Genomic DNA, 72,089 nt, shown 5'->3' with positions numbered 1-72,089 from the left:
TGCATTCTTGTAAACACTGGTTGTTTGGAGCTCTGCATCACAAAATTTGGATATGTGCAACTTTTGAAGGATGGCTGTCTTTCAGTTCACATATTGTTTCGGAAACTGAAGTTGATAGACTCAGCTTTAAATGCTCATGCACGAGGAACCATTAAAATAAGCCAGACCTGTGAAACTATTCTCTCCGTGAAAAAACCATATACAGTGTATATGTATGTGTGTATGTGTGTGTGTGTGTGTGTGTGTGTGTGTGTGTGTGTGTGTATATATATATATATATATATATATATATATATATATATATATGTATATTATGTATGTGTGTGTGTGTGTGTGTGTGTGTGTATATATAATAAATTTTACTACATTTATCTCCCACCTTTCCTCCCAGGAACAGATGCAGTTTGTCTAAGCTTCTTGGGATACATATCTATCCTACTTATTTATTTAGATTTACCATATAAAGTGTTCTGTTAATTGGCAATGGTGTATAAGTAAACAAAGATTCAATTTACATTTACATTTCAATTATCTTTTAAAAATGCATTTATTTCTTTAAAAAATGAAAGGACTGGGTTCTCTACGTCTTTTCAATAGATACAGAGGTGTTATTTTTATTTTTAAAAAGTCACATAACCTACAATATCACTTCTGCTCCCAAGACAATGATTTGGTTCCTCAACGCTCTAGATAGCAAGCACAAAGGTAAGCCCATTCAGTTCCATTGATTTCTGGCTAAAAGTTAAGTCTATGCTCAACCACTGAAATCTATGAAATTTTAAAGTGCTTAACTGTTGCTGGATCATATGTATAGTGAGTGCAAATTGCCAAAAGATGGCATTTGCCAACAAAGCATTTTAGCTGCCTCTTAATTTTAGGCCCTCTAAATGCTACTCCAGATTTCATAATATGAAATTGTATCTTAAACATTTATAAACAAAAGTTTTATCCACCTATCTGGGATGCTAGAAATTTTCTAGGTTTTTGTATTTTTTTAAAAAAAGGTAATTATCTACTTTTGGGTCTATCTTTGCATATATCAGAGTAAAGGGATCATTACTTTGCCTGTGGCTCATTTACTATATAATCTCATTTCGGTCCCAACCTTCAGAGAATGGTAATGGATATTGATCACTTGTTTTAACAGTGGAGTAAGAGATTCAATTTAACAATGGCGTAATATCTTTATAGTAGCTGGACTGTGAACAGAAGGTGTTCATTATTTCGCAGGCAGCATAGAGCAATTTGGAGGCTACCTGTATCTCTATATTTGCAATAACTGTTCGATTTAGAAACAAGAAATTCATACATGCATACATACATATATACATACAGGACCCAGTCTATTCATTTGATTGTAAAATGTTTTCACTGTTTTCATATTATTCTATATTGTATTTTTACACTGTTGTAACCCACTGGGGAGGGACGCGGGTGGCGCTGTGGGTTAAACCACAGAGCCTAGGACTTGCCGATCAGAAGGTCGGTGGTTCAAATCCCCGTGACAGGGTGAGCTCTTGTTGCTCGCTCCCTGCTCCTGCCAACCTAGTAGTTTGAAAGCACGTCAAAGTGCAAGTAGATAAATAGGTACCGCTCCGGCGGGAAGGTAAATGGCGTTTCCATGCGCTGCTCTGGTTCTCCAGAAGCGGCTTAGTCATGCTGGCCACATGACCCGGAAGCTGTACTCCGGCTCCCTCGGCCAATAAAGCGAGATGAGCGCCACAACCCGAGTTGGTCACGACTGGACCTAATGGTCAGGGGTGCCTTTACTTTACCTAACCCACCTGGGACCTTATGGTGAAGGGCAGATAAGAAATATAATCTAATCAATAATAAGAATTTTAATAAGTATAAATGTACTATTAACAGCAACATTTTACTAAAAATGATCCGAATGTAGAGATGTCTAACCAATGTCTATTAACCAAATGACAGCTAAATGGAAGCTCCAGACTCCACACGCCTCTGAATGCTACTTGCTGGAGAACAAACAGTGGGAAGAGACAAACTAAGGCCCGGGGGCTGGATCTGGCCCAATCACTTTCTAAATCCGGTGTTAAGTTGTGTGTGAACATATCAGATGACACAGCGATTCTTCAAACAGCTCTTCTTTATTCACAGGCCAGAACTGAACTGAAGGGTTCAGCCAGCCTGCTTATATAGAGCTCCACTACAACGCAACAGTAACCACTTTCTGTAACTATCCAATCACTGAATGTCACTTTCAATCCCTTATTTGCATATGTGGACCTGAGTGAAAACTATCTACAGTATTCCCCCTGCTGGCCCAGGGTGAGAACTTCAGCACATAACACCCGGCCTGCGAACGGTCTGGGAATCAGCGTGTTTTTACATGAGTAGAATGTCTCCTTTTATTTAAAATGCATCTCTGGGTTATTTGTGGGGCAGAGGAATTCGTTCATATTTTTTTCCAAATTATAGTCCGGCCCCCGACAAGGTCTGAGGGACAGTGGACCGGCCCCCTGCTGAAAAAGCTTGCTGACCCCTGAGGTAATGCCTCCCTCCTCTGCTTCCATTTGGCTACTCCTGGGAAGAGGATGTTGAAGCAGATGGGCCTCTGGCCTGATGCAGCCGGGCCCTTTTTAATGTTCTTAATGTGTAAGGGTTGTAGAATGAATTGAACCGTCGCTAACGTGGAAAAAATTAAATCCAGCCATTTCCTATGCTAGAAAAATCCGCCCAATTTTCTAGGTCAACTCGCATGATGCAGTCATGCAGTCTTCCCCTCTTCCTTGCCCATCAAATTAATCTTCTTTTATCGCAGAAACTAGAAACCATGTTGTTTCAGTGGCATTTCTCCTCTACATCACAGGCAAACTTGGAACTGAAAATGCTAACATCTGCTGGGGAGAGGAGGGAAGCCTCCCTCCCACTGCTAGAAAGAAAGGAACTGAAACAGGAAGTATTTTTGATGCTCTTAGCTGTGATGCAAGAAGGCAAATGTAGACCTCTAGCCACATATGGCAGTCCATTGCAGATTTTGTAACACCCTCTTCCACCAATGTAGTTATATGCCTGGGACCAGTGCCAGATTTACGTATAAGCTAAACAAGCTATAGCTTAGGGCCCCACTCTCTTGGGGGCCCCCAAAAAAAAATTAAAGGAAAAAACTGGATGTACATTTCCAAAATATAAGATAAAAAACAAATAAAATAAAACCAACATACAGCAACAGTGTTTTGTGCTTTGTAGGCTCCCATGATGTAAGTAATGGGCCCCAAATCATTTTAAGTTACAGCTTACTAATTATTTCACTATTAATATACAGTGGTACCTCAGGTTACATACGCTTCAGGTTACAAATGCTTCAGGTTACAGACCCACTAACCCAGAAATAGTGCTTCAGGTTAAGAACTTTGCTTCAGGATGAGAACAGAAATCGTGCTCCGGTGGTGCGGTGGCAGCAGGAGGCCCCATTAGCTAAAGTGGTACCTCAGGTTAAGAACAGTTTCAGGTTAAGAACGGACCTCTGGAACGAATTAACCCAAGGTACCACTGTACTTCTTAATTGTATTTCACTATTAATATACTTCTTCTTAGCTGTATTTCAGTTCAACAATTACTTTGATAAAATACATATTTTGTTATGTGCAAATGACTTTAGATACCTATTAGGTCCATAAATTACTATATAGCATATATTCAGCACAAGAAACAGCGGCAATTTGTTGTTGACAAAGGACAGCTGGACATACAAAGGGCCCCATTATCTTCAGTAGCTTAGGGCCTCATCAAACCCAAATCCAGCCCTGCCTGGGACTACCAAAAATCAAACAAAAGGGGAGGGATCAAGTGCCTAGGAAGCCATAATGGATGGCCAGTGAGAGTTGCTTGGATTGTGATATCCCAAGTTGTCATAGTGACACAAAGAGGGATTTGTGCTATGACTGATGATGTGTAACCTCATGCTTTGAGAGGGAGGGAGGGATCTAGCTTGGCACACTATTTCCCTTTATTTGTGCCATCAAATCTTTTGTTGTTGTTGTTTAGTCGTCTAGTCGTTTCCGACTCTTCATGACATGATGGACCAGAGCACGTCTTTCACTACCTCCCGCAGTTTAGTCAAACTCATGCTGGTAGCTTCAAGAACACTGTCCAACCATCTCATCCTCTGTCGTCCCCTTCTCCTTGTGCATCAAGGGTCTAACATCAGGGTCTTTTCCAGGGAGTCTTCTCTTCTCATGAGGTGGCCAAAGTATTGGAGTCTCAGCTTCACGATCTGTCCTTCCAGTGAGCACTCAGGGCTGATTTCCTTAAGAATGGATAGGTTTGATCTTCTTGCAGTCTATGGGACTCTCAAGAGTCTCCTCCAGCACCAGAATTCAAAAGCACCACCAAATCTTGCTGGACTACAACTCCCATAACCCCTGACCCTTGGCCATGGAAGCATTGGCTTATCAACGTTGTCCTCTAAAACATATTGAGGGTTGGAGGAGTAGGCTGCCTAATTCCTCCCCTTCCTACAGCAAATGTATAATAGACCTATTCCATTCTTATGTGCTTCCTGTGGGTTGCCATGAAAAGCAGTGGGAGGGAAACAGTGCCACAAGGACTGTGATCGGATAAATTATTTCCTTTCTGGATCCTTTGAGGTGGCTCCCTTGACCGAGTCACTGGAGAGGCCTATGTTTTTCCAGCTGAAAAACAACTGTGGTGATTTCTTTTTAATTATCTTTTTTCCCCCAAAGTAAAAGCTGAGGAGACAGTGACTCCCTGATGTCACAGCAGAAGACACAGAATATCAGAGTCGTGTGTCAAATCCTCCAGTACTTCTAAGAGTGAAAACCTAGTGTTGATAAGGCAAGGAGAGAGAGAGAGAGGGGGGGGGGAGCAAACTGCAAAAGGCATAAAAGACAGCCAATCAACTTGTCTTTAAATACACCAGGAGCAGGGAACTGGCCAGAAAGTGTTGAGTGATGACAAAGGTGTGAAAGGGTTGGAGGAGGAGAGAGAGGACGCATAGAAACGAAATGAATTATTTGCCTTGACTGTCACCATGGAAGACGGTGGAAAGATGCCCACTTCTAAACCATTAGAGAGATGGAGCACACAGAAACTATTACTGCTTCTCAGTAAATACTTAGGCTCGACCAGGAAACATTTAAAAACAGCGGAGGTACAGAGGAGCCAATGGACTACCTGTGGGAAGTGGTGTCATGAGAGGAGACCACTATATGCTCATATCCGCCAGCAATTCCTAGAGCAACTCTGCATCCCCAAATGGAAACCAGAGTCGGAGGTCTTACACTTTCAACTATTGGGGAATGACCAGGAGCTCACCAAGTTAGTGGCCAAATATCTTTATCTGGTATTCTGTCGTCAAAACACATTGCAGACGACTGATCTCCCTGGAGACCTAGAGATGTGACAATAGTGTGCTCTGCCTCTCCTTTTTTTGGGGTAAATGTTTTGTGCCACGGGGGAAGCGGTAACTCTGTACTGTTATGTTATGGATGTTTGTATGTGATGCCAATAAAAGGTTTGATGATGATGATGATGTGAGGAGGCCATGGTTGTCTTTTCTTTCTTTACTCTGTAGAGAAACCTGTGTATCTCAACCATAACATGGAGCACCAGCGCACAAACACAGAGACTTTGGATTTGTGCGATCTCGGATCAATACAGCCTCACCCTGACTACTTGTTTGCTAGAAATACAAATGCAAAAACTGAACTATTTATGACTTTCACTTATCTTACAAATGCCGTGTCTAACAATTCCAGACATGTGCAAGCCACCAGTGAGCTGGAAAAACATGAGACTCATTGGGTCTAAGATTAATGAGATGAATTCAGTCGTGCCTGTTACTTGTGACTTTTTTTATTTTTAGCGGTGAGGGGAGGGATGCAAACATAATTTTCATGACAACTATTCATTTATTTATTTCATTTTAGCCACCTTTCCTTCAAGGAACTCAAGGTGGTATACACATTTGTCCTCCTCTCCATTTTTCTTTGCAACAATCCTGTGAGGTAGGTTAGTCTAAGAGTCAGTGGTCCCTGGTCCTGGATGGGGTAACTGTGCCCCTGTAGGACCAGGTGTGCAGCCTGGGAGTCATTTTGGACTCACAGCTGTGCATGGAGGCGCCGGTTAATTCTGTGTCCATGGCAGCTGTCTACCAGTTCCATCTGGTATGCATGCTGTGACCCTACCTGCCTGTGGACTGTCTCGCCAGAGTGGTGCATGCTCTAGTTAACTCTCCCTTAGACTACTGCAATGCGCTCTATGTGAGGTTACCTTTGAAGGTGACCCAGAAACTACAACTAATCCAGAATGTGGCAGCTAGACTGGTGACTGGGAGTGGCCTCCAAGACCATATAACACTGGTCCTGAAAGACCTACATTGGCTCCCAGTACATTTCTGAGCACAATTCAAAATGTTGGGGCCTTGGCCCAGTATACCTGAAGGAGCATCTCCACCCCCATCATTCAGCTGAGGTCCAGGGCTAAGGGCCTTCTGGCGGTTCCCTCACGGTGAGATGTGAGGTTACAGGGAACCAGGCAGAGGGCCTTCTCAGTGGTGGCGCCCACCCTGTGGAATGCCCTCCCATCAGATGTCAAGGAAATAAACAACTATCTGACTTTTAGAAGACATCTGAAGGCAGCCCTGTTTAGGGAAGTTTTTAATATTTGATGTTTTATTCTGTTGGGAGCCTCCCAGAGTGGCTGGGGAAACCCAGCCAGATGGGCAGGGTACAAATAATAAATTAAGTTGTTGTTGTTGTTATTTGTTGTTTAGTCGTTTAGTCGTGTCCGACTCTTCGTGACCCCATGGACCAGAGCACGCCAGGCACTCCTGTCTTCCACCGCCTCCCGCAGTTTGGTCAGGCTCATGTTGGTAGCTTCGAGAACACTATCCAACCATCTCATCCTCTGTCGTCCCCTTCTCCTTGTGTCCTCCATCTTTCCCAACATCAGGGTCTTTTCCAGGGAGTCTTCTCTTCTCATGAGGTGGCCAAAGTATTGGAGCCTCAACTTCACGATCTGTCCTTCCAGTGAGCACTCAGGTCTGATTTCCTTAAGAATGGATGTGTTTGATCTTCTTGCAGTCCATGGGACTCTCAAGAGTCTCCTCCAGCACCATAATTCAAAAGCATCAATTCTTCGGTGATCAGCCTTCTTTATGGTCCAGCTCTCACTTCCATACATCACTACTGGGAAAACCATGGCTTTAACTATACGGATCTTTGTTGGTAAGGTGATGTCTCTACTTTTTAAGATGTTGTCTAGATTTGCCATCGCCTTTCTCCCAAGGAGCAGGCGTCTTTTATTTTCATGGCTGCTGTCACCATCTGCAGTGATCATGGAGCCCAAGAAAATAAAATCTCTCACTGCCTCCATTTCTTCCCCTTCTATTTGCCAGGAGGTGATGGGACCAGTGGCCATGATCTTCGTTTTTTTGATGTTGAGCTTCAGACCATATTTTGCGCTCTCCTCTTTCACCCTCATTAAAAGGTTCTTTAATTCCTCCTCACTTTCTGCCATCAACGTTGTGTCATCTGCATATCTGAGGTTGTTGATATTTCTTCCGGCAATCTTAATTCCGGCTTGGGATTCATCCAGCCCAGCCTTTCGCATGATGAATTCTGCATATAAGTTAAATAAGCAGGGGGACAATATACAGCCTTGTCGTACTCCTTTCCCAATTTTGAACCAATCAGTTGTTCCATATCCAGTTCTAACTGTAGCTTCTTGTCCCACATAGAGATTTCTCAGGAGACAGATGAGGTGATCAGGCACTCCCATTTCTTTAAGAACTTGCCATAGTTTGCTGTGGTCGACACAGTCAAAGGCTTTTGCATAGTCAATGAAGCAGAAGTAGATGTCTTTCTGGAACTCTCTAGCTTTCTCTATAATCCAGCGCATGTTTGCAATTTGGTCTCTGGTTCCTCTGCCTCTTCTAAATCCAGCTTGCACTTCTGGGAGTTCTCGGTCCACATACTGCTTAAGCCTGCCTTGTAGAATTTTAAGCATAACCTTGCTAGCGTGTGAAATAAGTGCAATTGTGCGGTAGTTGGAGCATTCTTTGGCACTTCCCTTCTTTGGGATTGGGATGTAGACTGATCTTCTCCAATCTTCTGGCCACTGCTGAGTTTTCCAAATTTGCTGGCATATTGAGTGTAGCACCTTAACAGCATCATCTTTTAAAATTTTAAATAATTCAGCTGGAATATCATCACTTCCACTGGCCTTGTTATTAGCGATGCTTTCTAAGGCCCATTTGACTTCACTTTCCAGGATGTCTGGCTCAAGGTCAGCAACCACACTACCTAGGGTATACGAGACATCAATTTCTTTCTGGTATAGTTCCTCTGTGTATTCTTGCCACCTCTTCTTGATGTCTTCTGCTTCTGTTAGGTCCTTTCCACTTTTGTCTTTTATTATGGAAATCTTTGTACAAAATGTTCCTTTCATATCTCCAATTTTCTTGAACAGATCTCTGGTTCTTCCCATTCTATTGTTTTCCTCTATTTCTTTGCATTGCTCGTTTAAGAAGGCCTTCTTGTCTCTCCTTGCTATTTTTTGGAAATCTGCATTCAATTTCCTGTATCTTTCACTATCTCCCTCACATTTTGCTTGTCTTCTCTCCCCCGCTATTTGTAAGGCCTCGTTGGACAGCCACTTTGCTTTCTTGCATTTCCTTTTCATTGGGATGGTTTTAGTTGCTGCCTCTTGTATAATGTTACGAGCCTCCATCCATAGTTCTTCAGGCACTCTGTCCACCAAATCTAAATCCTTAAACCTGTTCCTCACTTCCACTGTGTATTCATAAGGGATTTGACTTAGATTGTATCTTACCGGCCCAGTGGTTTTTCCTACTTTCTTCAGTTTAAGCTTGAATTTTGCTATAAGAAGCTGATGATCTGAGCCACAGTCAGCTCCAGGTCTTGTTTTTGCTGACTGTATAGAGCTTCTCCATCTTTGGCTGCAGAGAATATAATCAATCTGATTTCGATGCTGCCCATCTGGTGATGTCCATGTGTAGAGTCGTCTCTTGTGTTGTTGGAAAAGCGTGTTTGTGATGACCAGCTTGTTCTCTTGACAGAACTCTATTAGCCTTTGCCCTGCTTCGTTTTGAACTCCAAGGCCAAACTTGCCAGTTGTTCCTTTTATCTCTTGATTCCCTACTTTAGCATTCCAATCCCCTATTATGAGCAGAACATCCTTCTTTGGTGTCATTTCTATAAGGTCTTGTAAGTCTTCATAGAACTGGTCAATTTCAGTTTCTTCAGCACCAGTAGTTGGTGCATAAACTTGGGTTACTGTGATGTTAAAAGGTCTGCCTTGGATTCGTATCGAGATCATTCTATCATTTTTGAGATTGCATCCCATTACAGCTTTCACCACTCTTTTGTTGACTATGAGGGCCACTCCATTTCTTTTACGGGTTTCTTGTCCACAGTAGTAGATATGATAGTCATCCGAACTGAATTCGCCCATTCCCGTCCATTTTAGTTCACTGATGCCCAAGATGCCAATATTTATTCTTGCCATCTCATTTTTGACCACATCCAACTTACCCAGGTTCATGGTTCTTACATTCCAGGTTCCTATGCAATATTTTTCTTTACAGCATTGGACTTTCCTTTCGCTTCCATGCATATCCGCAACTGAGCGTCCTTTCGGCTTTGGCCCAGCCGCTTCATCAGCTCTGGATCTACTTGTACTTGTCCTCCGCTCTTCCCCAGTAGCATGTTGGACACCTTCCGACCTGAGGGGCTCATCTTCCAGCGTCATAACTTTTATATGCCTGTTGTCTTTGTCCATGGAGTTTTCTTGGCAGGGATACTGGAGTGGCTTGCCAGTTCCTGCTCCAGGTGGATCACGTTTGGTCAAAACTCTCCACTATGACCTGTCCATCTTGGGTGGCCCTGCACGGCATAGCTCATAGCTTCTCTGAGTTATTCAAGCCCCTTCGCCACGGCAAGGCAGTGATCCATGAAGGAGTGTTGTTATACTTTATACTTTATTGTGACTTGTACAACTTGTATACAGTGAGATTACACGAGCACCCCCCACTCAGCTCTCTTAGTCTTAATTCCCCTCATTTACTGACGCACACCCACCCAAACCCGAAAGTCAGTTGCCCTGTTGTTATCTTTTCATTCAGCAGCCTAACAGCCTATGGACAGAAGCTGTTCTTTACCCTGTTGGTGTGACTAATCATGCTTCTATATCTTCTGCCTGAGGGCAGGAGATCAAGAAAGTGCCGGCCAGGGTGTGAATCATCCCTGAGAATTTTCCTCACTCTCCTGAGGCAACGTTCTTCCGCTATTTCATCCAGTGGATTCATGGGACAGCCCATAATATCTTGGGCTGTATTCACCACCCTCTGTAGGCACTTCCTATCAGATGATGTCAAACCAGCGTACCACACCGCGATGCAGTATAGTGGCTGGCCCAAGATCACCCAATGAGCTTCATGACTCAGGAGGAATTCAAATCCTGGTTTCCCAGGTCCAAGTCCAGCACACTACACCAGTGTTTCCCAAAGTGGGTGATCCCACCCCCTGGGAAGTGGATCACAACTTGCCTGCCTGATTGGCCAGTTGCAGGTGGGCTGTGGCACTGGCCCCACCCCTGGGGTGGATCAGACTGAGCCACTTAAAGAAGGTAGATTTCTGGGTGGGGTGCTGCGTAATTTTTTTTCTGAAACAAGGGTGGTAGCCCAAATAAGTTTGGAAACCTCTGCACTGCACCATAGGTAAAGGTAAAGGGACCCCTGACCATTAGGTCCAGTCGTGGCCGACTCTGGGGTTGCGGCGTTCATCTCGCTTTATTGGACGAGGGAGCCAGCGTACAGCTTCCGGGTCATGTGGCCAGCATGACTAAGCCACTTCTGGCGAACCAGAGCAGCACACAGAAACACCGTTTACCTTCCCGCTGGAGCGGTACCTATTTATCTACTTGCACTTTGTCGTGCTTTCGAACTGCTAGGTTGGCAGGAGCAGGGACCAAGCAATGGGAACTCACCCTGTCGCGGGGATTCGAACCGCCGACCTTCTAATCGGCAAGCCCTAGGCTCTGTGGTTTAGACCACAGTGCCACCCGTGTCCCTGCACTGCACCATACTGGCTCTCAAAGATTTTGTCCCCCATTTAGCAGAGCAGCACCACAGAGTTCCCTTGAAGGGAACAATTCCTGTTTTTCACTTTGACGTCCTGAGTGTCAACACTGGAGCATACCGGTGGATAGGACAATAGCTGATGGACTTGACCAGAGCACCCTAGAGGATTCTGCGCTAGTAAGAGCATTAGGGCTGGAAAGAGATACAGAGCATCCATTTCCATAGAAGAGTGCTGTCATAGATCTGTATAAGCTATTTCCTGTTGGCAGCCCATAAAACTCGCAGAGCTACCTGGACGTCCATTAGGCTATCCTCCATATAGCCTGTCCTTGGAATAAGGTTATCTGAGGATTTACTGTGAGGTGCGAAGGTGAAACAGAAACTGTTGCTGTTACCAAAATAAGTGCTGGTTTAGGGGTGTTTGAGGAGTGTTTTGATTTCCTTGGGTTGTAACTCAGAAACAAAGAATGGAGTATGCCACGCTCTATGTGCTCTTTCTTAATGAGTGTATTCCACTGAAACAAGTGCGATTCTCTGTGAGTATTTCTCAGTGGTCTGTGCCAAGCAGCGAATGCATCTCCGTCTATTATTGGATCGACAGCTATTGAGATAACGGATGCTGAAAAAAGCCATAACAACCAATAATGGAAATGTTCTAAACGCCCATTGGTAAGGAAATGTCATTATCTGCTGATTGCTCTGAAGCAAACAACATGATATGTGTGAGGGAGTGTTTTCTCATCGGCTGCTATCAAGTAGCACTTCAGTTAGGTTATTTTGAATGAGATGGTTTCCTTCCAGAAAAAGGGAAGCAAAAACTCTGGCAAATTTAAGCAAAGTATAACTGTGTTGTTAGGTTAACTTCCTCCCTTCCTGAAAGCTACATTGATGCATAAAACAGTTGCCAACATGTCCTCACACGGGGCTTCTCTAACCAAGGCCTCTCTATGGTTTGCACTACAACTCTCTCATCATTCCTGACAACCCATTGGGTGGGTCTGATTGTAGTCTAAAACATCAGGAAGACATCAGGTTGGGGGAGGCCTCCTTACACTCTAGTGCTGGTCTGGAGAACCTGCAGTCCACCAGATGTTATGAGATGCCTGGCTCCATTGGCTAAGGATGATGGGAATTAGAGCCCTGTGGCATCTGGATGGCCACAGCTTCCCATTGACCAAGAAACAGAACGCAGGGTTGGGCTCTGCAGTCACACACAGATTTTACTCTTAATGGATGGCATCACAAAAGCCAAGGCAAGGTGCAGCCTCCCAACCAAGCTGCATCCTTGAGCATCCCTCTTTCTACACGAGCAAATAGCTGCCAATTAATCCGATGAGAGAAGTTGAAGCACTATGCATTAGGGCACTAAAACTAGGCAAAAATTGCCATCTGTCCCAACCCTGGGGGCCTGGCCAGAGGCTGCCATGTGTCTATCTTCCTGTGCAAATCATCCTCCAGGATACTTGCACTATCAAAGCTTCCCCTCCACACACCATGTCATGTACTGAGTTGAATAGGATCCAAAATGCAGCAGTCTGATTGGTCCTAGAACAATAGGACCCAGAACGCAGCAGTCTGATTGGTCCACAGGAGCCACCAAATCCAGCTCCAGGTGGAAGTGAATTTGCAACCTGATTGGCCTACAGGAGAATCCCGGAATTAGCTAATCACGTGGGGCCCATTGTGTAAATAATGTATATAAAGCAGACATTCTGGGGGAACTTCCATTCCTCCTCACCACTATGAGCTGAATAAAGAGCATGAAATCCACTCTCGACTCCGAGTATATTTCACACCACTAAAAAGCATTTCACTAGTGTGCAGTGAATATTTAAACTACACAGGATAGGTGATCGTTATGTGATTGGGGAAAAAAAGGATTCCAGAAAATATAGCATAAAGTGAAAAAATTAGGGAAGTGCTTTATACCAAGACCATTGGCCCATTAGCTCATGGACCAGGAACGTCTCTCTCGGGTTTCAGAAATGATGGACTTGGGACTTTCTGCATGCAGAGCAAGTGCTCTATCACGGAGCTATGGCCTTTTCCCTTGACATGATTTGCTCTGAAAGCATCTGCTTGGGGAATTGGGGATGCATTTAGTTTTATAAAAAGTTTAGTTAATGGGTTGAAGAACCTTGCATTCTCTTTGTCACTTTCCCTGCCCAAATGCAGAAATCTTTTTTTGTTTTAATCCCATGCAAGGACAAAGTTAGTTTCAATATTCCTGCCCCTTGTGCCCTTCCTTTTCTGCCTCCTGCTGACTTTTCCTAACTCATCAAATGGTAAATAATACATGAAGATGGATAAGAAAATAGGAAGTGTCTTGCAAGATTAGACAAAAGATCCAATTAAGTCCAGTATTTTTATTTCAATATTGAGCAGCCAGATATCTCTGCAGGATGCTAGGGGAGAGGTAGTACCGCTGGTGGGAGACATGTTGGGCTCCTTTAGTCCCCACCCTGCACTCAGCTCCCACCTGTGGCTCCTAGAAGCTGTCAGCATGTGACAGAGGCCACACCTTGGGAAACGGCTTCGACTGGCATGCCAGTCCAGGTGAGGATTGCCGATGGGTCTCAAAGCCTTAGTGAGTTATGGACTTTCCCTGCATGCGAAGACAAGCTCTGGTGGATTGAGCAGACAAGACCAACAGAGGGGCCAATGGCCAAGAAGGTGGTTTCTGCACATGCTGGAGAGGGAATTGAGGGGCAGATGGGGCTCGTCAACCTGGGAAGGTAGCCCATCTAGGAGAAGGAAAACCCGGATCCTAAGCCTCCACTGCCTTGAGGGATATCTTTGGGAGAAGAAAAGGCTAAGAAGTAGTCCCTAAGGTGTTTGGATGACGCCTTGTATGCCTCCTTCCAGCTACACATGAGGAGGGTATTTTAGTCCGGGCAGCTCAGGACCTCCATTACACAATGCCCAGGCTTGTGCCATGGGGAGATCACTTTGGTGCTAATAATGCAGCACTATGTCATCACACCCAGAGGCACCCTCTATTGTCTCTCGAGATAGATGGATGCCAATAACAGATGTCTCTTTTCTGTCCCCTACAACCTGGGGCACCTGAGGCTATACGATTTCTGAACATAGGGTACAGGATCACAGCGCATAGGATTAGTTATTCAGGCTGCAATCCTATAGCCCAGTGATGGGGAACATGTGGTCCTCCAGATGTTGTTGGACTACAACTCTCACTTTTCCTTGACCATTAGCCATGTCGCCTGTGTCTGATGGAAGCTGGTTTCCAACAACATCTGGCAGGCCACTGCTTCTTCACCCCTTCTATCCCAACCTACCTGGGAGTAAACCCATTGCAGTCAGAAGAAGTAACTCCCCATTAAAGTCAGTGAGTTTACTTCTTCTGAGTAGACATATATAGGATTGTGCTGTGATACACCAATACAACACAAATGCCTTGGTAAATACTGAAAGTGTTACTCCTCTAAGAGATTTTATGTAATATCTGTTGGGATGTCTACCTAACTGCTGGGGACACCACTTATACCCCTTTTTCTTCTTATACTTCTTCTTCTTCTTCTTCTTCTTCTTCTTCTTCTTCTTCTTCTTCTTCTTCTTCTTCTTCTTCCTCTTCTTCATACCCCACCCATCTGGCTGGGTTTCCACAGCCACTCTGGGCAGCTTCCAGCAAAACATTAAAATACAATAAGTCATCAAATATTAAAAGCTTCCCTAAACAAGGCTGCCTTGAGATGTCTTCTAAAAGTCAGATAGTTATTTCCTTGACATCTGATGGAAGGGCATTCCACAGGGTGGGTGCCACTACCGAGAAGGCCCTCTGTCTGGTTCCCTGTAACTTTGCTTCTTGCAGTGAGGGAACCGCCAGAAGGACCTTGGTGCTGGACCTCAGTTTCCCGGCAGAACAATGGGGGTGGAGACGTTCCTTCAGGCATACTGGGCTGAGGCCGTTTAATAAGGGGATTCCCTCCCCACCAACTACCAACTTTCCAAAACAACTTTGAACCATTGTGTTTGTTATCCTCTTTGGCTACCCACAACCAGGGTATATTTTCAGTCTGACAAACAGCCAAGAATGCCAACTGAGGAGTAGTGTTCCCAATGTGGCTTGTGAAATGTTGAGTATTCATTAACATAGAATCACATCTGCCAGGTTTTCTCCTGGCAGAAATGGGAACACTTTTGCTGAATTTGGTATAGACAGGGTCCATCTCAAAATAAGTAGAATCCCACATTAGGAAGCAAACTGTGAACAGAAGATGGTGGTTCAGAGACAGAGGACCTACTTATGGAGATGTTAGGAATGACTAAGGACTTGTTCACACTGGAGCAAAATGTCAGTTCGTACCGCCTGTCTCCCCATCAATGTAGGCTCGCCTGCAAGATGTCATCCCCATTACAGCGTTGTCTCAAAACTTTTCTCCCTTGCATGTGGCATTCCTTTATCCATTGAATGTCTGAAACAGAAAACCCTGCATTGAAAAGGGGGAAAGTCTGGGGTAACACTGAGTGGGGTCCATATTTTGCTCCGATGTTGACAAACCCACAACTGAAACCAGTGCAACTACCGAAACCAAACATAAAGGTGCTCACAGGTAATTTACATTGGATTGGGACCATATATTTGCTTTCTTCGTTCTTCCAACAGACCTTGTCCTTTAAGAATGTGCTTTACAGAACATCTAAATTTGAGCAATAATGAAATGTTAAGGCAAGAAACCCAATATAGCACAGTTTGAAGAAACTGCAGAGCTTTGCTCCAAAACTGTTGATTTGCAATGCTGTAGTGAAATTATCTGAAGTTAAGGCACCCTGGAGGCTTACCTTTAAAATTAGTTTGTACTTTTATTGACAGGGTTTTGATTTGTAGTGTACGTGGCTCGGCTTTGGAAGGTGGACTAGTTATTTGGCTAATATAATGTGGATCTAATCAGGTTTTTATTGTTGAATGGGCAAGCTTGACCCAAGCCAAAAACAGCAAAGAGTCTTGTGGCATTTTAAAGACTAGCAGATTTATTGCATCATAAACTTTTGTGGATTAGAGCTTTTGCTGGACAGGCTAACACATCTCTGGATGTTAATCCAAGCAGGAATTCGGGATTTGAAAACAAATACAAAGCCTTACTCTGAAAACTATCTTCAGAAAAATCCACTAGAGTCATATCAGGAGCTTGAACAAAAGGAAAGGGGAATGAAATCCATAATCGCTTCACTTAGTAATTTCCACTCGTAGCAATAAAAATGACCAATGGAATAAAAAGCAAATGAACTGATGTTTGATGAAGCCCTTAATCCCAAGAGGGATAAATCTAGATGCAGTTTAAAAACAGCATCTGTGCCTTATTTAATTGTTTCAGACCCCAGGTGATTACGTTTGATAAACAGAACTGAAACAAACCACAGCAAAAGCACCCTCAGAGTTTTGAAGTCACACACCAAAAGGAAAATATGTCAACAATGTTTTATTCATCTTCCTTGATAGAACAAAACTGATTTTGATTTTTATATAGTTCCTTTAGAAGTGTATTCTGAGTGGCTTAATTATGCCTCTTTTTGCCCTAGTGTAAACTTCCTCGTGCTCCAAACTCTTTGACAGAGACAAACAAATAGTTGTTGCTGCAAATCAAGACAAACTTAATCTGGTGTCTTGCATCGAAGTGCATGTCTGGGACTCCCACAATAGCTGTTTGCTACAGGCAATGTTTTATAGTCTTAATTATATCACCACTGGAAAAATCACTGGCTGTGTATCTATGTTCATTTGTGCACATTATGGGTTCCCCCTCCTCCCATCCCCCAGGAGTGATATGGTAAATAACTATATCTGAAACCTAAAACACTAAGATTGATGTTATTCGGGAGGCTTTCCATATAAAATTGACTTCCAACAAGCACTCTGATACCTTGTAAAAAAAAGAGAGAGGTTGTGATCAGACAGGGTTATAATGTCATTTAACGAAAGGCTGCAAATATTTTCCTTCTTTCTACTTATTTAAGAGGGTTGAAAAGCTGGTTAATGGGAACTTAAATGAGCTGCAAATGACTGTGGAGGAAAGCTGGTTGTGTAATTCAGTGACTGTCCTCATTAGCGAAACTGAGCAGAGGAAAAAAATAATTGGGATAGAAGAAAATAACCCCTGGCAGCATATTAAAAGTCCACAAGCACTCACTGATAAAGTAGTCCACTGAAAAGCTCCACTGAAATGAATGGGCATTGCACACGAACACTGTGGGGAAGTAGCCAGGGAAGTGCTCTAGGGCTGTTCCCCCTAGGACAGGTAGGTAAAAAGGTAAAGGACCCCTGGACGGTTAAGTCCAGTCAAAGGCGACTATGGGGTTGTGACGTTCATCTCGCGTCAGACCGAAGGAGCCAGTGCTTGTCCACAGACAGCTTATGTGGCCAACATGATTAAACCGCTTCTGATGGAAGCCAGAGCTTTACTTTCCCACTGCAGTGGTACCTATTTATCTACTCTCACTGGTATGCTTTCAAACTGCTAGGTTGACAGAAGCTGAGACAGAGCAACAGGAGCTCACCCTGTCACGTGGATTTGAACTGCCAACCTTCCAAGCCCAAGAGGCTCAGTGCTTTAGACCACAGCACCACCAGCATCCCTGTCCCCTACGACAGCTCCTACCAAGGGTTACGGACCAGGTTAGAGTTGAGAAAAGGATAGAAATGGATCATCTAGTTTTGACCGCCCAATTTCCTCTAGCAGTTTGCTTAACATAAAGTGAAATCAGGGCAGCTGTCTACTAGCTCCATCTGGTCCGCAGGCTGAGACCCTACCTGCCCGCAGACTGTCTCGTCAGAGTGGTGCATGCTCTGGTTATCTCCTAATTGGACTACTGCAATGCGTTCTATGTGGGGCTACCTATGAAGGTGACTCTGAAACTACAACTAATTCAGAATGTGGCAGCTAAACTGGTGAGTGGGAGTGGCCACCAAGACCATATAACACCGGTCCTGAAAGACCTACATTGGCTCCCAGTACATTTCGGAGCACAAATCAAAGTGTTGGTGCTGACCTTTAAAGCCCTAAACGGCCTCGGCCCAGTATACCTGAAGGAGCATCTCCATCCCCATCATTCAGCCTGGACACTGAGGACCAGTGCCAAGCGCCTTCTGGCGGTTCCCTTCCTGCGAGAAGTGATGTTACAGGGAACCAGGCAGAGGGCCTTCTCGGTAGTGGCATCTGCCCTGTGGAACACCCTCCCATCAGATGTCAAGGAAATAAACATCTATCTGACTTTTAGAAGACATCTGAAGGCAGCCCTGTATCGGGAAATTTTAATGTCTAATATTTTACATTTTTTATGTACTGTAAGCCACCCAGAGTGGCTGGGGAAACCTAGCCAGATTGGTGGAGTATAAATAATAAAATTATTGTAGTAGTAGTAGTAGTAGTAGTAGTAGTGGTGGTAGTAGTAGTTGTTATCTTTAATAGTGCTTTGAATTCAATCCAGTAGAACTGAACTGGACTTCAAGTAACTGTATATGAAATTTCAGCCTGAGACTTCAAAACAAAGCATATTTTCCAGGTAAAGATCCCTTGCAGTCCATGTGATCTACTTAGAAAGAAAACGCAGGGACAAGCTTAGAAGCAGAGCAATAATATGCACAGAGAGCCACTGGCCCAATGCAGCAGGTTATTCTTATGTACTTACCACCATGTGTTGTCGTTTTAGGTTATGCTGATGTTTAAAATGTGTGTTTTATATTGTACAGTGGTACCTCGGGTTAAGAACTTAATTCGGACTGGAGGTCCGTTCTTAACCTGAAACTGTTCTTAACCTGAAGAACCACTTTAGCTAATGAGGCCTCCTTCTGCCACCGAACCGCCAGAGCACAATTTCTGTTCTCATCCTGAAGCAAAGTTCTTAACCCGAGGTACTATTTTTGGGTTAGCGGAGTCTGTAACCTGAAGTGTCTGTAACCTGAGGTACCACTGTATTTTATTGTATCTATTTGTGAGACATCTTAGGATGCCGTAAACCACTTAGAATGGAGCTGTATATCAACTGTACCTGAAAAACCACCTGCACCTGTAAGGACGGGGTGTAAGATTGGGAACGTGAGAAACTGGGAGTACCAAAATTTATAGATCTGCCCATCCCTCATCTCCAGTGGTCGATGATGTCATCACTCCTGGGATACCAGAGCTGCGCTTCCCTTTCAACACTTCTACTACTACTGCTTCCCTTTCAACACTTCTACTCCCTACTCCTTAGGGAGCCATTCATGCCTGTGAAGGCTGCTTCGCACAGAATGGCACAGCTGCCTGCATCTCTGGTTAACATGATAAGATGAGGAGAGGCTGTCAGCTCTAGCAATGACGTTCGGAGGCAGGGGTGGTTAAGGTGAGTGGGAGAGAAGTTAGGATTAGAGAAGCAACGTGAACCAGCGGGGGTGAAATGACAGAAATGTAACGAGTGGAGAATTTGGGAGCCCAAAGAGTAATTTAAATTCCGTTCTGAATGCCGGTGTAGAAAGGAAGCATGTGAGGGGGAGATAGGATAATTACATGTTCTTGGCGATGACTTGGTAAAATGCTTAAGTAAGTCCAAGAGTAATTACTATGTAACCCACACTGCTTTTAAAAGACAGAAATAATCCCCCGTTTACATTTTATCACCATGTCTATTATCATATAATTAAACTGTCACTACCTGTATTTACTGTGTAATTAAGTGACAAGCATTATCCCAAAGAGCATTGAAATAAAAATGAGAAACATGGCACCTTTGCTCTTTCCTGTATTGCACCCCAGTTTCCCCCTGCCCCACAAAGAGAGAAGAGTGGGTAGGAGGGAGGGAGGGAGCAAGGCATATTTACTGACTGAAAAATAACTTTTGGTTCCCATTAAAACTACTGTGGTACCTCAGGTTAAGAACTTAATTCGTTCTGGAGGTCCGTTCTTAACCTGAAACTGTTCTTAACCTGAGGTACCACTTTAGCTAATGGGGCCTCCCGCTGCCACTGCACGATTTCTGTTCTCATCCCGAAGCAAAGTTCTTAACCCGAGGTACTATTTCTGGGTTAGCAGAGTCTGTAACCTGAAGCATCTGTAACCCGAGGTACCACTGTATAGGGATGAGCAGATTCCCACCCCCCTTGGTTTCAGTTCATGCTGAAGAAAATGCATGGAAAAATCCTCAAGATTTTCGGAAGCGTCCCAGAACCATCAGTCTGACCACTGGAGACAGAACACTGGGCTAGATACAGGACCAGCCTGTAGCATTTTAATGCCTGAGGCAATGGATAAGGTGATGCCCCCTTCCATTTCTGCAAAAGCCAGCCATTCTAGTAGCCGAAACTTAAAGGTAAAAAAAAAAAGGTAAAGGACCCCTGGATGGTTAAGTTCAGTCAAAGGCGACTATGGGGTTGTGGCGCTCATCTTGCTTTCAGGCCGACGGAGCCGGCATTTGTCTGCAGACAGCTTTCTGGGTCATGTGGCCAGGATGACTAAACCGCTTCTGGCATAATGAGACACCTAGACAGAAACCAGAGCGCACGGAAACGCCATTTACATTTCCGCCGCAGCGGTACCTATTTATCTACTTGCACTAGCGTACTTTTGAACTACTAGGTTGGCAGGAGGTGGGACAGAGCAACGGGAGCGCAGCCCGTCGTAGGGATTTGAACCGCTGACCTTCCGATCAGCAAGCCTAAGAGGCTTAGTGGTTTAGACCACAGTGCCACCCTTGTCCCAGCAGTCGAATCTTACTTCAGCATTAGCAACAGGACACCATCCTCCACCACATGTGTGGGCAGCAGGCTAGCTTATAGGGCATAGGGCAAGCCATACATGGCACACACAGCTCTGTCCCCCATCACCTTGTCACCAGTCTTCCACCCATCCAGCCCATGCACCAACCTTGGCCATGTCAGGAGTTCAGCCTACACTTGAGTAGGACCCTGGCAGAGACACATGCCTGACTGGCATGTTCTCTCCCTCCTGGTCGATTGTTCGGGAGCTTCAAAAGCTTTCTTCAGCCCAAACATCACAGCAACCGATGCCGACTGACACCGGCACACTTAGGGATCCGCAGAGTCTGCGCAGTTGCGTAACAGACCTCAGCAACTCAGCATTTTGGCTAATCTACTTTATTTACGTATAAGCACACATGGAGCACTGCAACATGGCTCCCTCTCTCTCTAGCATCAGACAGCAAAGAGAAAAAGAACAAAGGACAATAGTCCCGCTTCAGGGAACACAGTAACACAAACATCCTGTCTCTGTCACTTCCCACTCTGTGGAGTCAAATCATATACCGTCATGTGAAAGACAACAATCCCATGACTGCAATCATGGAGCAGGAATTCTAACAGGCCATCAAGGGCGTCCTGGACTCATTGGAAGGCAGGTTGCTATGGGGATAGTTGCCTAAGGTAGGGCAAGACTTTAGAGTAGAGCCACAGGATGTGGGAACCAGTCAGATGAAGGAGGGGTTAAAAACATTGTGGTTCGGCACCTGGTTGGGTGGCCACCGGGGGGGGGGGCGTGAGCGCCAGCCAGGTGAGCTGGAGGCAGGGGGCAACGCCCCCTGCTGGGCGGTGCTCGGGCTCCCGCCCACAACCACTCCCCTCTCTTTCAGGGAGGAGAGTCTTTGTTTTTTTCTACCTGTCTAGGACTGGGTGGGGGTCTTGTATGACACAAAACAATGTATGGCTGATGAGCTGAGTTCTGCTTGGCAGGTCAGAAATTGTACAGAGCATTTCAAATGACTCTGTTAATGTTCAGGCTGCTTCTCCTTTCTAATTCTTATTCACATTCTCACCTCTGTCAGATGAAGGGGAAAAATACTGTGCCATTTTTAATTTTTTAATCTTCTTTTAACTTTCTCAGTGATGAGTGGGGTCTTTAATCAGGGGAAGATGGAAACCCCAACCATGCAAGCTAGTGAATATTGAAAAGGTCAACACAGTACAGTGCACTGTTTTAAATTATGGTGTGTCTCCTACATTCTAAAGATTAGCACACCTTTGCAAAAAGAGACGTTTAACTCTTTCTCCAAATGGCACCTCACATCTAAGATACGGCTAATGCAGAGTGATGTTGGGAATGTTATTTTATTTCTTTTCTTGAGTCTGGAATACTGTGCTTGTATCTTGAGAGCATCTTCATCACCATCATTTTATTAATCGTCTTCTAAACAACTGTCTCAAGGCAATTTACACATACAATTATTAAAAATAGTTATGCCACCAGTTTGTAATTTTCTGGTTCAGAATTCTGATTTGTCCAGCTCCGATGTACCATAACTCAACCATAATTTCCCCAGGAAGTGCTTTTGCAGTTGGGAGTATAAAGTCAGATTATACACACTCAGACTGAGCAGAAGTCCTTCACTGTATTCACTGCCAATGAAACTAACTGAGTCATCCCAAACAACCTGATTATCAAGCATTCATCCTTATTTGCGTGTACGAAGGTTATGGGGAGGTTAGATTATGTACAGTCTTCACTGAGCATTTGTTCATTTTTGTTTGCAAGGAGATTATATACCAGTGAGTCTCTATCCTGATTTTCCTGTGTGGTGGTTTTACACCTTCCTGTCAACCATTCATTTATCCAACACTCTTCTTATCACTTCCCTAACTGCAAAAAGACTGTGTGTGCCTGTTTTGTTTTTTAAAGTGCATTTGTTGTGCTAGGCCAACAGAGCTCTTCAATGCACTTTAACTGCACAAACCTAAATTTCTGTTATGTGCTTGAATCCTTCTGACAAACTACTGACGACCTGGAGGCAACCTCTGTTGATCGGTGTGGATTGTGTCCCCTATTTATATCTATTCTTTTTATTGTTCCTTGCACATGTCTCGTGTAGTTGTTGTTCCCCAATCCAGAGATCTAAAACCTAACAAAAGAAGAGTGGCAAACAAAACTGATGGACTATGCTGAGTTGGCGAGACTAACGGGGAAAATTCGGAACCAGCAAGACCAGACTTTCCTGTTGGACTGGAAGAAATTTATGACGTATCTGAAAGACAGTTGTAATCAACTGAAATCACTTGTAGGGTTACACGAAGTTTTGTGAGGAGAATTATATAAATGATTGCAAAAAGGATTAAGTACGAGTTTATTTAGGGTTTGGATTTATAGCAATAATTAAAGTAATAAAATGCATAATTAGAAATGATCTTTGAAAATCATTAGATGGGGTTGAAGGAAGTCTTAGGCTGTGATACCCAAAGATTTGTTTTGATGTTCATGAGATGTTATGCTGGAAAATATGTGTAAAAAGGTAAAGAGACCCCTGACCATTAGGTCCAGTCGTGACCGACTCTGGGGTTGCGGCGCTCATCTCGCTTTATTGGCCGAGGGAGCCGGCGTACAGCTTCCGGGTCATGTGGCCAGCATGACTAAGCCGCTTCTGGTGATCCAGAGCAGCGCACGGAACCGCCATTTACCTTCCCGCCGGAGTGGTACCTATTGATCTACTTGCACTTTGACATGCTTTTGAACTGCTAGGTTGGCAGGAGCAGGGACTGAGCAACGGGAGCTCACCCCGTCGCCGGGATTCGAACCGCCGACCTTCTGATCGGCAAGCCCTAGGCTCTGAGGTTTAACCCACAGCGCCACCCGCGTCCTTATTAATATATATATAAAAACCAATATATTTAAAAGAGATCTAAAACCTTCTCTTGCTCTCAGGTGTGCTTGTTGTAAGAGGGGGGCAGGGAGTTGAATTTCTAAGGAATTCTTTGCCATGGTTTATGCTGGGCAACTCCATTTCTCCCAGGAGCAATATGAGATGATACATGAATGTAGCTGAAGTGTGTACATTCCATCATTTCAAGCTCAGGAAGAACTTTTGGGAAATATAGTCAAGCTTTTCTCCTCACCCCCAGCCCCAAAGTACTTTCTCAGGAAAAGCTTGCAAATACTGAGCCAATTCCAAAGCAAGTGAGAAGAGTTCACTCATCACTGTTTGTAGCCAGAGAGCTGGAAACAGCATGCATAATGCTTAAAATGTTGTTTTAGTATAAATATTGATTATTAATACTATCAAAATGCACGTTGCTTTACAGAATTATGCAAATAATACAAAGCAGCTCCCCTCTTCAATGGAGTTTAGAGTCTAAAACTGACAACAGGAAGACAACAGAGTGAAGCGCGATGCCTGCGAGGAAATGGAGCCAGCCAAACTTGTATTTACCCTTGGCTGGAGCTGGCGATGAGGATTAGTGGGATTAGAGCTAAAAGGCCTTTCATGAAAGATGGATACTGTGGATGGATTTGAAGGGAGAAAGCATTATGACAGTCTAAAATGCTGGAATAACAGTTAACTAATATTATTTTCTTCATCATTATAATATGGGGGACACCTGGCTTACTAGCAGTACATGTGGAAAGGATCTAGGGGTCTTGGTGGACCACAAGCTTAACATGAGTCAACAGTGCGATGCAGCAGCAAAATAAAGCTAATGCTATTCTAGGTTGCATCAACAGAAATACAGTGGTACCTCGGGTTACAAATGCTTCAGGTTACATATGCTTCAGGTTACAGACTCCGCTAACCCAGAAATAGTACCTCAGGTTAAGAACTTTGCTTCAGGATGAGAACAGAAATTGTGCTCCAGCGGCGCGACGGCAGCAGGAGGTCCCATTAGCTAAAGTGGTGCTTCAGGTTAAGAACAGTTTCAGGTTAAGAATGGACCTCTGGAACAAATTAAGTACTTAACCCGAGGTACCACTGTATAGCATTCAAAACAAGGGATGTAATAGTGCCATTCTATTCTGCTTTGGTCAGACCACACCTGGAATACTGTGTCCAATTCTGGGCACCACAATTTAAGAAGGATGTTGACAAGCTGGAATGTGTACAGAGGAAGGCACCCAAGATAATCAAGGGTCTAGAAGCCAAGCCTTATGAGGAATGGCTGAAGGAGCTGGGTCTGTTTAGCCTGGAAAAGAGGAGATTAAGAGGAGATATGATAGCCATCTTCAAATATCTCAAGGGCTGTCACATGAATGAGGGAACAAGCTTGTTTTCTCCTGCTCTGAAGGGTAAGGACTCGAACCAATAGCTTCAAAAGTAATAAGATAATGAATCATAGCTAAATAAAAATACAATCAAAATTGCACAAACTGAGAAATCAATGCAAAATGATTTTTTTAACAAATACATGCACTCCCAACTATCTGAGAAAAGGAAGTGTGGATTTTGCCCCGTGACTGTCATTTGAAGATCTTCTGTGGCATCAGCTGCGCCGAATGGAGGTGCCAGCTTCACCTCTTCCTGTAGTGAAGTATGCAAATAGAACAGAAAGAGAAATATATGTTGATTGGACTGAACTGCTGTATTGCAAGAAAATCAATTTCTTCTAAAACACAATTCATTAATTTCAATCTAGGTAAAACAACTTAGTTCCTGCAGAGATAATTCCAAACAGAGCAGCTCAGTCATATTAATTTAAAAACTCAGCAGCGGTGGATCAAAAGCAATAAGCGTTAATTTTTAAGCTCAGAAAACTTGAATCTGATTATACGCAAAAGAGAGAGAGAGAGAAGAGACGAAAAAGAAGCATTTTTACATGATTCACATCGTCATAATTGATTGAAAACCTCTGCCAGACATTTTCCAGTGTGTATGTAAGTCTTATCAACGAGAATTTCATCTAAGGCAGCCCCCTCCCCAAAATGAAGCCCTTTATTGTAAAATGCCATTCTCTTCATCCTTTCAGAATTGGATATGGATAAGTCACTCACACAAGTAGAAAAGTTCATAAGTAATGAAATGTAAAGGAATATTTGTCTCTGTCCGTATCTTATATACACTCTAGTTTCTTTATTCGTGAGTGGAATAGTAAGGAGACAGACCATTGTTAGGCAAAATAACACACATATTTTAAAGTTAAAATTCACCAAAAGATATTTTCTGGGTGGTACGATCCATCGATGTTAAGGAAGCAGCTTGTATCTAATGTACTTAATGGACTTAAGCAGAGAGCCCTGACACCTTCAGATGAAGGGTGGTATATAAATTTAAATAATGATAATATGCCAGATAGCAAGGTCTGTCTATCTCCTTTGCACTCTTTTATAATAATAATAATAATAATTTATTATTTATAGCCCGCCCATCTGGCTGAGTTTCCCCAGCCACTCTGGGCGGCTCCCAATCAGTGTTAAAAACAGTACAGCGTTACATATTAAAAACCTCCCTGAACAGGGCTGCCTTAAGATGTCTTCTGAATGTCAGGTAATTATTTATCTCTTTGACATCTGATGGGAGGTCGTTCCACAGGGCGGGCGCCACTACCGAGAAGGCCCTCTGTCTGGTTCCCTGTAGCCTCACTTCTCGCAATGAGGGAACCTCCAGAAGGCCTTCGGGGCTGGATCTCAGTGTCCGGGCTGAACGATGGGGGTGGAGACGCTCCTTCAGGTATACAGGACCGAGGCCGTTTAGGACTTTAAAGGTCAGCACCAACACTTTGAATCGTGCTCGGAAACGTACTGGGAGCCAATGCAGATCTCTCAGAACCAGTGTTATGTGGTCCCGGCGGCCATTCCCAGTCACCAGTCTAGCTGCCGCATTCTGGATTAATTGCAGTTTCCGGGTCACCTTCAAAGGTAGCCCCACGTAGAGCGCGTTGCAGTAGTCCAAGCTAACTAGAGCATGCATCACTCTGGCGAGACAGTTCGCGGGCAGGTAGGGTCTTAGCCTGCGTACCAGGTGGAGCTGGTAGACAGCTGCCCTGGACACAGAGTTAACCTGCGCCTCCATGGACAGCTGTGAGTCCAAAATGACTCTCAGGCTGCGCACCTGGTCCTTCAGGGGCACAGTTACCCCATTCAAGACCAGGGAATCCCCCACACCAACCCGCTCCCTGTCCCCCAAAAACAGAAGTCTTGTCAGGATTCAACCTCAATCTGTTAGCCGCCATCCATCCTCCAACCGCCTCCAGGCACTCACACAGGACCTTTATGCTGACTAGAAGTATGCAGTAGAAATTGCATCAACACACCACAAAGGGCTGCCCATACATTAAGACCCTTCTTGCATAAGGGGTACTGTTGCAGCACCTGTAAGGCTCATTTTGGAGGATCTTAGAGAAAAACACAGTATATTACCAAACTTCTACCTGGGTCATGCTTGCCCTTCGTGCCCTACACTTATCATAAGATGCAAGGCTTAGGGCCAAAACAGACACAAAAGTACCTGTAACCAAAGGTAATTTTTTTTTGTCTTTAAAAGCATTCAACACATTTCTGGTCATGTATAAAACACCCTTGCCATCGCTACGTGCCTTTTCTCTGGCAGCCAAAACCTGATTCCTTCCATCCAAATTTTAAATGCAAATATTATAATGCAGTTTTAGTGTAACCAATCACTTTGGTTTATTGCTTTAATTCATGCATACTTGTTTGGCACACTGAATAATCCTATAGAGAGGCAGGTAAAAATGATGGAAATAAGAAGAAAGAAAGAAAGAAAGAAAGAAAGAAAGAAAGAAAGAAAGAAGTATTTCCCCTTTGTGTGAATCAAACTGGAATATTTGGCAAGTATATAAATACACATCTATATGAAACCGTGTCACTGGTCAGATTTGATGTGCATGGTGAATATTCATTTCAGAATGAGCTTTCAATATTATATTTACCTAATTCGACATGCAGCATCAGGCAGAAGGATTATAATCAATATTGTGCCACTTTAACTGCACCTCCATTTAATATTTTTAATTTGTGGATCCTGAGGGAATACTGTCAGGAGCCGTGGCTGATTAGCAGATGTCATAAATAGTCAGTTTCTGTTGCCTTTTTCCCTCATTGTCTGTTGACAGCCATGCCTTCTAAATAAAGAAATAACTGGACTTATAACGAGTGAAAGAGGGATTTGTTATAACCAGGACTCAGCTGCAGAGACTGAAATGAAATAAACAAGAAAGCCTCTGAGCATACACTAAGTGCTTATACTTTTAAGGTCCTAATGGTTCTACACTGGCTCCCAGTACATTTCCAAGCACAAATCAAAGTGTTGGTGCTGACCTTTAAAGCCCTCAACGGCCTCAGCCCAGTATACCTGAAGGAGCGTCTCCACCCCCATCATTCAGCCCAGACACTGAGGTCCAGCACCAAGGGCCTTCTGGCGGTTCCCTCACTGTGAGAAATGAGGTTACAGGGAACCAGGCAGAGGGCCTTCTCGGTAGTGGCGCCTGCCCTGTGGAACGCCCTCCCATCAGAAGTCAAGCAGATAAAGAACTACACAGCTTTTAGGACATCTGAAGGCAGCCCTGTATCAGGAAGTTTTTAATGTTCAATGTTTTATTACGTTTTTATATGTGTTGGAAGCTGCCCAGAATGGCTGGGACAACCCAGCCAGATGGGTGGGGTATAAATAAGATGATGATGATGATGATGATGATGAGATTGCAGTTAATGCATTCAATTGCATTCGTGAGGAAGGAGCTGACTTAATCTGACTTATTCCCAAGGTACACCTAGCTGAATCTCCTGGCTTCCTTGTCAGTGTTGCTGGGAGGATTGTAAGCAAGTAACTTTTATACACAAAGGGCTCAGATTACAATGTGGTTGTGAGTTCTTATCAGGAAGGAGTGGATTGGTACTGTTATGTACTGAAGTTCTCACCCTGGGCCAGCAGGGGGATATGTAGATAGTTTTCACTCAGGTCCACATATGCAAATAAGGAATTGAAAGTGACTTTCAGTAATTGGATAGTTACAGAAAGTTGTTACTGTTGCTTTGTAGTTGAGGTCTATATAAGCAGGCTGGCTGAACCCTTCAGCCCAGTTCTGTTCTGGGCTTGTGAATAAACAAGAGCTGTTTGAAGAATTGCTGTGTCGTCTGATATGTTCACCCACAACTTAACAGGTACAGAACTGTGAAGTTACCAGAGCACTTTGAGAAGAGCTCAACTGAAAAGAAAACCTGGAACACTCAGGACTCAGAGAACTCTAAGCTGTTGCAGGACTCTGTGCAAATTGACTTAGAACTTGCCTCTGGACTTTGTTTAGCAAGGACTCTGAAGTACAGAAACCCCTCTTAGTGTGTAAATCGAGAGTGTGTATTTTGTTTCTACCAAGTAAAACAACTCTGCTTAAAATGACGACTGTTTCACGTTGGTGAGCTTAAGAGTTTCAGTGAAGTTTCTCCACAGCACACACAGAAAGAGCAAGTTTGATAGGATGGAAATAAACAAACACTCCAAAATGCCCATCATTTCCACACAACTGGGGAATAAATAACTCAAGTCGTATGGACAGAGCATTCAGAGGGGTGCTTTGGATGTCCTTGTTTGGACGCTCTTGACGTATGAAATAATGGGAGTATTGTTTGACCTCTATAAAAGCTTCCAGGTCACATTGACTCAGCTGGGATGGGGAACCTGTGGCCATTCAGACGATGCTTTTCTCCCACTAGAAAAACCAACATGTGCATATTAAAGTTAACATTCACCAAGTTTGCTGGACAGGGGTCATCCATAGACCCTAAGGAAGAAGTTTGCATTTAGTTGTCAAAACTAAAGAGAATAATAAAAAACAATATAACAAACAGAAAAAATGAGAGAGAAACAAGTCATATATATTAATAATCCTCATATGATCCTCATTAAAAAAAACCCCAAAATTATAAATATGTCTATGTAGCCCTCGGTATCTTGATCTTCACACATACAGAGAGTTGAATTCTCCCACCTCCCACCTGGGAGAGCTTCCTCTTCCTCAGTCTCCTACCCTGAGAAAAGTCACTTTGACCTTCTGCTCATATAGGCCCCTTCCGTTTCTTTCTGTCAGCTCCCTGTATGTAACTTCAATTATCACAAATATAAAATTTTAGATGTTAAGACATACATCTCATTAATACTACTTGCTGTTGTTGTTGTTTAGTCGTTTAGTTGTTTAGTCATGTCCGACTCTTCGTGACCCCATGGACCAGAGCACACCAGGCACTCCTGTCTTCAACTGCCTCCCGCAGTTTGGTCAAACTCATGCTGGTAGCTTCGAGAACACTGTCCAACCATCTCATCCTCTGTCGTCCCCTTCTCCTTGTGCCCTCCATCTTTCCCAACATCAGGGTCTTTTCCAGGGAGTCTTTTCTTCTCATGAGGTGGCCAATGTATTGGAGTCTCAGCTTCAGGATCTGTCCTTCCAATGAGCACTCAGGGCTGATTTCCTTAAGAATGGATAGGTTTGATCTTCTTGCAGTCCATGGGACTCTCAAGAGTCTCCTCCAGCACCATAATTCAAAAGCATCAATTCTTCAGCGATCAGCCTTCTTTCTGGTCCAGCTCTGATTTCCATACATCACTACTGGGAAAACCATAGCTTTAACTATACGGACCTTTGTTGGTAGCCATCCAAAAGATCATATGAGAAACACAATCCAAAAAGAGAGAGGAGGAGGAGGAGGAGGAAAAATAGCTGTTGTTAAATTCCAAAGGGGTGGAGAACCAGCAGGTGTTGTTGGAACCCAGGCAGTATGTCAAGAATGATGGGAGCTGGGAGTCCAACAAAATTTGGAGAGCCACATTTCCCCCTTGCTTTCCCGTTACCTAGTCCTCTCCTCCTTCCCCAAATAGGCAGGAGTTGTGTGAAATGACCGCTAAGCCAACAAACATGGCCACTTATTGTTTCCTGTTTGTGCTTCTGTTGCTACCGGCTTTGCAGTCGGCGCCCATAGGGGTGAGCTCAATGTCAGCCTCAAAGAAGGTAGCATTTGGCTGCCAAACAAAGGGCAGCAAATGCATTCCTTTTGACCTCCCGGATTTCTTCAGTCAGGGAATCATCTGTGATTAACATTCCCACTTAGAGCTGTGTGCTTCCCAAACAAATTTAGGTTAATATGCATGCAGCGTGGGATAATGTGACTTTCAGTAATCAGGGCAGTCAGCTGTGAGCAATGCATGATGGGAAAATGAAGGCTCTCTGCCGGCACTCGGTGCTCTCCAGGCACTCCTGCGATTGCTGCACTGGCAGAGTGTGGCGAGAAATGAATATTGGCTGTTCACAATGTTTGCTTAATTTCCCTAGCCGCATAATCAAGTACAATGAGGGGAAATTGTGGTCCTTCACCTTCCTTCAAACGCCCACCTCTCTGTACTCCTGTTAAGCCCTTCTGGCTGGCAGGGCTGAGGTGAGACTTTGCCAGCTGTACAAGGAGCAAGACTGGTGTATGTGTTCTCTCATCCAGAGTCAGGGCCGTGTCTGGTTCCTGGAATACAATAGGCAGGAGGTTCAGCTCTGTTCATTGGAAGAAAGAAGAAGGCCAGCTCCAAGGCTGATGGTCCTCAGAAAAGGACCTCCTGATAGGTCCGCTCCTGTGCTCATTCTGTTGCTGGGCTAGGTCCCAGCATCAAACTTTGACAATTCTGGTTCAAGCTTTGGGTGTGCTGAGCAGTGCCAGATTTATGTATAAGCTAAACAAGCTATAGCTTAGGGGCCCACTCTCTTGCCCCGCCCCCCCAAAAAAATTAAAGGAAAAAAATCTGGATGTACATTTCCAAAATATAAGATAAAAAACAAATAAAATAAAACCTACATACAGTGGTATCTCGGGTTACAGACACTTCAAGTTACAGATGCTTCAGGTTACAAACTCTGCTAACCCAGAAATAGTACCTCGGGTTAAGAACTTTGCTTCAGGATGAGAACAGCGGTGGCTGCGGGAGGCCCCATTAGCTAAAGTGGTACCTCAGGTTAAGAACAGTTTCAGGTTAAGAACGGACCTCCAGAATGAATTACGGTAAGCTCTTAACCCGAGGTACCACTCTACAGCAAATGGCTTTAGATACCTATTAGGTCCATAGATTAGCATATAGCATATATTCAACACAAAAACCAGTGGCAATTTGTTGTTGGCAAAGCACAGCTGGACATATAAAGGGCCCCATTGCCTTCAGTAGCTTAGGGCCTCATCAAACCTAAATCCAGCCGTGGTGCTGAACCTAATCTGCAAACCAGTTGCAGGTGGTCTTCCGTTCCAGCAAGGCTGGAGTTGCATAAATACATCATGCCAACCATGATACTTACTATGCTTATTCATTAATCTAGGGAAACTATGAAAAAAGAGGAACTGCATCACCCTAAAAAGGGTGCAAAGGGGAACCCAGATTTGCATAAAATGTGCATATGTTAATTTAGATCATGTTGTTGTTGTTTAGTCATTTAGTTGTGTCTGACGCTTTGTGACCCCATGGACCAGAGCACGCCAGGCACGCCTGTCTTCCACTGCCTCCCGCAGTTTGGTCAAATGCATGCTGGTAGCTTCGAGAACACTGTCCAACCATCTTGTCCTCTGTCGCTCCCTTCTCCTTGTGCCCTCCATCTTTCCCAACATCAGGGTCTTTTCCAGGAAGTCTTCTTTTCTCATGAGGTGGCCAAAGTATTGGAGCCTCAGCTTCAGGATCTGTCCTTCCAGTGAGCACTCAGGACTGATTTCCTTAAGAATGGAGAGGTTTGATCTTCTTGCAGTCCGTGGGACTCTCAAGAGTCTCCTCCAGCACCATAATTTTTTGCTTTTGCTTTTTTGATTCTTTTTTATTGTATTAAATTTGAAAACTTTAATAAATATCTTTAACAAATAATAATAGAAACTCTCGGCCTAACCTGCCTCACTGTACCCATCCCATCAAATCAAGGGTGCCTTGAGGAATGTCTTCTGACAGCTCTTCAGATAGAGGACTCTCCTCTGCAAAATGGCCACTCTCAATTAATCCCCCACATAAACACTGAAGGTCTAAAATAGGGTGGGAGCTGCAGCAGAGGAGGAAACAGCAATGGGATCATTTCTATGCATTCCCTTGTTTCTGACAGGACCTTCTCCCTGATCCAGCAAATTGCTTACTTCATGACACCATATATCAATCAATCTTCTGGGCCTTTCTCATTCACAATACAATGTGAACATAGGGCTTCTGTCTCATTAAATAAAATAGAATGCATGACATACAGCCATCATAAAAATGTGAGATTTAGTCCGTGAATTTGCAGGGGCTTGTGTTCCACTTTCTGGTTTTAACTTTTCTTATCCACTGCATCTCTGTTGATTAAATGGCTTACGTCATGCGGAAGAGACCGTTACTTTTTGGCAGTTTGTTTTAAGGAGAAAAAGAATACCTATCGCAAGGCAGGCTGTTTTAGTAGAAATCATAAAGAATGGATATTGAGAGACATTTCTTCAAAGCAGTGAGTCTGAAATGAGACACGCCATTCCTAGCTTAGATGTGCCGCTCTGCTTGCAGACCAGCAACCCAGAAATGCTTGTTGATGGAAGGATAGAAAGCATTTAGGGGGAAGATTCAGCAGGAACTTGAGAAAGCTGCATAAGAACAACTTTCTAGATGACGCTAATGGCCCATCTAGAGCATCTTGTTCTCACAGTGGCCACCCAGATATAACTAGACAGAAGAACTAATGCTGATTTTCTTGGGACCTCTGGGTCAGGAGCGATCCATCTAGTGTAAACCATACATTACAAGGCAGCAAACCTGGGTTTGCCATTGAGTGTACATTCAACATGGAAACGTAGCCAATTCTGGTTCTTAGATGAGTGTGCTTGTGTGCTCTCTCTTTCTAAATATAGAGGGTTTGGGCTTGTCAGTTTCATTCTTTGTTGTGTTTGGTGCCACCCACATATTAAAGTTTTAGGTATACATTAAAAAAACACTTTGATATAAAACCTAATTTACAAAACTGTTCTAGGTAAAAAGCTGATCTGAGATTGGTGTAGCCCAGAGGCACGTAGTTCACAGGAATAAATTTCTCAAATGTATTTATTTGTATTTTTGTTTTTAGTGGTATTCTACTATTTGAAGTCTCACAGCATCTAGCTAACATGTCTTTAAAGCACCTGCCAATACAAAGTATGCAGCTAAAAGGAGATAGGTTGGAGAAGTCCTGGATACTTAGAGAGGGTCCCAGTCACAAAAAAGCAGGAATGCTTCTAATTCTTCCAATAAAATCTTATGGTGAGTTGTTGCCCTGGAATCTGAGTGACCCATGCAAATGCCCAGGTCATGCCTCCTAGCTATTGTACTCAACTCCCATCAGCCCCAGACAACATTCAATAGATGGTGGAAGTTGTGGTCCAACAACATCTAGAAGGTACCACATTGGCTATCCCTGCACTACACAGTCACAATGCCACAAAAGCACAGAATGCGACCTTATAAAAGCTTCTATGGCCCCATCTGCATTTGAAGCAGGCTCATACCACTTGAAACAGCCATGGTTTCAAGCAAAGAATGCTGGGAACTGTAGTTTGCTAATGGTCTGCTGTGAGTTATTGTTGTCGTTGTTAGTCGTTTAGTCGTGTCCGACTCTTCGTGACCCCATGGACCAGAGCACGCCAGGCACTCCTGTCTTCCACTGCCTCCCGCAGCTTGGTCAAACTCATGCTGGTAGCTTTAAGAACACTATCCAACCATCTTGTCCTCTGTCGTCCCCTTCTCCTTGTGCCCTCCATCCTTCCCAACATCAGGGTCTTTTCCAGGGAGTCTTCTCTTCTCATGAGGTGGCCAAAGTACTGGAGCCTCAGCTTCAGGATCTGACCTCCCAGTGAGCACTCAGGGCTGATTTACTTAAGAATGGATCGGTTTGATCTTCTTGCAGTCCATGGGACTCTCAAGAGTCTCCTCCAGCACCATAATTCAAAAGCATCAATTCTTCGGCGATCAGTCTTCTTTATGGTCCAGCTCTCACTTCCATACATCACTAACTGTGAGTTATTAGGAGGCCCCTATTCCCCTCACAGAGCTACAATTCCCAGAGCTCCCAGGAAGAGGTATTGGCTGTTAAACCACTCATAGCTGTCTCCTCCCTTTGTGCATTGACCACTAGGTTTGGTCATTGATCTAAGAAACCAGGAGATTCTTCTACTGAATTCCCTGCAATAGATCCTCTTGCTTCTACCTCAGATCTGCCACCTCACCTTTACCTTCTTCCAACCCTATGCATGGAGGAAGTAGATCTGATGTCTGGAACACATAAATTCCATCTTCAGTTGCCATGAGCTCTTGTGATGAATACAAAGGGCACCGGATATGCAGCCTGCAGGTCAGTCCTGATTTTTCACGAGGAATGAAAAGAGCTGGACTACAGTTGCCCAGGAGAGGATGAGGTGAGGGGCCTACAATAAAGGTTTTAAATAACGGGATTTGTTGGGGTTTGGGCTTTTCACAAGGCAAACAAATGACACATCTAGTTGTGTCTGACACATTCCAAGCCTCACAGATTCTCTCTGCCTCTCCAGAGACTCTCAGCTCAATGAGATGGAAATTTCAGTCAGCGAAGCCCTTCACCATGGAAAAGCAGCAGACAGGCACGAATTGCCCAGATGCCAACTCATTCTCAGACGGCACTTAAACGAAAATCAACATGAATACAGGAATTGCTGCGTTCTAAGACAAAACTGTTCCTTTACATCTTCAATATATATTTTTTTTATTACTCCCATTTATTTATTTGCATCCAATCACTCATAAGGACAAATGTTTCTGTCTCGTAGACAATTCACCATGCCCTATTAATTTACAGGGGGGGAAAGTACATTGCTTGCTGGTTGTAGATTTTTGTAGTGTTTATGCACTACTACAGAAGGCTGCCTCTAACACCATGGGACCGAACTTGCTGCCATCATCCACAATTTGTTTGCTTTTGCATTCACCACCCTTATTTAACCAGCTTTCCCTAACTCTGTTCCTTCTGGGCCCAGGAGAACCTACAGTGGTACCTCGGGTTACATATGCTTCAGGTTACATACGCTTCAGGTTACAGACTCCGCTATCCCAGAAATAGTACCTTGGGTTAAGAACTTTGCTTCAGGATGAGAACAGAAATTGCGTGGCAGCGGCGTGGCGGCAGCGGGAGGCCCCATTAGCTAAAGTGGTACCTCAGATTAAGAACAGTTTCAGGTTGAGAACAGACCTCCAGAATGAATTAAGTTCTTAACCTGAGGTACCACTGTACTGAACAAGTGATAGAGAAGTACTTCCTTAAAGGTGGCCAAAAATGCCCTCTTCACCAGTGAGGCATTTATTAACCCTGCATCCACACAGTAAACCAGCTCCCCGCTAGCTTTTATCAACTATTATGAGCAAGGAGCAATAATACTACTTGTTGGTGTCTGTTTTTTTTAAAAAAGATTTTATTGGATTTTTACAGTTTTATATTCAATCAAACAACACAATATAACATTTGTCATATAAAAGAAAAAGAAAAGAAAAAACCCCTCCTCATGACTTCCCTCAAGTTCCCCTTCTGGTTCTTCAAATATTTACTTCTTCTACTTAGTTATTATTTTATTTTTATAATCTTACTCCTTCATACTCTTATTTTCTTGCCAGTTTTATACCAAATTTTCCTTCATGATTACATCTCACAGTCAATTTCATTCCATGTTGTCCTTACTTAACCTTTGATCTTATTTTCTTACTTGTGTTTAATCAAACCCTGCTAGTATTTCTGTAAATACAACATAAAAGGTTCCCAGTCTTCATTATCACTGTCTCGGATCCTTTCCGTCAGTTTTGCCATTTCTGCATATTCCATAAGCTTGACAATAATACCACTTGTTGAAGGCCACTTGCAAAAAAACCAAAAACCCACAAAATTTAATTTCCATGCTCTGGGATTTGTGACATTTGTTTTCTTTATTAGTTTGTAAATAGCTACTTTTGTTAATGAATGCCACCTTTCCCTACTTCCCTCTTTTACTGGGTGAGCAAACATTTCCATTTTCTCTTTATAACTAGTGGAAGCAATTACCACTTTATATCGATTCCCTTTTGTTGGCTTCTAAGATAAACTGTACCATTATGCCTATATTACAATTTTGAAATGCAACGTATTTTGCTGAAGTTCTTAGTAGCAGTCGCCTTCCTATTCCAAGGAAATGGTAGTATACATTTCCAGGTCCATCACCTATTAAGCATCAAGGCTGATTAAAATAAAGCTTCTTTTAGACCTCCACCAACTTCAAACATTTATAAAAGGGTCTTTAGTTTTGGAGAATTCTATATAAGAAAGCTGAATTAATTCCTTCTGTAAATTTGCACAGAGATTTTGCTTAAGCACTCGTAGCAGGAGTTGTTTCTTATGCAGTATGACATATTCCCTCATGAACAGTTATTTCATAGTCCTCAACTGGATGGTCAAACTCCACTCTCCAGATCTTTGGACCACAGACTTTGCCTTGATTTAGATTTGGGGTGGTTCTTTTCCTATTGCTATAGTATTCTTACATCACCAGGATGAAAATCAATAAAATACTTCTTTAAACAACAACTCCTCCAGTTTCAAGACTAGGATGGAATTAATGGTGAGGAAATAACCAGATTTTGGCAGCAGAATCTTGGGTCAATCACTATGGATTGGGAAGTAGAATCCCAGGCCTGGCATAACAATATAGATCAGCCTCCCTCAACCTGATGCCCTCCAGATATACATTTGGACTTCAAATCCTATCATCCTTCACTACAGTGGTGCCTTGCAAGACGAAAAGAATCCGTTCTGCGATTCTCTTCGTCTAGCGGTTTTTTCGTCTTGCGAAGCAACCCCATTAGCGGCTAAGCGGATTAGCGCTATTAGCGGTTTAGCGGCTTAGCGGCTATTAAAGGCTTAGCGGCTGAGCTGCTAAAAGGCTATTAGCGGCTTAGCGGCTTAGAAAAAGGGGGGGAGCGGGGGGGAATGGCGAGACTCGCAAGACATTTTCGTCTTGCGAAGCAAGCCCATAGGGAAGCGCATCGCAAACGGAAAACCCTTTCGTCTAGCGGGTTTTCCGTCTTGCGAGGCATTCGTCTTGCGGGGCACCACTGTATTGGTCATGTTGTCATTTGGTAGGTACTAGGACTGATATAGTTCATAGTAATATAACTGACCCATACTAATGTTCTTGGCCTGACTCAGAGTCCTAAAATCCAACATGCTCTCATCCTCCTATCTTCATGGAAGATCTTCCCCTCCTGCATGGTGGCAGTAGCATTAATGCAGTTAAATGATAACATCAGCTTCCATTTACATTGTAGGTTATTAGCACAGCCTGGAAAGAGGGAACCAGTTCGGAAGGCCACAAGGTCCCAACACCTACTCTGAAACAATCTGAATTGGACTAATTGCTACATTTGTCAGTGGCTGCTCAGCATGATAATTATTAAATCAGTTTTCTTGTTTTCGTCCTCCCTTCCCTGTTCCTTTTTTCTTTTATATCATGTCTTAGATTGTAAGCCATACAGGCAGGGAAGGACGTACCTACAGGCAAAGACCATTTTAGGCATGTCCAATTGACGCATGATTGCTGGCACCCGGAAGAGGGCAGAACAGGGTGGAATGGGGCGGGGCAGGGCCTGTTTAAATAACAACAGTAATGCTTTTATTCTTTATACCCTGCCCATCTGGGTGGCTTCCAGCATATCTAAAAACATAATAAAAACATCAAGCATTAAAAACCTCCTGATTCAGGGCTGCCTTCAGGTGTCTTCTAAAAGTTGTGTAATTCTTTATCTCCTTGAAGGGAGGGCATTCCACAGGGAGGACACCCCTACTGAGAAGGCCCTCAGTCTGGTTCCCTGTAACTTCGCTTCTCGCAGTGAGGGAACCAGCAGAAGATCCTCGTAGGAGGACCTCAGTGCCCGGGCTAAGCTGGACACAGAATTTACCTGCGCCTCCATGGACATCTGTGAGTCCAAAATGACTCCCAGGTTGTGCATCTGGTCCTTCAGGGGCACAGTAACCCCATTCAGGACCAGGGACATACTAAACATATTAAACATACTAAACGTCTAAGGACCATGGATGTGATGTGGTTTGGAAATAATAATGGTAGAAGAGTTCTCAATTCAGCAAGTTGTACAGAGCTCAGAAGGGCAGTCCCAACAAGAGGCAGCTATGGAAGTGAGTTGCTACACTGTTCAGTAGACACAGTTGTCAGTGATCTATTAAGAGGGAACTGAGGAGGAACCCAAAACGCAACACAATGGAAAGGTCAGTGCTTGCCATAATAAACTGGTGCATGTTCAGAAAGTATTACATGGATGATTGTGAGCTCCACTGTACATTATATTTTAGGACTGAGCAGTGAAGCCATGAAGTTTCATTAAAGCCACAGGGATGTTATTAAACCTTTCTAATTTATCCAAAACATATCCAGCAGATTTTTCACTAGCTTGAGTCTGTGAGGGATGAAGTTTTGAAAACCAATAAGTGGAGTATTACAATAATCAATATGTGAAATGACAGAAGCATTAATCTAGGTTGCTGCAGCATCCTGACCTGAGGGAGACAAGATGAATCTTATATAGATCACAAATGCTAAGTTAGAAGATGTATTAGGCCATAATGGGTGCTGGTATGATTCAACAGCGGCAGTAATGAGTAATGAAACTGACCTACTATTTACATGCTTTAGGGTTGAGGTGAGAGAACAATTTTGGCAACCGTGCCAGCTCCATTAAAGCACAGCAGTTCAGCAAAGGGCAAAGCTGCCTAGAGAGAAATTGTTGTCGTTGATGTTTGTTCCTTACTTGCTATGATCAAAACTGATTTTGCTGTTTATATAGTGCAAACCAGTCCAAAATGCGGCAGCCAGTTTTGGGGCTCCTTTTTAGAATTTGCATCAAATGCCTGTTTTAAAACAGCTCACACCAGTTTGTGTCCTGGTCCAATTTAAGGTGCTCACGTTAGTGTATAAAATCCTGAACAACTTGGGCCCCAAATATCTGAAATATCCCTACAGACCCTCTTGGGTGTTGAGACTGGCAGGGAAGCTGGTGCGGACACACCCAGGAACCTCACCTAAATGCTGGAGAGGTTGCACTTCTATAGCCACATACCTCCATATGTGGTGGGAATGCCCCCAAATTCAACCCTTTTGGACATCAGTGCCACAAGAAATCTGCAAAATATCAAAGCAGGTATTAGAAGCAACTCCAAAACCGGCCCTATTAAATATATTCCAAGACCACAATGAACACTCACATTACAAAGAACTCGTAAGCCACTTAGTCTCAGCAGCTAGGGGCATCATAACTGGATACAGGAGGGACCTGTCAGGAGTGAACATGGACCACTGGTACTAAACTGTATGGAAAACATTTCCCTACTGGAAAAGCTAACCAACAAATGGAAACTAGCATGGGGACAAACAAAAGAGGGTGCCTTCACCCTGGTGTGGCTCCCCTTTATTACATATATAGCCCAACAACATAAATCCACTGACTATTAGCTTCTGTTTTGCCACTGAGCAGCTGCGTGGAGTCACAGGACTCTGTTTACATTCCAGAGACCTTCCAGGCTGTTGGAAGTCTCACGGAGGCAGGAGACGGATGTGATGTTTACTGGTTTCCTGTTTCCTTTGTTCCTTTGTTCAGTTGCTCTCTGCTTTCATAGAGAGAGGATGTCTTTTTTGTCTGCGTAGTTAGGATAATAAAACTCTTTGCAATGTAGCCCAAACCTCTCGTCTCTTTCCTGTGCTGGAAACTCTGCTGAAGAATGTGCCTGAGGCCTTATCAAAGGCTCAGGTTGTTAAACACGTCGGGAGGCGATTCCAAAGGACTCGGGGAAGAAAATGAGCTTTATCAGCTTGGCCGAGCGAAGATCCCAACACTGACAGCATACAAATTGATATGGCTAATTTGACCCAACCCCCCTCTCACACACAAACAAAACTCACTGCGATCAACTGAATGCAACCAACCAGGCCCTGGGCTCTCCGACCTCTCACATCGGCAACAAAAGCAAACAGACAAATAATAATAATTTTTTCATTTATAATTTTTTTTATTTATATAAAAAAATTATTTATAAAGAACCAATCCTCATGATGCTGACACAGAAACTCCGCATATACACTATGCAAAAGAATGAAAGATCATTATCCCGTCTTATTTCTCCTCCCCCTCTCCCCAATTCTTTCCCCACCCAACCTCACAATGCCTATGACAGCAGTGTCTCACACCAAATGTAACTGACCTGTAGAAAGGACTCTGTGAATTCTATAGCTTTAAGGCTTCTGTTCTAGTCATTTGGCAACCCTATCAATGACGGTAAACCTATCATATATTCTTGTCTGCTAGAGATCTGAAGCCAGAAATTGCTTCAGAGATCATTCTTAGCACTGTCACTGTGTAAAAGCCAGCTGTTCTTTGTCTTTATACATCCATAAACATCTTCTGAAGGCCCTCTTGGCATTTTTAGGGTGCATTTTCCACCTCAGGCTCAGCTACAAAACATTTCAGTTAACAGAAGCATGGCAGCTTTAGTTCCTGAAAAAAAAGGCAAAAAGCAATCCCATAGTAACAGTAGTTTACCAAAAAACAAAACCCCAAGAATTATTAAGTATTGATACAAGTATTATTAAAATGTCTATTTTTAAGTGATATATATATGAATGATTTTTGAAGAGATAGCCCCCTGAAAGCGTATATTGTGCTTTTTCCTGTTAACTATTTCAATTTTTTTTTAAAAAAGTATTAATAAACCTATTAGTATTTTATTACACCTGGGGAGCACTCGTTTATACATTGGTGAATGGCTCCTGGCAGGACTTAGACAGAAAATTAATAAAATACTTGCCTTTGGCTCCCTATAGCTGGAATATATTCATTTTTAAAAAAAAATTAAAAAAAAATCTGACATTTCATGACTAGCTAAGCATGGCATCTACATAGCTGTTTGAAATTTACCTGTTCTGGAAATTGTTTCATTATGCCAGAAGAAACAATAAGCAGACATGCCTCAAACCCTTAAGCAATTACTTTAATTAATTTGATTCTCGGGATTACTATGTATATTGCAAGAGGACTTCCACATGTATTTTTTAAAAAACCTTCCTGCTTCATAAATGTATGTTCATGGGGGTGCAGGTACCAGTGCTGGATTTACGTATAAGCTAAACAAGCTATAGTTTAGGGCCCCACTCTCTTGCCCCCCCAAAAAAACAAATAAAGGGGGAAAAACCTGGATGTACATTTCCAAAATATAAGATAAAAAACAAATAAAATAAAACCTACATACAGCAACAGTGTTTCACTATTAATATACTTATTAATTTTATTTCAGTTCAACAATTACTTTGATAAAATACATATTTTGTTATATGCAAATGCGTTTAGATACCTGTTAGGTTCATAAATTGCATATATAGCATATATTCAACACAAAAAACAGTGGCAATTTGTTGTTGGCAAAGGACAGGTGGACATATAAAGGGCCCCATTACCGTCAGGAGCTTAGGGCCTCATCAAACCTAAATCCGGCCCTGGCAGGGACACACCCTGATGTAGGATTTGTCCCTATTTTCATGAGAAATGTTGGAGGGTATGAGATTTTCCAACCATACGCATATGTTATGGATATATGCACAATGTGTGCCTCTGTCAACAGATAGGTATAGTCTGGTGTACAACAGAGAACTTCTAGTGACAATTTTAGGAAGATGGATTCCAAACGGTATACAGAGGTTCCTCGGGTTACATACACTTCAGGTTACAAACGCTTCAGGTTACAGACTCCGCTAACTCAGAAATATTACCTCGGGTTAAGAACTTTGCTTCAGGATGAGAACAGAAATTGTGCTCCAGCTGCGCAGCAGCAGCGGGAGGCCCCATTAGCTAAAGTGGTGCTTCAGGTTAAGAACAGTTTCAGGTTAAGAACGGACCTCCGGAACGAATTAAGTCCTTAACCCGAGGTACCACTGTACCATTTAGCCTTTACTAGCTATAGTAATATATAGTACTTTGGTCTTGCTAGCCTGTTTGAAAATGTTTAAAATGTAAGTTTATCAGATAAGTAGGTAGCATTTTGTATTCACAAACCAGTTCACAGTGGTACCTCGGGTTAAGTACTTAATTTGTTCTGGAGGTCCGTTCTTAACCTGAAACTGTTCTTAACCTGAGGTACCACTTTAGCGAATGGGGCCTCCTGCCGCCACCGCGCGATTCCTGTTCTCATCCTGAAGCAAAGTTCTTAACCCGAGGTACTATTTCTGGGTTAGCAGAGTCTGTAACCTGAAGCGTCCGTAACCCGAGGTATCACTGTACAGATTTTGCCTTGTTCATCATCACAGCAATGGAATCACATCCCTGCTGCAGATTTAACCTTTCTAATGATAGTGATAGTTCTTTAAGTGGAGCCAAGGCTCTCTTCTCCGTACCTTAACAAACTACAACCCCCAGGATTCTTTGAGAGAAGCCGTGGCAAATAAAGTGGTATGAGAAGCTCTATAGGTTTTTTAACACAGATAATCTGTGGGAGGCAGATTGCTCTCGGGTACAAGTCCAGCACCCTATGTACAGTACTATGCTACAAAGGCTCTCAGGAAGTTTTTACTTTAGGAATCCTCCTAACTCCATGACACATGCAGCATGCACCATATTAAGATAGGCTATGAAGAAAATTCATTTGTTTGTTAAGTTTCATCCTTCAGAGAACTTTGATCGGAATCTCATTTCCTGCCTTGCAACCTCCATATGTAAAATGTTGCTTCATTATTTTCTGACATTTTGCCTCACAGTGAGCAGGTGTAACTTGAAAATAACATATAAAAAGCAATTTCTAATGCTGTTTTTCAACTCCTGGAGAGAAAAAAAAGTAATCTATTCTTCAGTGAGTCACTGGAATGAATTTTGGGGGGATGAACTCTGAAAAAGCTTAGAAAGAAAACACCATTGCAAGGTTTTAACACAATGTTTGGCACATACAACTTCTGATTGCTTTAGGGCTGTGTCAGAAATTAAACTGTGTACTTCATTTTCCTAAATCCTGATGCGGTTCAAAAAAGAAAAAGAAAAAAAGAAAGTAATGGCAATCATCCTAGCAACAAGAGAGAAGTTAATTAGTCAATTAAATTTTTCCTTTTCATTAGCTACACAAACTCTCTTTTTTAAAAAACGAAAGAACATGCTACAATGACTCCTGTGATGCAATTTTTTTACTGACTGGTTTATGCCACAAAGTGATTGGGAATGGGGAAGAAGCATGCAAATACACCTATGTGTGGAAAGTGCCTGGCATTGCAAGAATTCTAAGAAAAGAACCAAAAAAAGAAGATTATTAAATAGGTAGTGTAATATATTAGTATCCTGTGAACCGCCCTGAGATCTTCGAATAAAGGGCAATATTTAAAATTAATAAATAACAACAACAACAGCCCAATCCACAGTCCTGACTTAACCAGGACACCAAATCAATTTGAGGATTGGGCTGCCGCTGTCGTTCCAGTTGATCTTCAGTTTGCAGACCTTTGACCATCTGAGGCAGAAAGAGTCCTGTGCTCGATAAAGACTCCTTGCACATTTTAGAGCCCTATAAAACCAGGGTTCAAAAACATGCAGGGGGACTCCACCAATCAAAGTGTCAGGAGTCCAGTCCCCAGCTTGATCACACAGTAAGGTAAAGGGACCCCTGACCATTAGGTCCAGTCGTGGCCGACTCTGGGGTTGCGGCGCTCATCTCACTTTATTGGCCGAGGGAGCTAGCGTACAGCTTCCGGGTCATGTGGCCAGCATGGCTAAGCCGCTTTTGGCGAACCAGAGCAGCGCACAGAAATGCTGTTTACCCTCCCGCCGGAGCGGTACCTATTTATCTACTCGCACTTTGACATGCTTTCAAACTGCTAGGTTGCCAGGAGCAGGGACCAAGCAACGGGAGCTCGCCCTGTCGCTGGGATTCAAACCGCCAACCTTCTGATTGGCAAGCCCTAGGCTCTGTGGTTTAACCCACAGCGCCACCCGCATCCTGATCACACAGAAAGCATAGTTAATTAAAAAGGATGATTTATTGTCAGAACAAAAATAGCTCCCGATGGCTCTGACACAGCCACCTGGCATCTTCAATCACGATGACCCTCTGGTTACACGATGACCTTCTGGTTACAGAAGATATTGAACTTTCTCACTTTGCATCTATTGCTCTGTTTCTGGTCTAACATCCCTCCCCCTAGCCGATTCTTAGGAGGGATTGGATCAGCTCCAATTGCTTCCTGTTCTGAGAAACTGCTTCCTTCTCTGTTTGCGCCAGTTGGCACTTTCCTAGAGCGTTGGCTGGGTTCCGGCCCGCTCTCAGCGATTCCCTTATCAACCGGCATTCCAAGGGGCGGGGGAGTTGGCACTAGCCGATGCTCATCCTGCCTGGCAGTTAACCCTCTCTGTTCCTGGCTGCTTTCTTCAGTAGGCTGCAAACCTTCCCTGGGAGCTGGCTCATTCATGGCACAAAGTATATTAGCCACAATGACTAGATCCTACCTCCACTGTCAGAGGCAATGTGCTGGGAAACACAGTTGCGGAGAACACTGTTGCAACCAGGATCTGTTTGCGGGCTTCCTGTGGGTATCTTCTTGTGAGAATCGGTTGCAGTGATCTTCTTATGTGCTCCTTGCTTCAGACTTCTGCTTTCTATGAGTTGTAATTCCTGAAGAGGATTTATGTTTTGTAATTTGATGATGCTGATGTAACGACTAGTACTTTTGCGTGTCATCTTGGAACAACGAATATTGAAGGCCCTTGAACATACTGAACTCCGGTCATGATCCACGGAAGCGGTACACTGGCACTCGCATTGTACAGGGGCACCTCGGGTTACAGACACTTCAGGTTACAGACGCTTCAGGTTACAGACTCCGCTAACCCAGAAATAGTACCTCAGGTTAAGAACTTTGCTTCAGGATGAGAATAGAAATTGCATGGTGGCAGCACAGCAGCAGCGGGAGGCCCCATTAGGTAAAGTGGTACCTCAGGTTAAGAACAGTTTCAGGTTAAGAACGGACCTCCAGAACGAATTAAGTTCTTAACCCGAGGTACCACTGTAATGTGCAGAACCCAGGCATTCTGTAGTTGTGAGGGTGCCCTTCTAAGGCCACATCCCATGCACAATTCTCCTAATTCTCAGCTCTGAGCTCCAACTGATACATTTGATCATGATCAGGGGATTATTCTCTAAAATCAGTGTGGCAGCTGCCAACAAAACCACCTGAGGGTTTCCTTACGGTACATATACTGAGCAGAATATTGAGCAGAATGCATTAAATGATGTCAAGGAGGAGAACGGCAAGGTCCCCTTGCTGAAGGTGGTGGAGAGGATGTTTGTTGAGCAACTGCAGGCATTCCTGATTATCTAGTTCCACTACGATCTGGGTTCAGACATGGTTTTGGAACTGAATTCGCTTTGGTCACCCTGATGAATGACCTTTATCGTGAGATGGAGAGGGGGAATACGACCTTGTTATTTTTGCTTGATCTCTTAGTGGCTTTTGATGCCATCAGCTATGCTTTTCTCCTGGAATGACGTAGTGAGATGGGTATCTCACTAAATTGAAATAAATTTAAAAATTGTCCAGTAAAAAAAGGTAAAGGACCCCTGGCAGTTAAGTCCAGTCACAGACAACTTTGGGGTTGCAGAGCTCATCTCGCTTTACAGGCCAAGGGAGTTGGCGTTTGTCCGCAGACAGTTTTTCCGGGTCATGAGACCAACTTAGTTTATTCTGGGTATAAACTTTTGTGTGCATGCACACTTCTTCATATATTCACTAAACTGAGTTCAACTGTCTGGTTTTATGTTTTTATATTGTTGTAAACTGCTGTGATGTATTTTTTTATTTATTTTATAAATAGATAAATTTAACAAAAGGCAAGCTCTTTGGTAAGTCCATTCACCACTTACAAAAGTGACAAGCCCTATATACAAAGAGAAGGACGATAGGCATAGCAAGTTTCAAAGTGTTTTTAAAACCTAAATGTGTGCAAAGAGTAAGAACTTTAGTGTAATAATCATATGCAGCTGGAAGATTACTAACTATTGATTTTGGTTTTGAGTTTTATTTCCACCCCCTCCTCCTTATTTTCACTGGGTAATGTAATGATGCATGCTTCCCAGAAATTGCTTTTATGTATCTAATTTAACTGGAAACACATATCTCTGAACCAAATTTAGTTGCCTGCTGTAGCAATTAAATACACATTTTAAATGCTTAGAAAAGCATTTAAAACATTTCATGTTCTTTCCACATCCTCTTGACAACATGCAAAATCCACCCATTTTCTGCAAAGAGAGAACCGCAAAATGTGGTAAATCTAAGTTGTTTGAGAGTTGTTGATGGGAATGGTGTGTGTATACTTTTAACTGTACTGTTTTCGTTCCTATGCTCTGTTACGAGGATGGCGTTTGAAGATTTAATTAAGATAAATAAACAGGCTGAATTGGACTACTCTGAATTTTGGATCCACAATTTTCAAAGCAGGTTAGGGTGTCAGAAGGAAGGTAGCTTCCATCTAGACTGAACCACAAGCCTGAGCTTTCCAAACTCAAAACTGAACTGGGAATCCTGCAAGCTTCTTCACTGAATGTTAGGTTCAGAGAAACTGCTAGATCGTGGCAGGGCAACCTGTATCTCAAAGGCAACATCACCTTACTTATCCATTCTTATTTGATGGGAACTTTTCCCTTTTCTAATGTATTGTGGCTTTAAATCGCTGTCAACCACAGTTGAGTAATGTATGGGCATCAAAATGGTGGACTAGAACATTTTTATATAAATTAAATAAGAAGCTTTTTTAACCTAAGGGCAAAACCACACATCAGACAAACACACAGCTGTTGAGCTTCCCCCTTCGGTAACAAGTAAGATGTGTCTGATGTTATGTGCATTCTCCCACTCCTACCAAACACCAGCCAAAGATATGGAGCGGGGCAAATATCACATCCTGACATCACAGCACAAGTTAAGACATGACTTTCCAGGTGAAGAGGAACTCAATGCTGGAATGTCATTTTTCAGGGGCAGCTGCATGCCTTCCTGAACATAGCTGTCAACTCTTCCCTTTTCTTGCAAGGAATCCTATTCAGAATAAGGGAATTTCCCTTAAAAAGGGGGGAAAGTTGACAGCTATGTTCCTGAAGCATAAATGCTCAGAGGATTTTTGCCTAAAGAACTACTTGGTACTATATTCCCAATTTTGTAGAGGAGGGTGGGACAGGGCTGCAACAAAATTTGGATTAGGTACTCCCAGTCCCAGCTAATATATTCAAAACATTGTGCTGTTCTTCCTCCCTAAGTCAGTACAAAGCAGATAAAGGAAGAGGAAGCAGTTTGAAACTAGGGCACTGGTGGTTATTATGAAAACAAGTGATGCTTCTCTGAAGTCCCCGCTTCTGTATTTGAAAACATTTTTGACAGCTTTAATGTGGCAGATCTAAACTATTGAAGCATTCTAAGATGATCAACCTGTACTGTATCTTGGTTTCAAGAGGATTTCTCTGATCAAAGCCCTTCTTTACGGATTACATCTCCGACCCAACCGCCCTTCAAATCTTATCTAACGTACATCAGCTTCAATGTCTCACCTTTCCATGGGCAAAAAGTAAACACAGGGTGAGAGCAGCCAAAATGCTGGTGCACTCAGTTACATTTATTCCGTTTGCATTAGTTTAGACTCTTTTTTCGGGGTGGGGTGGGGAGACACAAAGGGCTTAAGAAGAATTTCACCTCAGACTATTTAGAAATATTAGCAATCTTTTGAAATGTGTTTCAGATAAACAACAGCAACAAAGACAAATTCAGTTGAATTTTCTAGTTTGCAGAGAAAATGTAAGGTGTAAGCTTAGTGTAAGCTGACATCTAGCCAAGTAGGCTTTTTAAGAGTACAGGGAGAATCATTATTATTAAGGGAACACAAGAGCGTGAGTGAATGACAAATACCTCAGAGCAAACATGGATGCTGTCTTGGTTTCCATGGTGGAAGAAAGGCAGGGTCTCAATATAAGAAAACAAACAAACAACCAAAGCAGCCAAAGCAAATCTGATTTTTCAGCTAATAAGTATTTATTTATTATTTATATGCTGCCCATCTGATTGGGTTGCCAACAAAATATTAAAAACACAATAAAACATCAACAACTTTCCTGAACAGAGCTGCCTTCATATGTCTTCTAAAAATCAAATGGTTGTTTATCTGTTTGACATCTGATGCGAGAGCATTCCACAGGGCAGGCGCCAATACTGAGAAGGCCCTCTGCCTGGTTCCCTGTAGCTTAATGTCTTGCAGTGAGGGAACTGCCAGTAGGCCCTCGGCGCTGGATCTCAGTGTCCAGACTGGATGATGGAGGTGGAGATGCTCCTTCAGGTATGCAAATATGAAATGCCCATATGCTTGAGGTTCTTGTAAGGTAATGCTCAGAGGGCTTTTTGGTCCTCCTTGGAGGCCCAGACTTGATGAAAATTAGGGAATCAGTATCAAGAGTTAGAAAACAATGCCCTTCACAAAGAAAAGGGGCTGATCCATCAATGGTGTATATTGCATGTCACTGAATGAGTTTCTCTGCCATTCCGTATGAATTAGCAGCAATTTATCAGCAATTGCAGGCAATGAGTGGAGTTGTGGAATGGGTGGTGGCAGTCTCTGATGTCAATGTGACTAGGGATGAAAGGATCTGTCCATTTCAGTTCTCCCAGTTTCCCATTTTTCTAATCTTAAATTCATTTCTTCCCATTTCTGCAGCAATATGCCTTTCATGAGAAAAGAAAACTTCCATGGAAATTCTTCAGCATTTCAGTGCAAACTTATCCTAATGAATACATATTCTCATGCAGTTTTGACTCAGGAACCAGGAATCTCCAGAAAAATGGCAGGAGGGGTTTCACCTGCTGGGGTATGGGCCTTCTTAGGTGCCCTCAGAGGCATAATTAGGGTCCCTTGCACCTTTGACCAGTGGCTGTATTGATACCCTCAACAAGGAGCTGTTTTGTCACCTCTCCCTAGGGGGAAAAATCACTTTACCACATGCCTTTGTGCCATAGTGCAAGAAGGAGGAGAAGCCACCCACATACCATACCCTCCAACTGTCCCGTTTTAAGTGGGACATCCCGGAATCACAGAAACCAATCCCGGCTTTTGTTTGCATCCTGGAATGTCCCGTGTTTTGGTCTGGCACTCTGGCACTCATTGGCAGGGTCACACCAAAGCACCTTCCAAACCCTTCTGAGTTACAGGACCCTTCTGAGCACAGGACCAGAAGGTTCTCTGGTGCGACCTTGCTAACATCCCGATTTTGAGGACGAAAATGTTGGAGGGTATGACATATATGTTATACAGTCCATAGTCTGATGGGCGATTCCTGAACCACCCCAGGGCTGTGCCCCTGGAAGGAATCTGTTTCACCAACCCCTAGGTATGACTTTGGGTGCCCTATGATGCCTGCCCTGACCCAAGCCCTGAGGTTACAAACAAACAAACAAACAAACAAACAAACAAACAATTGTGCCCCACTCATTTGGCTGGGTTGCCCCAGCCACTTTGGGCGGCTTCTAGTATATACAAAAACATAATAAAGCATTAAACATTAAAAACTTCCTTATGCAGGGCTGCCTTCAGATGTCTTCTAAAGGTTGTATAGTTAGTATTCTCCATGACATCTGATGGGAGGACATTCTAAAGGGTGGACCCTCTGCCTGGTTCCCTGTAACCTCACTTCTGTTAGAACAGGCATCGCCAAACTTGGTCCTCCAGCTGTTTTGGGACTACAATTCCCATCATCCCAGACCACTGGTCCTGTTAGCTAGGGAGTTTGGGGATGCCTGTGTTAGAATATGCACCTCCCATAGCAACTGCAACCTGTTGACTCAGCCAAGGAAACCACACATGATGGGATTTACTCTCTTATGCAACTCTTTTAAGGGTGCAAGGCCCATCTCAGGGACCCTTCCTCTTCTGGGAGCTCTGGGTCTGGAATAGTTCTTTTCCTGCTGCTGAGTCTGTGTTGTTACTTTGCCATCATAAAGACCCCTTCCTTCCTTACCAGCAAGAGTATCTGCTGTTATATTTTGGCACCATAGCCAGGACAGTTGCTCATAATCATGCAATTTTCATTTGCAGACCAGACCATCAATTGCTTCCTTTGATCTTCCCCGCCTCCATTTCACAACAATGCATATGTGAGTGATTACAAGCTGTCAAGACATGGCACATTTAACGAGATTGGTTGACACTAATTAGCCGGCTGCCTGATTGCTCTCACCCCTGCAACTTACTAATGCTTACAAGAAAACAGAAATCCACCCATGAGATCCTGCTGTCAGCTTCTAGTTGAGAGTTGATTCACCTTTATCCAAAAAAGAAGCAAACTTCTTTTTCACGATTATCATGCAATAAGCATTTTCATCTTTGCTGTGTTGACCAGCAAAGGAGAAGGCCAGCCCCTAATATTTATACCTGGCCTGGCCAATCCTGCAATCTCATATTGCCTGCTTGATGTTGAATTATTATTATTTGCTAAACTTGTTAGTCGCTTAATTGTGTCCAGAGCAAACCAAAGCGACAAACAAACAAAATACCCACATAGATACATCAAAACCAAGTGGAATGCATTAAAAACATTCCATCCACTTATAAAAGGCCACAGATAGTTAAAGGCCTGGTTATAGCAAAAAGGTTTTGCCTGATGGCTCTGGGCAAGGCTCCCTGGGGAGGTCATTCCACAAATGGGGATCCACTACAGAGAAGGCCAGTTCTCGTGTTGCTATGCTCTGGACCTCACATGGAGGAGGCACATGAAGAAGGGCCTCAGATAATGATCACAGGGTCTAGGTTGGTTCTTCTTTTGCCACAAGTGATACAATACGATTCCTCTGAATGTATAGATAATCCTTAGCTGAAATATGTGATAAATAAATGTTCTGTGTAGACAAGACATTTTTCTTCTATTTGTCCTTTCTGATCCTAAAAAACATTTAATTGGACATTCTATATGGAGTGTAGGTGGGTTCCCACAAGGCAAGACACAGTGATAACAGCAAGAACCTTTATCGAATTAACAGAACTGAACAACAGGGGCAAAGGCCTGGGCCACTCCCACTCCCATCGCGATTGGCTGTCTAAACTTCCAAGCTGCAAATCATGATTCAGAGTTTAAAGGCCAATGGCAGAGGCCCAAATCCTGAAATGTTCTGTGATTGGATATCATGTATTGAATCAGAACACAGGGGCTCAGAATCCTTAGTCCAGACTTAAGCTCAGGCAAACCCAGACTACTGGATACATAACACTATACATTTCTATGGACTTTAACTGCAATCCTAGGCATCCTTATCTGAACTCAATTGGTGAGATTCAGCATAGTCATAACTGGAGCAGACCCATTAAAATTAAGGAACTACTTCTTCTTCTTCTTCTTCTTCTTCTTCTTCTTCTTCTTCTTCTTCTCCTCCTCCTCCTCCTCCTCCTCCTCCTCCTCCTCCTCCTCCTCTGTTGTTTCTGGGCCATAATAATAATAATAATAATAATAATAATAATAATAATAATAATTTATTATTTGTACCCCGCCCATCTGGCTGGGTTTCCCCAGCCACTCTGGGCAGCTTCCACAGAGACCAAAAATACACTAAAATGTCACACATTAAAAACTTCCCTGGACAGGGCTGCCTTAAGATGTCTTCTGAATGTCAGGTAGTTGTTTATCGCTTTGACATCTGATGGGAGGGCGTTCCACAGGGCGGGCGCCACTACCGAGAAGGCCCTCTGCCTGGTTCCCTGTAGCTTTGCTTCTCGCAATGAGGGAAGCGCCAGAAGGCCCTCGGCGCTGAACCTCAGTGTCCGGGCAGAACAATGGGGGTGGAGACGCTCCTTCAGGTATACTGGACCGAGGCCATTTAGGGCTTTAAAGGTCAGCACCAACACTTTGGATTGTGCTCGGAAATGTACTGGGAGCCAATGTAGGTCTTTCAAGACACCTATGTGAATTTTTAAGGCACTACAACTGCAGTCAGTCGTGGGGCAGATTAAATAAGTGTGCATACCATGAGGAGCAACAGCTCAAGCCTCTTAAAGCCACCTTCTGTCTCCAGCCTAAGGCATCCCTGTCAAAATCAGGGTTTATCATGCACCTGGTTGGCACACCACAGTGCACAATATAGACAGTATTGAGCATATGGTCTGGGACCAGCAGTTTGACAGGCCTCGCTTCAGGAATATATTGATATTGTACATTTCCCAGAATGATCTACTGTGGTCAGTGTAGGAAAGACAGAATAATGCATTTATTTGGAGCACTGAACTAATTAGGCATGGAACGCCTAGGACTTCTGCAGAGCCCTTTCTTCTCAAAAGCTGTGAATTTAATAAATGATGACGGAACAGCTGGAAATTCATTTAGAGCTGTGGGTATTACAGCCACCTATGAAGTGAGCTTAAGAGTCTGCTTTGCTTCAGATGGGGCGGCAATCTGAAAGGCCTAATTACACTAATTACAATAAGTGGCTTGTAAATGTTTCATCAAAAACACTGACCTGCGCTGCATTGCAGGTGCTCATTAAATCTTGAAGATTTGCTATTAATAGTCGTTTACCCCCTCATGAAATCTCCACACTCGGTGTAATAAAGACAGAAATTTAACTTCTCTGGCTAGCTAACCAAGCAAGCAAAAGTTGTTGTTGCTGCTGGTTTTAAAAAAAACCAAGACCAAAGTGCTTCTAAGCTTTTCATCATTCCTCTAGACCTGCTGCATTAGAGGTAGAATAAATTGTAGGTTTTACATACTGTTGATCTTTCATGCTCAAAATATTGATTCTGAGTCTAAGCCTTTTATGAAAAAGGAGGTTAAATACTTCAGTGGTGCTGTAGATGAATATGGGAGACTTGAACAATTCAACAGTAGTTGCAAATGACCTTGGGCGTCTGTGACATAAATTCGAGAATTTGAAAGAACTCAAATGTAACACCGTTGATCCTTTAACTCAAATATATAGCTTATCACTAAAATCAGCCTCCTTATCAGAGTATTTCAAGATAGCAGCAGATATGTATGAGAGCCAGGGAAGATTCGGGAAATTTCATGCCTGTCAGTCTAATTTTTGTCTTGGGGAAATTGTTCAGAAACTTTACAATCGATTAACAAAGTTTTGACTCCATGAGGGACAGTGAGAAGAATCAGTTTGCTTCCAGCTAAGGAAAAGTCTGGCCTTGCCAAAGGTGAGAATCTCTAATAATTTGTGCAGGGGTCTCTCAGTTTTGACCTGCATTTTGGGTTCTGTGCTTCTCTACAAAACAAAGCTCCATATTATTTTATTCACTATAATGGGGAACCTAAAAACTCTTTTCCCCTTTTGGCCAAAGTGGATGAGAGATATAAGCACAGAAGCCCCTCCAGAATGGATTAAGGCCACCAAGTTGCAGACAAATAGATCTGGCACATTATTTCACAAAGTGGGTGCCACTACTGAGAAGGCCCTCTGTCAGGTTCCTTGTAACTTCATATCATATAGTGAGGGAACCACCAGAAGGTCTTCAGTGCTGGATCTCAGTGTCCCATCTGAATGATGGGGGTGGAAATGCTTCTTCAGGTATACAGGGTCAAGGCTGTTTAAAGGGCTTTAGGAGACTCTTGAGAGTCCCATGGACTGCAAGAAGATCAAACGTATCCATTCTTAAGGAAATCAGCCCTGAGTGCTCACTGGAAGGACAGATCCTGAAGTTGAGGCTCCAGTACTTTGGCCACCTCATGAGAAGAGAAGACTCCCTGGAAAAGACCCTGATGTTGGGAAAGATGGAGGGCACAAGGAGAAGGGGACGACAAAAGACGAGGTGGTTGGACAGTGTTCTCGAAGCTACCAGCATGAGTTTGACCAAACTGCGGGAGGCAGTGGAAGACAGGAGTGCCTGGCGTGCTCTGGTCCATGGGGTCATGAAGAGTCGGACACGACTAAACAACAACAACAAACAAACAAAAGGTCAGCACCAACACTTCAAATTGTGCTTGGAAACATATTGGGAGCCAGTGTAGGTCTTTCAGTTATTAGTGAAAATAACATACAAAAATGCATTAATGTTGATGAATTTTCAGGACAGCTGCTGTTTTTATAAATGCAAAACATGGAACGTGCAGAACAGAGGCTAAGGTTTGAAAACTGAGAAACTCAAACCAAAATGGACCGTCCTTCTTGGCTCTGAGCAAACACACATCTAATGATGCACCTTGCTTTTCATTCTCTTTCCTAGCAAAACAAAACACTCCCAGCAAGAGGCTAGCTCTGAGCAAAATAGGGTTGATCTGCCTCCCGCCACTCCAGCTGCATTTCAGAGGCGATTTGCAAATCTATAAATCATTTTAGTTTAAAAGCCAGCTTTCTTTTCTGAATCCATAGGATTCATTCTACCCTCTTGCGATAAAAAGGAGAGAATGGGCTTTTGAAAGGTGCACTCACGTACATTTTTTATGGTGCGTGTGCATTTTGAGATCAAGTACGCATTACTCCTGCTGCACTGGAACAGATAACTACCGAGGAACTTTCAGGGGTGCTGAGCACTTTTCCTAATTGCTGGTAGCTGGGGCAGTTTACAGCCAATTGTCTCATGCCTTTGCTACTTAATGGATGCTCCAGTACCTGTAGCGGAAATGTGATTGCTGTCATGATAGATAAATCAAAGCCTTCCTCTCTCCACAGACTTCTGCAACAGGTTTGCTGAGCATCCTCCCCCTCAGCCTTTTCACCCCCCTGGACCTCGAGTCGCTGAAGTTGTGTCAGTGCATGTTAGGGTAATGAGGCTGCCTGGGACACACACATGAGTCTCTCTCTTTGATAAGAAGCAGGCGTTTCATCTCTCCCTGGCTGTGGATGGAAAGCTTCACAAAGGCTTTAGAGGCGGGAGAGGAGAATGGAGCAAGCGATTCCAATTTGCCGGAGGCTTTTTCAGAACAGATGTCAATTAGATGTAAAAACTGTTGGCTGAACTGAGTTTACCTTGTGTACGGCATCTTTGGGCTATAAAAGACATTCACTTCTGCTTTCCATGAGCTAGAATTGGCGTTTTAAGGCCATGGTTGAAGTAACTTCCCATAGTTCAACAAAAAGTTGTCTTAAAACCGCCCTTCTGAAAAGGTAGTTGCCCTGCAGCAGGGATGGGGAAACTGTGGTCCTCTCCATTTGTTGCTGGATTAAAAATCCCATCATCCCTGATCACTGTAAAGGTAAAGGGACCCCTGACCATTTGGTCCAGTCGTGACCAACTCTGGGGTTGAGGTGCTCATCTCGCTTTATTGGCCGAGGGAGCCGGCATACAGCTTCCGGGTCATGTGGCCAGCATGACTAAGCCGCTTCTGGCGAACCAGAGCAGCGCACGGAAATGCCATTTACCTTCCCGCCAGAGCGATACCTATTTATCTACTTGCACTTTGACGTGCTTTCAAAATGCTAGGTTGGCAGGAGCAGGGACCGAGCAACGGGAGCTCACCCCGTCGCAGGGATTCAAACCGCCAACCTTCTGATCGGCAAGTCCTAGGCTCTGTGGTTTAACCCACAGCGCCACCTGCATCCCACCCTTGATCACTGGGACTGATGCAAATAGCAGTTCATCGTCCTCTGGAGGACCAGCAGCTGCTTTACTGACAAGGAACCTGGCTTCCAATTCAGCTCAATCAGGCAGCGGGAGAAAGTTGGGCTGGTGAGATGTGCAAGCTTTGGGACTCCCAAGCCTTAAAGGGAATCAAAGAAAGGAGGCAGGAGATGCCTCCAAGGCAGAGGAGGCCACCCTGAATTTGGGGGATAGAAGAATATACCATATTTTTCGCCCTATAGGACGCACTTTTTCCCCTCCAAAAATGAAGGGAAAATGTGTGTGCGTCCTATGGGGTGAATGCAGGCTTTCACTGAAGCCTGGAGAGCAAGAGGGGTCGGTGTGCACTGACCCCTCTCACTCTACAGGCTTCAGGAAGCTATCCGCAAGCTTTGGGAGCCCGGTAGGAGTTCCCGCTGGGCTCCCAAGGCTTGCGGACAGCTGGCTGTTCTGGGGGCTGGGGTCGGGGGAAGCTCGGGCTTCCCCTGCCCCAGCCCCATGCCTGGGAGGGGAAATAAATCCCCCCCCCCTTATTCCCCCCCCAAAAAAACTAGGTGCACCCTATGGGCTGGTGCACCCTATAGGGTGAAAAATACGGTATATAGGCTGGGCTATTTCTTTTTACCTTCAAATATATCAAGGGCTGCCACATGGAAGAGGGAACAAGCTTGTTTTCTCCTGCTCTGGAGGGTAGGACTCGAACCAAAGGCTTTAAGTTACAAGAAGGGAGATTCTGACTAAATATCAGGAAGAAATTTCTGACAGTAAGAGCTGTTCGGCAGTGGGACAGACTCCATCTGGAGGTTCTGGACTATCCTTCCTAGGAGGTTTTTAAGCAGAGTTTGGGTGGCCATCTGTCATGGATGCTTCAGCTGAGATTCCTGCGTTGCAGAGGGTTGAACTAGATTACCATTGGGGTCCCTTCCAGCTCCACAATTCTATGATTCTACGAGCCCAGGACCCTGCATGATGTGTTTGGCTGCTTCTGCTGACAGTAAAGTGGAAGAATTGTCTAGTGATTGTCTCGAAAGCCGGGAATTGCCGATTCCTGCTCTGAGCAGCTTAGGACCCCATCAACTGTGGCAGTCGCCATTTGCGGAGGATTCCAAGGAGCCATTTTCAAATATGGGCAAGGATCCTAGACACACTTTATTTTTGCCTTTATTATCGCCAAGAATATTTCTCTAGCACCCATCCTGCGATTCTGTTTCTCATTACTCTTTGGCTGAAAGCGACAGGCAGAATCACAATTAACCTTTTCACACTTCAAGGGATCTAATGCAATTTCTTTTTGTGTGGGGTGGGGGTGTGTGCATCTTACTGTGTCCTGTCCGTCAGAGCATAAGAAGAACTTGCCGGGTCAGGTCAGTGGCCCATCTAGTCCAGCATAATGTTCTCAGGATGTGAATGTATGTGATGTATGCTTCTTCCTCTTCTTCTTCTTCTTCTTCTTCTTCTTCTTCTTCTTCTTCTTCTTCTTCTTCTTCTCCTTCTCCTCCTCCTCCTCCTCCTCCTCCTCCTCCTCCTCCTCCTCCTCCTCCTCCTTTTCTCCTTCTCATTCTTCCTACTCTTCTTCTTCTTTGGTGATCACTCATAGCCAAGTAAGATCTTTTCCCATAAACAGTGGGTCCATAAGTGACTGTGGAGGCCAATTCTGGATCCACACTTCTTTCCACATAGGTTTCCGGGTGGGTGTTGATCACGATGAGGGTTTGCCAAGCATGCCTTCCTCTAAGCACATTTCTCCCTTTGGTCCTGAGTTTGAACGTCTTCAGTCTCAGTCTTCAAACACCCTGCACTTCAATAGGGAGAAAGCTGCACTCGCAGAGCTCTGGATATGCTGGATTTCGGCATCAGTGCCAGCCCTTGTGGAATGATATGTGATGTATGCAAGGAGGACCTGAGTGCAACAGCACTTTCCCCTCTTGCAGTGATCAACAACTGATATTGCTAATAACTTCCTCCGACAGTGTAGGTAGAACATAGGCATCAGAGGTAGTAACCACTGACCTGCCAAACAGTGGGTGTGACATAGCTGTGTGGGTTGTTTGTCCCCCTATTCCCTTCTTGGCCAATTCACCCCCACCCCATCCCCATTTCTCCCAACATTTAAGTACCATATGATTTCAGTTTTTGTATTAGTCTGAATGCAGTTGCTTTGGGGGGAAATTACTTGCGAAATGGCAGGAGTGTTTTATTGTTGCTATTATTTTAGGGATGAATGCCTGCACCTATGGATGGGAGAGGAAATTCACTTGGGATTTTTAATGCAAACCACCTAATACATATTGCCAAAGCAATATGCAAAACGAAGCGCGGCTCTCTTTTGAAATTCACACTTCTCCCAATCTTGCAATGCCATTCTCCAACCAAAAAGTATGTACAAAAACATGCACATTACAGAAAAGTGTGCATTTGAGAGAAGCTACCCCTCCCCCTAAAATGCATTATATTATAAGAAACGACTGGCAAAATTTGCATAAAGCCTAGGCATAATAAAAATGTGTGCTATATGATGAGAAGTTTTTAAAAGGACTTTAAAAAATCGCAAATGTGGAGAACAGAACTTTTAGGATTGGAAAAATGAGAAATGGAGAGAAAGTGAAATTGTCAGATTCTTTCATCTCCATTAGTAGCAAACAGCAGTCAGATTGCAGCCTTACAGCTGGAGTAGACAGATGTTTATTCAGAAGTAAGCATTTCTGTGTTCAGTGAGATTTCCCTCTGCTTTTTAAGCTCCATGGGGGCTCAGAGGACCCTCCCCTCATTTGCTCTGACTCAGTGGGTTTTGGGGAGGATATATTCAGGCTAAATGCAACAGTACACCTCAGTAAGGTAAAGGTAAAGGGACCCCTGACCATTAGGTCCAGTCGTGGCCGACTCTGGGGTTGCGGCGCTCATCTTGCTTTATTGGCCGAGGGAGCCGGCGTTCAGCTTCCGGGTCATGTGGTCAGCAGGACTAAGCCGCTTCTGGAGAACCAGAGCAGTGTACGGAAACACCGTTTACCTCCCCGCCAGAGCGGTACCTATTTATCTATTTGCACTTTGACGTGCTTTTGAACTGCTAGGTTGGCAGGAGCAGGGACTGAGCAGTGGGAGCTCACCCCGTCGCGGGGATTCGAACCGCCGACCTTCTGATCGGCAAGTCCTAGGCTTTGTGGTTTAACCCACAGCGCCACCCGCGTCCTCAGTACACCTCAGCACTGCCCCCCCAAACCCTCACTGAGAGCACTGAGCAGCCCCCTACAAAAGTTTTGTTTGAAAAACCCCTGGGCTATTTTGTTGCATCGGAAAGGTGCTCAAATACCACAAAAGGAAAGAGCAAGTGGGCAGCATAGTTGGATATTCTAATTATACAGCTGATTTCAGTACGGGTGTGGAGGACAACTTTGTCCTAGGAGGGAACAAGATCAAGAAGCAATTAATTATGGGGCTTCCAGTGCCAGCACTGAGAGCCATAGGCAGGTGCTGCTTTAGATTACATGAAATGCATTAAAAAAAGAAAAACCCAAGCACATGATGTGCAAGGGTTTAACAAAGGCAAAACTCTCCAGGGGAAAGGACTTGCATTGCAGGACATGAAAAGGCTGTGCAAGGGCTTGTTGTTGTTGTTTAGTTGTTTAGTCGTGTCCGACTCTTCGTGACCCCATGGACCAGAGCATGCCAGGCACTCCTGTCTTCCACTGCCTCCTGCAGTTTGGTCAGACTCGTGTTTGTAGCTTCAAGAACACTGTCCAACCATCTCGTCCTCTGTCGTTCCCTTCTCCTTGTGCCCTCAATCTTTCCCAACACCAGGGTCTTTTCCAGGGAGTCTTCTGTTTGTGCCCTCAATCTTTCCCAACACCTTGTGCCCTCAATCTTTCCCAACACCAGGGTCTTTTCCAGGGAGTCTTCTGTTCTCATGAGGTGGCCAAAGCATTGGAGCCTCAGCTTCAGAATCTGTCCTTCCAGTGAGCACTCAGGGCTGATTTCTTTAAGAATGCATAGGTTTGATCTTCTTGCAGTCCATGGGACTCTCAAGAGTCTCCTCCAGCACCAGAATTCAAAAGCATCAATTCTTCGGCGATCAGCCTTCTTTATGGTCCAGCTCTCACTTCCATACATCACTACTGGGAAAACCATAGCTTTAACTATACAGACCTTTGTTGGCAAGGTGATGTCTCTGCTTTTTATGATGCTGTCTAGGTTTGCCATCGCCTTTCTCCCAAGAAGCAGTCGTCTTTTAATTTCATGACTGCTGTCACCATCTGCAGTGATCATGGAGCCCAAGAAAGTAAAATCTCTCACTGCCTCCATTTCTTCCCCTTCTATTTGCCAGGAGGTGATGGGACCAGTGACCATGATCTTAGTTTTGTGGCATTGTAATAAGATAAAGGAATTCTGGGAAATGATATATAATGAATTAAAAAAAATGTTTAAAATAACCTTTGTTAAAAGACCAGAAGCCTTAATCTTAGGAATTTTAGGTGCAGATATACTGAAAGATTTGAGAAGACTTCATGTACGCAGCTACAGCTGCAAGGATGCTACTTGCCCAGTGATGGAAAGAGGATAAGATGCCAACAAAGGTGGACTGGCAGATGAAATTATTGGACTATGCAGAGATGGACAGATTGACTGGGAAAGTCAGAAACCAGGAGGTTCGAAACTTCAATAGAGAATGGGATAAATATAGATTGTATTCAAAAGAACACTGTAAACACTCTTTGGCAGGTTTTCAATAACTCTTGCAATGTTGCCAAGTCTTTGGATATACTGGAGGACTATAATTTGGATGAACTATAATATGCAGTTGATTATGATATTTAACGAACCCACGGAGGGGAGGAGGGAAGCCCTAAGATTCGGAAGAATCTTGTTTGATTTTAAAATTTAATTGTGTTATCTGTGCGAATTGTTTTAGAAAACCAATACAATTTATTTCAAAGAAAGAGAAAAGAAATGGCTCTGCAAGTAGAGATCCACGGCAAGCAAAAGAGAAAGGAAAGACGTCTCAAACATACCATCAAACTTCTCCATGGGCTTCAGCTGCCCATTTTTCTGTTCTTACCCACCAACATGCCACACTGCTATTCTACTCTTTCTCCCCAAGCTGGATTTCATGCAATAAGAAGAAAAAGTAACAAATGATGGGAAATCATTTAGGGCTAGTACATTTGGATTACAACACTGTTCGACCTCCATCCATAATGTCCATGAACCAGGAATGGTGATTGCTCAATAAACATCTAATCTGGAGGCAACCTGAGATTGCTTTTTCATATCTACAGGCTTTCTCAACCCGGTTCCCTGCAGGTGTTGTTGAACTGCCAATCCCATCTACCCTAGCCATTGTGGCTAGTGGTCAGGAATGATGGGAGCTGTCATTCAAAAGTTCTGAAGGGCACCAGGTTGAGAAAGCCTGATCTATCATGATGTGGCATTTCTGTTCCCCATTCCATGATGGCTCCTCCTCCTCCTCTTGTGAGTCACTATTCCATGCAAGTTTCAGATCATGAAACTCCTTCATGACATATATGCAGCCATCACATTAATGACTGACTCGATTCAATTTAGGTTTCTTATTCTTATGAGGCCAGTACTGTTGCAGCTTCTTGACCTGCAGGGAAGCTTCAGGGTCCATCCAGTAAGGTTCCTTCAGTGGATAGGAATTGACTCTGATCCCCCAGGGAACAACAAACTGGAATAAACTCACCTCAGGTGAGGAAACAGATGATTGTGAAGGAAATTTGTCAAACTTAAGGTGTGGGGAGAGGGATGGCATTACAATCTGGGTATATAACGATACCTCTGGTTCCATAAAAGTGCTGGAGCTATCATGAAATTCCACCTGGAGTGAAGCTTCAAGGTGGATATTGAGATGAGAAATATCTTTGAGATTTCAAGGGGGGGGGGGGAAGAGACAATATAGATTAGATAAGATAGCCTGGATTTCTCAGGGGGTTGGATGCAGATTAAGACAGATGCACTTCTAGTGCAGTTGCATGCTTGTCTACTCAGAAGTAATCCCCACAGAATTCAATGGGACTCATCCCAGGTCAACCAATTTATACCCTGGGAGTAAGTCTCATTTAACACAATCGGGCATTTCTGAATAGTCACTTAGACAAGAGTGTTGATAGTTCCCACTGAAATTGAGGGGACTTAACTCACATCTAATTTTCACACTGATTTCACTGGGACCAATGTGTAACCAATATGTGGTGCAATCTTATACTGAAACTATTCCCATCGAGTTCAACAGGACTTAGCTTGTATAGGATTGTAGCTTTAGTGTTTTTCACACATTCCTAAGATGGCACTGCATTTTACCTTTAGATAATTTTTTTAGGGAGCTTTTGTTTCTTCCTACTCAGGAGAAGCTCTAAATAATTTTAAGGGAAGGGGAATTGTTAATGGCAAATTTTCTCAGGAGGATTCTCCTGCAGTTCATTTTAGGAGATTTATCTTGACCTGTGGCCAACAGAGCTATTAGACTACATTCTCAATCACAGCCATCATTATGAGAACCAGCAAGTAGCAGACAGCCAATGAAAAAATACAGATATTATTGTAGACTTTTTTCTTCTTCTCCGTGTCTGGGTTAAAGTTCATGCAACACAAAGCAGTCCACTTTCCTAATTGAAGCCGATAAGCACTCAATGGCAAGAGAAGCAATTTAGGGTAGACTCCTCAGGAAAGAAAAAGAGTCAAGTATGACTGATGAATGAGATTCAATGGAGGGATAGTTCAGACATCTGATGAAATGTTAATGACATGTAATATGACACCTGTTGATAGATCAACATTTCTTGTGCACGCCTCTCTGCGGATAAGTTCACCATCAACTAAAACTTGGCCCCACAAGAAGCCATCTTTTCTTTTCTCCCCAAATCCTATCTATATTTGGCAATTTGTCGCTCCTGACAACAGCACTGTCCTCCCTCAGGATGACAACTGGCACATCTTATTTCACAGAAACGTTTCAGTGCTCATTCCTTCTTTCTAAGACAGCCAACACTGATGCTATCCTCACTGCCATCCTTCTGATGCTCTCAACTATGGCTGTCTTTAGGATGCACACAGATTTTAAAGATGCCAAATTCATTTGCTCGTCAGTTTTTATAAGAAACAGACCTAAAAGGCCCTGGCTTCTTGTTCCTGCTTGTGTGTGGGTAACACTCCAGTGAAAAATTAGATTCTTCTTCACACTTGAGCTGAGTCAAACGTCTGAGAACTTGTGCATCCAGCAAACAGGATGGATTGCATGATACACATTGCACGATGCACATTGCAGCACAAAATGTTTTTGACGTTCCTTGTAAAATTCACATGCCAGTTTAATTTTATATGATTTAAACAGAAATTGTAAAATCATTGCAAGTATCAGACTGTGATGGACTTGTTCGGTGATCTTATCCTACAACTGCAATTCATTCTCCCTACCATAATCCACATCAAAGATACTGGGATGAAGATCTATTGCATGAATAAATGGCTTTTCAACGAAGAAGGAGAATTAACCCAATATATAACCAGGCTGCAGAATGCTCAAATGTCCAAAGGCAGAGGCTGTTCGGGTCTGGGGATATATTGAAATTTGTAAATCTGGCTCCAGATTTCTGTGAGTACATTTGGCCACAAGGAATTAATAGACTGTTTTTTTGGGGGGTGAGGAACAGTCAACATTTGACAAAGCCCACGAAAGGCACCATCTATCTGGGAATAGCGGTAAGAAAAAGGTTCCCTCACTGCTTAACTAAAGGTCACTGTTTCATCACTAGTAGATAGGGATTGCACACAGCACTGTTCCCATTCTACTGCAATTCATCTTCTGCCAAAAACTGCATTATTTATCTCACTGTCCACTGTGGCAAAAACACACAACTTAAATAATTCACACAATTACAGTGGTACATCGGGTTACATACGCTTCAGGTTACATACGCTTCAGGTTACAGACTCCACTAACCCAGAAATAGTACCTCGGGTTAAGAACTTTGCTTCAGGATGAGAACAGAAATCGTGCTCGGGCAGTGCGATGGCAGCAGGAGGCCCCATTAGCTAAAGTGGTGCTTCAGGTTAAGAACAGTTTCAAGTTCAAAAAGGACCTCCGTGACGAATTAAGTACTTAACCCGAGGTACCACTGTAGTTACATAAGTTATGTTGCTATTACATTAATCCCCCTCCTTTATTTCAGTGCAAAGGAAACACAGTAAAAATAGGAAGGGGGATGTAATTGATGATATATCATTTGAGGGCTGAAAGCAACAACAAGGAATACTTATCAGTGCTTTTTTCTGGGGGTACGCATACCCCTAAACATTTTATGAATCAAAGTTTGGCCTCATTGAGGGGCAGTATTTCAATTCGAGTAGGAAAATGAGAGTACCCCTAAACATTTTTTTAGGGGGAGAAAGCACTGCTTATCATATTCACTGGACTGATTCCCATTTGAGACATGGGACAAATATACAAATATACAAGATCCACTTCTGTTTCTGTTTTTGTCAGAATGTCCTGACATTCCTACCCCTAGAGCAATCCTCTGTCTTTTCCCGTTTCTACGTCCAATTTTTAAAAACGACAAGTTGTATCATAGAACAACTTTCCAATTAGTTTGCTTCTTGCCGGTTGAACTTTTCTTTCTCTTAAGAAGCAGAAGAAATCGAATATCACAATTACTGGAGATTCTCCCGACACAAATTGAAAGCCTCAGTCTGCTACGTCTTGTTCAAATTTACTGGTAGTGAAGCCGCTCAGCCATGTGATTCCTGTTGCCCATTCCTCTACAACAAGCGCACAGAGTCAATAGACTCAGAAACTCCTCCCCATTCCCTGAGATATCAAAGCCCTTCCATTTCGTCAGTCCTCATCTGCGGAGAGACACTTTGCTTGGTCCGCTTAATCATGACCTAAATCTTTTTAGCATCTTAGCTCTGGTTGGAGAGAGCAAATTTGCATTACCAAGAAGAAAAGGAAAAGAAGGGAAACGAAGGCAGGGGATTATATATATATATATATATATATATATATATATATATATATATATCGAGAGAGAAAGAGAGAGAGAGGGAGAGATGGAATTAGAGAGCTATTCCCTGATGCAAATGAGACTTATAATTTTGTTTTTTCCTTCCTTCACTGTTCATTCTGCATGAATATTGTAGGTGTTTGTTTTTGAAGAGGATTTGGGGGAGGAACCGCTGCTGCTCGGTCATTCTCAGCCCTTTGTTCTGTAAGTGATTCTTTTAAAAGTGATGAAAGTTCTGCTTCAGAGGATTAGACTGATTTAAATGGTGTTTTCTTTGAAGGAATTGCGAAGAGCGGGACAACAGTTCCCAATGCCTCCAAGCAGCACACACATAATCATCGTCCCGTTTCAATTCTGGTTCCTTTTGTTTGAAAATAAAGAGGGTTTCCCCACTCCTGCTTCTTCTGGCTACACACCATTTGAGATTCGGTGTGTTGGGCTGCAATCTCCTCATACTAAGGGAGGGGATTGGATTGAATGGAAGTGCTCCTTCACTCACTTCTGCTGGCTCCACTGGTCTTCCACCAGCACGGACCTCTCTCTTCCATCCATTGAATGTCTGGGAGAAAAGACCATTGGTGGTATCCTCACCAGTGGAGCCCACTGAAAAGCCACAAAATGGGCTGCTTCATCCCATTAACTTTTGATCACAGTCCCAATCTTCTCCCCATTGCCCCACAGCCACACCTCCTTCCCTTTCCTCTAGGGTTTGTATCTTCCTCTGCCCTGGCCTGTCATATTTTTCAAATCCTGGTTAGCCTTACTTAGCATTAAAACACAGCTGATGAGGGTGTGCACAGCCAGGGCCGGATTTAGGTTTGATGAGGCCCTAAGCTACTGAAGGCAATGGGGTTCTTTATATGTCCAGCTGTCCTTTGTCAACAACAAATTGTCGCTGTTCCTTGTGTTGAATGTATGCTATGTGGTAATTTATGGACCTAATAGGTATCTAAGGGACGCAGGTGGCACTGTGGTCTAAACCACTGAGCCTTGGGCTTGCCAATCAGAAGGTCGGCGGTTTGAATCCCCGCGATCGGGTGAGCTCCCGTTGTTAAGTCCCAGCTCCTGCCCACCTAGCAGTTCGAAAGCACGTCAAAGTGCAAGTAGATAAATAGGTACCACTCCGGCGGGAAGGTAAATGGCGTTTCCGTGCGCTGCTCCGGTTCACCAGAAGCAGCTTAGTCATGCTTGCCACATGACCCGGAAGCTGTCTGCGGACAAATGCCAGCTCCTTGGGCCTATAGAACGAGATGAGCGCACAACCCCAGAGTCGTCTGCGACTAGACCTAATGGTCAGGGGTACCTTTACCTTTAATAGGTATCTAAAGCCATTTGCACATGTTGCCATGCAACCTGCAGGCACCCTATATATAGATATGAGCAAACCAGTGATATTTTAGGGAGCAGGCTAGCAGGCAGGGCCCATTACTTACATCACAGGAGCCTACCCAACACAAAACACTGTTGCTGTATGTAGGTTTTATTTTATTTGTTTTTTATCTTATATTTTGGAAATGTACATCCAGTTTTTCCCCTTTAATTTTTTTTGGGGGGCCCCAAGAGAGCTCTAGCTTGTTTAGCTTATATGTAAATCTGGCTCTACACACAGCACACCTATGTTTCTTTACCTTGGCTAAGAAATCAGCCATTGACTTTCAGTTGCCTTAAGCAAACCATTGTTTCTTAACCTCAGCCCTGCATCTCCACATGGGGACGGCAGCATTGGGTCACCTTGCAAGGTTGTTGCAAAATAACAAAGATAATGTATATGTAGTTCTTGGAACACTCTAAAATACTGCGGAGCTGCCAAGAATACTTCTTCAGCCATGAATATTTGTCCCTTTTTCTGAGGCTGTTTCACTTGCACAGATAAATTAAATGCAGAATCAATCTGCACTTCAAACTTGGCAAACATAAATGGCTCAAGCAGTAGTATATCATACGGGTTGATATAGTTCTTGTCTCCTCTATCTGGTGTGCTAGAATTTCCCGGTTCCTGTGCCCCCATTACTAACTACAAATTTTGCTTCCATTAATATCTGTTGGGATCTCTTAGGCATTGTGGTATGTTTCCGTTCCACTGGTGCTTTGAACCCCTCTTAGCCTCTATTTGTGCATTGCATGCTGGGCATTCCATCGATGTCTCTCCTAAGCCCTAAGCCTCTTGAAGTTTTGTCTTCATTATATGAGATTGTACATCCTGGGTCTCCAATGTATCATTGTTAGCTGAAACTCATTGCATCTCCCGGCTGTCGAGAGCAGAAAGTTATTCATCATGTTCGTTTTCCGTGAAGACTACCATCTTGGCTCATTTACCTAAGAAAATAAGTTTGCTTCCAAAGCTTTGTTTAGAGAGCTATTGTCATCTTGGGCTCAGACAATGAGAGAAACGGCAATCTTTAAATAATTTAAAGTCGACAAAGGTACCATTTTCTGGAATAATGTTGGGGATTCGGTTGTAATCCTGTTCCTATCCAGGAAGCATAACTCAGGCCGAAGATCACACTGTGAGACAGCTACTTTGCATAACACAGCTCTCTGCAGTAATACAGGCAACCATCTGTTTATCTGCTCCCGTTATCTTTGGAGATTATCCAAACGATAACCTGGTCACCCTACAAATTCCAGTTATCCCAAATTATTTTCATAGGCAAATATTTGGAATATTCTGACCCAGTGGAGTACCATGGGGTATATCAACAGAGGGGTGGTTGCCCCGGCTGCAAAATTGTAAGGGGCGCAATTAACACCAGGTGCTGCCTCAATACAACTGTGTGCTTTCATTACTGCACTCTGTTGAACCAGGAAGTGACCTTTCAGACAACGGAACAACTTCTTTTCTTATTTCTGTGGCTGTGATCTCCTGGGTGATGCTGACACCGTTCGGCAGTTGAATGTGCATGAATATTCTGTCCATTTCCCTCACTCACCCCCCCCCCTTCTGTATGGCCCCAGGTGCTGGCCACCTACACTATGCCACTGTTCTAACCTTAGGGAATGTGGCCCTCTAGAAATCTGTGTCTGGCCCTCAAGACTCTCGCACTGCCCCTTCCCAAAACCCTCCTCTTTACTCCAGGCCACACTCCTTGCCAGCTTTGCTCTGTGTTCACCCTTAGCCTGGGTGCAAGGTTTCCTTGAACTGTGATCATGTCTCTTGCTTCCCTGGAGAGATGTTATGTGCAGAAACTTCTGACTTTTGAAAGGCTGGAATGTAGCCTAATGTACAAAGGTAAAAGATACATCTATTGCTCCACTCACTTCTCCCTCAGGATAGCGGCACCTGGAAGGGTGCCCATGAGGCAGTGTTTGACCTTGACCAAGGAAGGATTCCCAGTCCTATCCTAAAGCAACCTGAAGAAAATAAATTATGTAGTAATAATAATAATAATTTATGTATATGCCGCCCTGACTGGGTTACCCAACCACTCTGGGTGGCTTCCAACAAATTAAAACACAGTAAGACGTCAAACATTTAAAGCTTCCATATACAGGGCTGCCCTTCAGATGTCTTCTGAAAGTCAGATAGTTGTTTATTTCCTTGACATCTGATGGAAGGGTGCTCCACAGGGCGGGCACAACTACCGAGAAGGTGCTCTGCCTGGTTCTCTGTAACCTCACTTCTCGCAATGAGGGAACCACCAGAAGGCCCTTGGAGCTGGACTTCAGTGTCCAGGCTGAACAATGGAGGTGGAGACTCTCCTTCAGGTATACAGGGCCAAAGCTGTTGATGGTGCGGTGGTTTTCTACAAAAGCCCTGCTATGAAGTCTACAAGTTGCTATTTCTCATAAATTGCTTAGAAAGGTACTTGCACATTTTGCTTAATAACTTTCCTTCTAGGTGGGCTGGAGTTTTACTTTTTTTTTCAATGAAAGCTCAGAGTCTGGGAGCCCTGCCCAGGGGTGCCAATAAAGGCACCAGGTTGGCGACCCCTGACAAAGGGGTTGCGTGCCAGACAAGCGGATGTGGAAAATGGGCCCTGAAGATAATACTGTTTGAAAACCGCAGGCAACTGATAATTATACTGCACTTGCAAGTGCCTTGTGATTTTATGAAGGTTCTTTATACCAAGTACAGAAGTAAATGAAACCGAAATGCATTTTTATACATCCTTTCAATAACTCATCAACTTTATGTGCCTGACTTATGGGCAGGCAAATTGCTCTCACCCACCTGAGTGGCATACAAGCAAGTTGCTCTCCCAATTGTTTATTATTTTGTCCTGTGCCCCTATATGTGAACGCTACTGTTAACCCTGTTGTTCATTTAAAGATTTTCTGCTCAGTAGTCATATGATGTATTGTCTCTATCTCGCAGTAAGGAAGGAACAAGGACACAGTCTTAACTATAGTTCTTTTATCATTGGCATTAAAAGAAGGTGAAGGTTTTCTAGCGGCTGTGATATATGCCATTAGCAGAGCCTTGCAAATTAGTCCACATGAGTTACTAGCCCACAAAAATGGTTTACTTGTCTGTGGAGATCCATTCTTCATTTGTTGCATAGCAATAGTCTGAAAAGGGGAGGGAGGGAAAGACCAGCTCCTTTCCAGTTTACAATAGATTTTTTACCCTGCTCACCTGGGCGTGATTTATACTCACCATAGAGGAGCAGGTGAGTTGCTGTTTGCAGTCATGCCACAACACAACACAAAGGACACACTGTAGCCAAAGTCAAGCAGGTTTAAATTTAATTGATTTCAAGGGGAGAAGAATCTGCTTAATTTTCTCTGGATCGTGTCCAAAATTAATTTACAGTTGCTCTGCTGCTGCTGCTGCAATGTTCTCAAAAATGCCTTTAATTAATTGACTGTACTTTTTCACCTTAAAGTAGTTTTTTGAATGAAAGATTAATGAAAACCATGTCCATAGTTTCCCGCCTGCTTCACACTAGGGATTTTTTCCTATTATGTTGAGGTTTTTAATTGATCTTAAATCAGATTTTTTTTGTAACAAAATAATGAGCCAGGGGAGTCATGTGTTGGATACATGTCTGCTTACAGCTTAATCAAGACCCAGAAAGCATCCAGTGAGCTCAGTCCTATTTTTTACTCTTCATAGAAAATGAATACCTGCAGATAAATACCTGCAGATAATATCTGCACATAAATACCTGCAGATGTTTGGGGTTTTTTTCAGAGTGGTCCATAAAGTTTATAACAGCTCTACTTATGGAAGTTTAGCTCATCTCAATCAGTATACAGTATTATAGAAAGAAAGAACACTTCAGCCAAAATATATACAAATGAAGATTGAATTTCTTAGCAATTGGCTATAAAGCAAGGCCAGGAAGAAATATCAAAGTTAATGCACTATAGACTCTCTAGTTTTCATTGTCCCATATGGAAATTTTCAGAAGGATGGTTTGGTGCATGTAAAAGTTTATCACAAATAATAAGCTCTTAAAATGATAGTGGCTGTGCATGATGAAACAGAGTGCTGATTCGTGGTATTGTGCCCATCAGCTTACTATATTTCCTGTTTCCTTGCGAAGGAATTACTTTACTATATTTTCCATGATGTTTCCTTTTACCGGATATCCTTTCTTCACAGATACTCTGCCATATGGTGACTAGTTCACCAATATAGGTGAATGCACATCCCACTGATGTTGGCAGCAACATTCCCATTGAATTTTATGAACAAGCTTCAATGGAAGAGGCAGGAGTAGTGGAAGGGGGGGCTGCTTGCATGCGTTGCTTTTGGGGGCGTGAAATTTGCCCCTACCCTGAAGGGAGTGGAAACACCTGCAAGCTGACGATAATGTCTGTGTAGCGTTTTTGAGAAAAGCAATGACAAACCCAGACAGCATCTTAAAAAGTAGAGACATCACCTTGCCAACAAAGGTCCGTATAGTTAAAGCTATGGTTTTCCCAGTAGTGATGTATGGAAGTGAAAGCTGGACCATAAAGAAGGCTGATTGCCGAAGAATGGATGCTTTTGAATTCTGGTGCTGGAGGAGACTCTTGAGAGTCCCGTGGACTGCAATAAGATCAAACCTATCCATTCTTAAGGAAATCAGCCCTGCGTGTTCACTGGAAGGACAGATCGTGAACCTGAGGCTCCAATACTTTGAACACCTCATGAGAAGAGAAGACTCCCTGGAAAAGATCCTGATGTTGGGAAAGATGGAGGGCACAAGGAGAAGGGGACGACAGAGGACGAGATGGCTGGACAGTGTTCTCGAAGCTACCAGCATGAGTTTGACCAAACTGCGGGAGGCAGTGGAAGACAGGAGTGCCTGGCGTGCTCTGGTCCATGGGGTCACGAAGAGTCGGACCCGACTAAATGACTAAACAACAACAACAAAAGCATTTTTGAAATATTCAGAATGCTATAAATGCATCCTTAGAACAAACTTGTAAGGTAAGCAAGTGGAATTCTCCACTCCCAAATGTAGATGGGAGACTAAGGCTGAGAGGAATTGGCTTGTCTAAGGCCACACATTCACAACCTCAGCAGCTGGATTAGTCTGGATTAGCAGTTGGATTACCACATTGGGTCCAACATCCAGTTAGGGATACCTGCAAAGGATTCTGTTCTTCTGTACGAACCTGTCCAGATCTTAAGACTGGCTACAGGGTTCAAGGGTTTGCCATTGAGGTCCATTTATTAGGTACATGGGGACAAGGAATGGAGCCTTTTCAGTGATGGCCCCATCGCTGAAATTTCCTCCTGCAAGTGTTGTGCTTGACTCCCTCTATGACTTGAAGACCTGGATGTTCCAATCTGC

The sequence above is a fragment of the Podarcis muralis genome, chromosome 9, assembly GCF_964188315.1.
Source record: "Podarcis muralis chromosome 9, rPodMur119.hap1.1, whole genome shotgun sequence".
In the NCBI taxonomy this organism is placed as follows: domain Eukaryota; kingdom Metazoa; phylum Chordata; class Lepidosauria; order Squamata; family Lacertidae; genus Podarcis; species Podarcis muralis.
The sequence above is the reverse complement of the archived record's forward strand: the minus strand, read 5'-3'. Positions refer to the sequence as shown.